This window comes from Arachis ipaensis, chromosome B2, assembly GCF_059453495.1.
Source record: "Arachis ipaensis isolate K30076 ecotype BB chromosome B2, ASM5945349v1, whole genome shotgun sequence".
Taxonomy (NCBI): Eukaryota; Viridiplantae; Streptophyta; class Magnoliopsida; order Fabales; family Fabaceae; genus Arachis; species Arachis ipaensis.
In genome coordinates, this window is record NC_142437.1 from 17851238 (window position 1) to 17923326 (window position 72089).

The following is a 72089-nucleotide window of genomic DNA, read 5'->3' on the forward strand; positions in this document are numbered from 1 at the left end:
TCAGCACCCCCCACCCCATATCTCCGTTTAACACATTCAAGGGTCCAATATGAAAATTAAAAAGTGTATAGAATGATAAAGAATAAATATAAAAAATTAGTGTAATTGTATTTTAATTTTAATTTTTTTATTTATTTAAAAATATATTTGACATACTTTAATTTTAATATATATTTATTTTAAATTAGATATATTATATTAATATTTTTTATATTATATTAATATTTAAAATGTAAGATCGTTTATGATAAAAACAAAAAATAAAATAAAATATTACAAAAACAAATTTTTTTGTTTTTGGTAATGAAAAAAATCTTATGATATGAAAAAAAACCTGTTGTTCGGTCTAAAAATTATGTCCAAATGTCCAAATGCTAAATATAATCTAACCTTAGATCAAAGCTTGGACTTAGTAAGCCCAACCTAAACCAATAAAAGCAATTCGTACACAGTGGGAAAAAAAATCTAATCCTATATGGACATAACTCTGAACTCAAGTTCCCAAAAACTCATGACCACACACAAAAAAAAAAAAAAGAAAAGAGTTCCCAAAAGCTGAAATCTTGCAATTTTGTATTGAGATACCTGCAGTAGTGTTCATAGACTTAATTTAACACTATCATATTTATTATCATTACCTAGCATAGTCCATGTTGATTAATTTGGAATTTTAATTTAAAAACTAAAAAAAATAATAATTTGCCCAGCTAGTTCCATTATATAAAGAGGCCTACTATACATACAAGCATTTTTGGCTTACAAGCTATATAAGTTGGCCCAAGTCTAAGAAAAAAACACACGCATCCCTCCTTTAAATTGAGCGTCCAACGCACGCGCCTTACAACACGTTCATTATACTGCATTCTTCCTCTTCTTCCTCAATCAAAACGCAAACCGTCAAGATTCAAGCGACATTCGAAACAAACTATGATTCTACGAAGAGTAGAAGAAATCAAGAAGAAAAGATACAAATCTCCATAAAAAATCACCAGAAAAAACGAAGAAACATTATTCAAGGTATTATTTTACTGTTCTTCTAGGTTTTTTTTTTCTAGATTGTCTCTGTCATGTGCCTCATCCTTAACAAGCAAAACATTAAAAGATTTCAAGAAGAAATATACTGTCTCCCCTGATATTGGGTGTATTTCTTAAATCCTTTGGGTGTATTCCTATAATCCTTTGGGTGTATTTCTGTAATCGTTTGATTTACTTCTGTAACCGTTTTGGTGTATTTCTGTAATCCTTTGGGTGTATTTTTATAATCCTTTCGGTGTATTTCTGTAATCATTTGGGTGTATTTCTGAAGTTCCATTATCTTCAAAACAATTTCAAAGCTTGATTTCAGAAACCATGAAAATCGAAAAAAACAGAAGGAGATCGAAGGCAAAGAGAAAATGCACGAAGGAGATAGAACAAATTTGGCAAGAAACTCGAAAAAGGAGAAATCTTTTAAAAAATGGAAGTTATATATTCACGCGTTAATTAATTTGGATTGATTTAAAAGTTTGTTAAAGAGGCCCGTAACATACACAGCATATTTATGGGGTTTTACTCTTTTCAAATTTATAAAGCTTGTAAACGTAAAACACTTGTATGTAGAGATTAATTAATCCTATATTGATATACATAAATATATAAGTTCATTTTTATTGAGATGTGATTAACAAATCAATAGTCTAATGATTTATGTCTATTGTGAGCTTAAATATAAGGACTACATAAACACACATAAAAAAAAAAAAAAATTACAGAATTTTTTAAGTGTTTTGCAATCTCTTCGCCGTTAAACCCATATGTACCCCTTTATTATCTCATTTGGATTTTGGAGATCTACTTTAGTCTTACTAAAAAATTTAATGATTGTTTCCAAAATAATGTTATTTTTCTACTTGTTTTTTCTTATTCACCTTCACAAAGATGCACAAAGATATAATAAAAATTAATAGTTAAATTTGTCTATAAAAAATCACTTATTTTTCAAATTAAATTGGTCATCAAAAGGTTTAATTCGTCATGTTAATCCTTTGAAAATAAAATATAAATTGAATTGGTTATTCTGTTAGTTAGATAATGACATTAAATATCACGTGACATGATGACGTAGTAGATTAATACTATATGTCACAAGATAATTGATTTGACATATAAATTTATTTAAACTCAAATTAGTTCCTAAAAGTACGCATGTTAATTATTTTTATTCCTAGTTTTAAAAATCGAACAAAATAGTTCTTATATAAATCTTTTTTATTTTTTTATAATATTAAATTTTTAATATTTCTTAATCATATTAATTTTAATCTTACTTTTTAAATTTAAATAAACAAAATTTTTTAAATAAAATAATAAAAATAATCAAATTATTACAAAGTTATTTTTCATTTGTAAGTTTAGATTTTATATTTTTAAATTTTAATTTTTTTTGTAGTGAAATTTTTTTGTATAAATAATTTTATCAAACTATTATTAATTATATAATAAAAATTTTAATTTTTTAGATTTCACTAAATAAACATAGTACTTATTTTAAAATTTTAATCTTTTGAATCTCAACCAAAATTTAGTCCAATCTATCATTAGTTATCATTTTCATGATTTTATATTTGTTTTAGTTCAAAATTATTTTTAACAAATTAACTTTTTTTTTTAAAATATAATAATTGAAAAGATCGAGACCGAGAAATAACGATAACTAAGTAGTAATAATATTAAAAAAACTACATTAAGATATTAAGATTCAAAAAGTGATCTCACAAATTAATTTTTTAATAATTGAGTTCTACCACATAAATTAAACAATAACAAAAAATTTTAATTTAAAATTAAAAGATTTAAATTTTAAAATAACTACTATATTTATTTAGTAAAATTTAAAAAATTAAATTTTCAAGTATATAATTAATAATAATTTGATAAAATTATCTAAATAAAAAATTTTACTAAAAAAAACTAGAATTTGAAAAGAAAACTTTAAAATACAAATGACAAAATAACTTTGTAATAATTTTATTATTTTATGTAAAAAAAATTTTATTGATCAAAGTCTAAAAGATGATATTAAAATTAGTAGTATTAAAAAATATTACAAATTTAATATTATAAAAAAATAAGAAAAATTTATATAAAGATTAATTTAATTATTTTTTAAAATTTTAAGAATAAAAATTACTTACGTGTATATTTTTAGGGACTAATTTGACTTTAAATAAATTTGTGATATGTCAAATAACATGTGGCATGTCACATATCATTGACTTGACATATAGTATTAACCTACTATGTTATTATGTTATGTGTTACTTAACGTAACACGTAATCATCTAACTAACGGAAAGACTAATTTAACTTATATTTTATTTTTAAGAATTAATATGATTAATTTAATTTTTCAAGGACCAATTTAAAAAATAAATAATCGTTTAGAGACGAATTTGACTATTAAACTAAATAGCAATTATTCGACTAGGTCATCAACATATGTATATATTACGAGTAACGTAATAAATAATAGTGGTATCAAGAAAGGAAAAAAAATAATAATAACACAATAAGTATAAAGGCCAGTCAGATAGTAGTCAAAACGGTAAAAAATGAGAGTGTGGAGAGAGAGAGAGGTGAGAGAAAATAAGAGTGATGGTGAGGGGTTGGAGAGAGAAGATTGGCAGGTAGTGACAAGGAAGAAATCCAAAAGCCATTGGACACCATACCAACAATTTGCACCCAATAGTCACCCCAAGCAGCGCAATCCACAAAGTTAAAATAAAGGTAACGGACGAGACACGGGAACAAACAACCAAACGGTGACAGTCTTCACTGACAACCTTCCACTAAGCACAACTTTGGAATGGATCTGGAATGTGTTTAACAAAGTGGGTAAAGTGATAGATCTATTTTTGTCGAAGAAGAATAGGTTGCGAAACCGATTGATGTTTGCGTTTGTAAGGTTTGCAACAAGAACAGATGCATTAAATGCCATCCAAAAGTTTGATGGATGAATTGTATGGGGATGTAAGATTAAATTATCAGAGGCCAAATATGGGAGACAAGGCAATGGAAACAGGTTAGTGTCAGTGAAAAACAGCAAAAAGAAAGTAGAAGATACCGACTTAGGAAGAGGAAGGAAGGAAAGGTACGGCAAGACTAACGATGGGAGGACCTATAAGGAGGTGGTGAAGCACGGAAAAGACACGAAACCCATGTATAACTTGAGGGAAGACAACAATATACAAACATTTGGAAATTCAAAACTGGTACACAAAAGGGATGATAGTCAATTGGAGAAGTTGAGAAGAAGTTTAGTCGGGGAAGTCATAAAACCCACTAAATTATCCAGATATCAAACAAGTGGTAAAGAAAGATTGGTGTGATGTAGTGAAAGTTAAAATGATTGGATCATTAAAAGTATTGATGACGTTCAATACTAGGGAAAATATGGAAGTTGCTGCTCAATCGTCATTCTTGTTAAATCATTTTGTGGAGGTGCGTAAATGGACGGCAGGGGAGGCAAATAGATCAAAGAGGTTTTGGATTGAGGTCTTTGGCTTACCAATGCATGCATGGAGCAATGAAAATATGTTGAAGATTGGTGGTGTGTGGGAAGCAGTGTTACGAGTTGAAGAAGGGGACGCCATGCAGTTTAATTCATTTAAAGTGTTAGTGGATTCAATATTTGCCACTACAGTACATGCGTATTTGACCGTTGAAGTTGATGGAGAGAATTACCAAATTTTTATAAAAGAATTAAGCATCCTGAATACATACTCGGAAGCTTTGAATAAAATGGAGGATATGCCAAGATCAAGATCCAAGAGAAAGTGACAATGTGGTAGGGGTGAGAAGGGAGCATGATCGGAACCAAAGTGATGATGAGCGGAATATAAAAAATGGAAGAACCATGAAGAAGCTAAACGGCGCACGACATGAAAATCACTGTGAAGAGGAAGAAAGGTGCGGGGGAGCGGCGCAAATTGAAGCTGAAACGTCGAGGGTTTCTGAGTCGCATACAGCTATGCATGGAGAGAAGGGGCTGTGTGACGTCATGGGGGCATATGTAGAAACTTGTTGTGATAAAAATGAGAAGGAAAGAGACTCTACCTCCAAAATAAAAACGTGGTTAGATGATAGGGTTACTGAAAATATTGTCAAGGAGTCAAATTTGGGCTTATCATGTGGGCTTCATATCAATAAGGAGGAGGGAACCCAATTTGATGCAAACAAAACAATTGGGGTAGAATGTATGAGTGGGAATAAAATACAGGAAGATGGAGAATCAATATCGGGCCCAGTAGTACCACCTGGATTTGAGAATCCTAGATATGAAGAAGAGCATTGCAGCAAGACAAAAGAGGGCAGCGAGAAAATGTGTGGTATAACAATGGTGCTGCGAAGAAGAAAAATAAAGAAAATTATAAAGAAGGCGAAAAAATGAGATGAAACCAAGAGTGCAATGCGGAAGAAAAAAGCAGACAGAACCAGAGAAGAACAAGGCACAAAGGACAATGAAGAGAACAGTTCCTCAAGTGATGGCAATGAAGACAGACTAGAGAGAGATGCAAAAGACATGGGAAGTAAGAAGCCGAAGCTAGAAGGGACAGAGATAACAGATCAGAAGTGGACCACCAAAAGTGATCAAAACGTAGCAAAAGGAAAACAGGTGATTCTATCAATTTGTCTAAATGATTCTGCTATGAAATTGTAGAGGATTGAAAGGAGGGGAAAAATGGGGGTGATAAGAGAATCGGTGAGTAAAAATTGTGTGAAAATTTTAGGTCTTGTTGAAACAAAAGCATCTACTATAAAAGATTATAAAATTAATTGGTTAGTCTGTGTGTGGGAAAAGGGATTTTTAGATATTGAACAAGTATTTAAAGGAACTAGATAGTTGTACCTGGTGGGAACTGTAAAGAAAATAGAAAAAAATGGGGTTGTGCTAGTATATACACCAAACTCTGTTATAGAGAGAAAGAAAGTTTGGGAGGAACTGTTTTCTCTTCAGGGCCAGATCAATGTACCAGCAGTAGCATTTGGTGACTTCAATGAGATTTTGTATACAAATGAAAGGAGTAGTGGAAGGGCTAGTACAACAGGCATGAAAGATTTTAGGCAATGACAACAGGATATGCAAATTGTGGATGTTCCACTTGGGGGGAGGAAATATACGTGGAGAAATGGTAAGACAGCCAGCAAGATTGATCGATTCTGTTTGGATCCGCTGTGGATACAAAGATTCCCGAGATTGAAAGTTAAAGCATTAAGATGTGCAAAATCAGATCATGTACCTATTATCTTAGAAGAAGAGACAAAGGACTGGTGGGGACCCAAACCATTTAGGTCTCTGGACGTCTGGTTCTCACATCCCCATTTCAAGAAAATGTTCGATCAAGAGTGGAAGAAGACTCAAGGAAGTACGGTGGCAGAAAAACTAAAAAACATGAAAGGTGTTTTAAAGACGTGGAACAAGGAAAAATTTGGCAACATTGAGGAAAAAATAAAATGCTTTGAAGAAGAAATTGAAAATTCAGAAAAAATGATCGAAGAAGGCACAAACACGGAGGAAAATTTAGTTAGAATGGATGCTTTGAAGAACCAAGTTGAGATATGGTACAAGAGGAAAGCAGAGTTTTGGAAGCAGCAATCTAGGGATAAGTTCATAAAGGACATTGATAAGAACACTAAGTACTTCCATGCGAGATCAACTATTAGACAGAGAAAGAGCAGAATTGAAGAGGTACAAGTTGGAGGAATATCAGTAAAAGAGCCTAGCAGAATAAAACAAATTGCCTGGAGATTCTTTAAAGAGATATATACACAAGAAGAGGTTCCAGAAGTTTACATTGAAGATGGCCTCCTACCAAGAATTATAGCTGAGCAAGCGGAGAAGCTAGAAATAATCCCGACTGATGAAGAAATACGGAATGTGGTATGGTCATGCGAATCAACAAGAGCGCCGGGTTCGGATGGGTACAACCTTGGATTTATAAAGAAAACGTGGGGTACATTGGGAAAGGAGTTCTCAGGTATGGTGAAGGGTTTCTTTGTTGAAAGAAAGACGGAAGAAATCAATGTAACATGGGTGGTATTGGCTACAAAATCGGGAGGCAGAAAAGAGATAAATGACCTACGACCAATAAGCATGGTCGGGACCGTTTATAAGGTGATATCAAAATTGATGGTAGCAAGGCTGAGACCGCTCATGCAAGAGTTAATTGGGGAGGCTCAAATAGCATTTGTGCAGAGTTGCCAGATTTTAGATGGAGTACTTATAGCATGTGAAACAATGTCTTGGTTGAAAAAAAAGTAAAGCAGGAGTTGTGGTAAAATTAGATTTCAAAAAGGCATATGACTTCGTTAGGTGGAATTTTCTTGATCATGTCCTTCAAAGAATGGGATTTGGGGCTACGTGGAGGGCATGGATACAAGGAATGTTGGAGACAGCAACCGTGTAAGTCATGGTAAATGGCTCCTCGACTAAACCGTTCCGCATGGAAAGAGGACTCAGACAGGGTGATCCGATATCACCGTTCTTATTTGTCCTGGTGGTTGAGGTCCTACATATACTGGTGGAACGAGCATTAAGTGTACAGATGATAGATGGTTTAGTGGTGGGTAAAAGAAGGGTATCGCTTTCGCACGCACCTTCAGTTTGCAGACGATACTATTCTCTTCTGCCCTCCTAAACCTGGGTCCTGAGAAATCATAAAAGAATTCTGAAGTGGTTTGGCTTGATGTCAGGGCTAAATATCAACTTTCAAAAGTCAATCATCATCCCGGTGAATTGCAAACAAGAGGACATAAGAGGATTGAATGAGGCAATGGGTTGTGAGGTAAGAACACTACCTATTACATACCTTAGCATTCCATTGGGAGCAAGTTCAAGAAGAGTTGCAACGTGGAAACCGATCTTGGATAAGATAGAAAGGAAGCTAAGTAGCTGGAAGTCGAGTTTGTTAACAAAGGCGGGGAGATTGGTAATTATAAAATCAGAGATAAATAGCTTGCCTATGTTTTTTCTTTGCCTCTTTAAGATGCCAAAAGAAGTTGCAAAGAAAATTATATAGGTGCAAAAGAGATTCTTCTGGAAAAACAAAAAAGAAAAGAAATTTATGCCAACAATCAAATGGAGCACTATTCAAAAGCCTAGAGAGCACGGAGGACTTGGAGTTAGGGATATAGAAAGGAAAAATGCAGCCATGTTGTTTAAGTGGTGGTGGAGGTACTCGAATGAAAATGAACCACTGTGAAAGAGAGTAATTGGATTTTGTTATGATGTAGACAAGAACATGCCGGATGAAGAGCACAATGATAAAGGATCTAATGGTCCATGGAAGGAGATTGTGAACCTTGCAAAAAAGAATGAGTTGTACAGAGAAATTTGCAAGGAGGGATGGAGAAAATGTGTTGAAAATGGTAAAGAAACAAGGTTGTGGAAAGATGTATGGGTTGGGAATGTATCACTACAAGATAAATTTCTAAGACTATTTGCAGTTTCAAATCAGAAAAATAGCACTATATATGAGTGTGGGGGTGTGGATCGGTTCATCATGGGTGTGGAGTCTCCAATGGTAAAGGAATTTTTTTGAGAGGGAGAGAGTACAAATAGAAGAATTAAATAACATTTTAGATAGTGTGTTCTTATGTGCAGGCAACAGGGATAATGCCTCATGGAGATTTAGCTCGGATGGAAGATACAATGTGAAATCATTCATCAATGTAGCCGAAGGAAAAATATATGGGGAGCCAACTATGAAGCGTGTCTTTGATGATCTATGAAGAGGGTTGGTACCACCTAGAATTGAGATGCTCGTGTGGTTTGTGATAACAGATGGGCTGAATACAAAGGACAAACTAATAAGGAAGGGAATCATAAGACAAGGTGAAGGGACTTGTGTTTTGTGTGAGAAGGCGCAGGAGTTGGTAAACCACCTTTTTCTTTATTGCTCTTTTTGCTTAAAATTGTGGTCTATGGCCTTGAATGTGGGTTGTGTGTGTTGGTAGAAGTAAATGATGCTAGAACTTGGTTTGAGGGTTGGATCAATTGTGATGTGTGCAATATGTCAAAAAAATAGATTATGTTATTCTTTGCTATTTTGTGCACTGTTTGAAATTGTAGGAATAGTAAAATCTTTGAGAATAAAGTTGTTTTATGAAAAAGTGAGTGGAAAAAAGTAAAAACAATAGTAAACCAATGGTATGAGGTGAAAAAAGTGAGAAGTCGTGTATATAGGAGAGAAGTGCAATTTGAAGAAGACAGGAAATGGATATGGTAGAACTGTACTTGGTATAAACCAAATAGAAATATATTTTCTGTTGGCGCATATTTACAGGAACCAAATGAAGAAATACACTGTTATATGCGCGATTTGGTGAGTCATGAGTCAATAGGAGATGCATTATTGATTGGACTGCAAATGTCCTTGCAATTTGTTCTCGAAGAGGTAGGAGTAAAAGAAAAAGATGTAAAAATGATGGTTGATAATAAATACATTATAAAGTGGCTACATGAAAATATGGATACAAATTGGGAGTTAAAATTTTTAAGAAACAAGACAAGCGACATAAAACATATATTCCAGAACACAAATGTGGAGTTCAAAGAAGAAAGTGAATACAAGTCAAGAAAAGAGTGAGAATCAAGGGCAATAATTGAGGACTATAGATGGATAAAGTGAAAAAAGTGAGTACATTGGCTTCTTATGCAGCACAGGTGATGGAAGTACACAACAAAAAAATTCAATTCAACGTATTATATTTGAAGAATGTTTTAATTCCGTATGTATTGTTTACTTGTTTATTAGTTTATGTTTATCGTCTAATCTATTTTTTTGTGATTGATTTTGGTCCTTGATGGCAATGCCGAAGGGGATTAAATTTAATCACTTGATATTAGTATTCTGTACTCCCTAAAAAGGTCGAGTTATTCACTACTTATCTAAAAAAAATAAGTATAAAGGCCGCCAGATGCAGTTAGCAAGGTTATTCTTCTCTACATACAATCTGTGCAAGCAGCATTCGATTATCCCATCTCGTCCCATCAAAAGTTGATTCTGTCCCATCTAGTGAAATAATTTTAAATTTTTATCCTATTCTATTTAATGACAGATTGATAGATTGGTGGGTTATGCCCGCTAATTTTTGTTTTTTATTTTTAAATAATTAAATATTAAAAAATAGATAAATTTACAAACATTTTAATAAATTTATAATTTTTAAAGATAAAAAAATTATAATTTCTAAATTTATAAATACTAAAGTTTTTATAATTCTAAATATCTAATAAACCTAATCATTAACTAAATTTTTTGAAACAAAATCATAGAATAGCGGATTCAACAGATAAATCTGTCTCACTCTGTCAAAACTTATCAAAATCGGTGAATCAAATAATACGAGTTAAATAGATATTTTTATTATAACAGTCTTAAATTTCTAACTCAATTTATCTTTTTTGATGAGTTAAATGGATTATTTTATTATGACTGTTTCAAATTTATAATTTGACCCACTTTTTTTTTACGATAATGCAAGTTGAACCAGCAAATTTTCGGTCCATTTGCTATCCTTAACATCCTCCCTCCAATTGGATCAAGATCAACAAAGACCGAGAGTAGATATTAATATAGTTTGTTTTTGTTTTTGGGCGTTTAAACCCCGATGTATTAGGAAAAAAAAAAGAAACTGTCGTTACTACCCCCTAGTAGTGTAAAAGAAATAATACATTATTAAATGCAATAAGGATACTAATTAATAACAATAAAATCCCCAACAATTAAGGGTTTTTCTCTCTGGTCGATCAATAAAACAGTTTTATGTGGCGACTATTTGCCCTCTTTTTACTAATAATATATTTTGGCACGTCGGAATTATTTTTAGTTAGCAAATTTAGCATCAGGTTGCAAGTTGTCAATTGAAAATCCTTTTGATAGTTGGATTCAGTGAACATGTCAAAAAGGGCAAAAATCACCTGAACAAGGTGCACTGTAATGTGTCAGTGTCACCAATTTAAGTTTATATATATATATATATATATATATATATATATATATATATATATATATATATATATATATATAACTAATTATTTTCAATGATCCAGAAGAGGATCTAGTAGTGAATTTATTTGGTCAAGACTTGTAATTATTAATTCTAATTTTGGCGAAAAAGTTGTTGATTAGTACCCACTACATACTTTTCATTATTTTATTTCTTTGCTTCCCTGTCTGCTCTCAAATTTAATGAAGTGTCCATTATCCATCAAAGTATCCATGAATCTAGTCAATATAATAATTGATGGAATGCACACGAACATTTAAACATTTTAAGATAGAGTAAAGTATAATAATTAACTTGTACTTTTGTGATTAAGTAAAGCACCACTAGGTGCCACTTTGGACTAGGCCTTAATAACATTATTTTTGCAACTTGCTATTTGCATATATTAATTTCTAATTTTTACTAGATGCATGAATACCAAAGAAAGGGGTGTTGATATTTGAATTGAACTTTATATTTTATTATCTGCTATTTCGCTTTTGGCTTTTTCTTCCTTTTTTTTTCTCTTGACTATTTTAAATTTGGTGGTCCAAATTTTGCTTAACCAAACAAGTGATTGTAATTTAGCAGGTTTTGATGGGTTGCATAGTTGCCTGTTTAAAAATATTCTTGTACAATATTTAAGGTTAAAAATATATTATTGTTAAGCATGTTAAGATATATAACTTATATTGACTAATTATTTATTCTTGATTAATTGTGGTTATTATTTATTATATTTAACTGAATTAATAGAAATAAATTTAGATTTAAAGATACTAATTAATTTTTTTTTTATCTACGGTATCCTCCAACTCGATAGGTCAAGGATTAATTCGCCGCAGATCTGGGTTTCATTTATGGATTTACTGCTAGCCAATGGGTTGCTGCATGCACAAGGTAGAGTTCAAACCTCCGACACTTGCTTAACCGGACAAGTGAGTTGTCCATTCGACCAACTTAAATTAGTTAAATTTTCTTTTAATATATCTCTAATGTATATTAAAGATATAACAATTTATCTGTCTTCTTCTATTAACTTAATTTTTTGAGAGAAGTAATACATGATATAGTATTAGAGTTTCTATGATTTAAAGATTTACAGTTCAATCTTTAATGACTCTAAAAAAAAGAATTTCACTCTAAGATAAATAAAAGAAAGACAATTTATGCAAAAATTCGGGCAAATTAAACTTAAGAAAAAGCTCTTGCGTAAAGCAGTGTGTACTGTGTGTTCGAGATATAATCATTCATGTATATTCTCTTATTAATTTAAAATTTTTGGAGAAGTGATTACACATGATAATATAATTATTTTTTATTTAAATAAAAGGAAATTATAAGTGAATTGAGAAAGTATTAATTATTACTAGTGACGATTCTTTAATAAAATGTTAAGAAAATATTTTTAAAAATATTTATTAATTAGTTATAAATTTTACAAAAGCTTAAATAATATTAGGAAAAAGCTATTTTTTTCCTTTTGGTTGAGGAATTTGAATCTTCTAAGATAATGTTGACTACAATTTCTAATTGTTCACATTTATTAAAAAGTGGACAAATACATGCTTCCTTAAAGAATAATCAATTTTAAATCGAAGAACATTTCCGTTCAACTATATGCTTAAAAAAAAGGATCGTACCAATAAATTAAAATTAAAATCACATCAAAGCTGTAAAGCTAAGAAAGGAAACCTAGGACAACCAAAATTTGTAATAGGTCAAGTTAGGCCCACAATGAAATAATTCAGAGTTAAGACACAGGTTGATACATGCACATTGCACCTATTTTAAACATTAGAAATGATAATATGGATACAAAATTACAATGAACCAACGCAAGTTGCATATATAAAATTTTCAGATGTTCATAAATCCATGATCCTTGGATTTTACGCCGCAGAAACTACCATGTTAGGTACTTTTTGATTATTTAAATCCTTTCAATAATAATATATAGCATGTTGATTAGCTTGAATTATTAATCAATAGTTGCCACTTGAAAGTTGAAAGTGATTGAATGGACCAACATGTAATTTATTATTAATATATTTGAGTTATGCAAGAGATCAATTCAACGAATACAACCTAGCTACAAGTTTATATCACTAAATTCAATAATAAGACTACTTGAATTTGAGTTGGGTTTTGATACATTCTGGATACATTCATGGTACATGGAATTAATTTAACAATTTTCAGTCTTTCATCCCTAATTAACCTTTTACCAGGCCTATTAAGTAGACCCTTAATTTTGTTTCTTTAAAGATGAAATGGAAACCTAATAATTAATCCTATCTAGACATAAGGAGAGGCGCAGCCTCTAATTATGGATCATTATATTCCAACTTGTTACTAATTCAATCCAATTAGTTGATGAATAGTGCACAAATGCATGTACCTACTTAATCTGATCAATTGATTTCACATTCGTTGTTCCTAGTACATATTAATTAAGTATGTGATTATATCCCAATTAAATTACCACTTGAGTGATATGAGAGTGTTTCTTTCAAGTTATACATGTTAAGAATTTCCACTATGGAATGGTGCATATAAGAAACTCATTCAGAAGTTAATAAAAGGTACAAAGTACAAACTAACCCTATATATCACACCCTACATACATATATGTCTTTAATTTAATTTGCCTTAGCTTGTATAAGATGCTGATTTGATCATAATAGGTTGCTTTGGTAGAAGGTGCTGTTTACATGAATATATACAAGTAAGTTTGTACTACTACTATATATGTATCTTTCAATATTTATAATTTAATTTTGAAAGTTTATTTGGTATAGTAAATATTAATGTACATGTAGAGCTCGATAAACCATAGGATAGTAGTAGTTATTACTTCTTGGTTTGAAATGAAATATATGATGATGTTATGGACTTGTTAGATTTTGAACATCTATGCTAATGTGGGTTGATGCCATTTTGAACTTGTTATTGTTAAAAATGAAAGTTTTGTTTTAATCTGGAGCTACCTTTGCTGATCATGATTACTACTTCTTAGCTGTTATATGATACTGAAATTGGACAATGATATATAATGTAATAAACATTCTAGTACTAATTAACTTAGTATTATTATTTGGTTGAGCTTTCAAAAAAAAAAAAAACACATAGAACACACTACTAGATTAGTCTTGCCACAAAAACTCACACACAAGGCAGGTTAGAAGAGTATGAAAATAATTAAGTAAAGTAAAATGTTCCAATTTTTTTTTTTTTTTTGGTAAATATGCCAGATCAGAGCTAGGATTTTTGGTACGTTTGAATTCTCTAAATTAAAAAATGTAAAATAATAAAGTAAAAAATAATTTGGAATGTTATTGTGTATGAGAACTTGGTAATCATTAAAGGTAAAATGATGAGTGGTGGTAGTATTTTAAAATTTTTAGTTTGATTAAATTTGACGTTTTCATTTCGTTGTAAGTTTAGAAGAGAGCTTTAAACTTAGGTCAAGAAAAATGTGGGAACTTTTTTTTTTTTGGCACCACAATAAATTACATAGATTATGGCTGTCATTTTAGAGGCGGTTTTGAAAATTGCCGCTATACCAATTTTGTGACTATTGTAACAGTAATTTGGTGTTTTAGCCGCAAAATATCTTAATTTTTAGCGGTTCAAATACATGAAACACCATTATTAATATGTAAAACGGATGATTTCATAATTTATATTTTAAAGTGGCAAACCAGTAATATTGAAAGCAGTGCCTATCATATATTAATGGATCAATGCTATACGTTTGGTTTTGGTAAGTATGCCAGAACTAGGTGATTTTGCTTGAGTTTGAATTCTCTAAATTAAGAAATGTTTAAAATGATAAAGTACAAATTTGGAATGCTATTGTGTTTGAGAATTTGGTAATGAACCATTAAAGATGAAATCAGTAGATGTATAGTATTTTAAAATTTTTAGTTTGCTTATTTGAATTGATGAGTATAGTTTGGAGAATTTTTTAGAAGTAGTTTGTTGTAAGTTGTTAGTTCTAAGTTTTAGATTTGAAGTTTTCATTTGGTTGCTTTTGAGTTTAGAAGTTTAGTAGCTAGAGAGCTTTAAATTTATAAGCTGCGTTTGTTTCTAAGAATAGGATAAGATAAAATATTGAGAATAAGATATAAAGGATAGAGACAAAAAATTTAGTATTCTTGTATTTTGTTTGCTGATAAAGTAGAACAAATGATGAAAATCTAATTTATTATTTTTTTTCATTTAAAAAATTTGAGAAGAAAAATATAATAGTAAAAAATATAATTATGAAAATTAACAAAAATAATAAAAAATAAAAAATAAATTGTGTCCTTTATTAGTATCTCTGTGTCTTTAGACACTATTTCTATCCATGTCTCATATGTTAAATACGATTTTATATCTCTGTGCCTCTATTTCAGTGTCTCGTCTCTGTAAACACAAATGCAACTTATATGTATTTTGCTTTTTTCAGAGAGTCGAACATTTATTAATTATAAAAACATAAATCTTGAATCAATAACTTTCATAGTAGTAAGTGTTGAAATGATGATTATTTCTGGACTAATTAATTTATATTTTTGTTATATTATAATTAACATTTATGGAGTATTTTCATTTTTTGTTCATGACTCCAATCCATGAATAATCTTTATCCCTTTTGTTAATTTTTTCCTCATATGAAATAATTGACCCCAAGTTATTAAAAGTTTTGAACAACTTCTAAAATTGCAGATCATGGTGTTGCATATATATGAGACTGATATTTGTTGAGGGATTTTTGCTGCTCATACTTAAGCACATAAGGTAGGCAATACCTCCAAATTAAATCTATCATGGTATTTTTTTTTTTTAATGTTTGACATAATTATTTGATTAGATTTATCATAAGTGTTTTATATTGTAGTCATATATCTCTTGTCACTTTGAAGAAATAATATTTTTGAATTTTTTTCTCAATTTTTTCTGTCAGTTAATATTATAAAATGTAATTTTTTATCATATAATATTTTTTCTCATATTTTAATTGGTCATAATTAAAAAATATATTGTAAAAGATCATATTTTATAACATCAATTAAAAAAAAATTGAGAACAGTTATTCTCATTTTTTGAATGGTTTTGATTAAATAAACATGAGACTAATGTTGAAAAGAAAATTGTTTTTAATAAAAAAAAGTCAAAAAATAATGTGAAATAGTTTTTTCCCTCTGTTGATTTAAAACAGGAATAAAACCTAATTTTTTAAAAATAAATAGAGAAAATACATAAATTCCATTATTCCAGCATACAGAAATGATTACAGAGTAAAATTTGTGAATATTCTTTTTATAATTAATTTAAGAGAGTTTAGTAACCACAAAAAAAATGACTAAATAAGATGATGTCTATTTCTATTTTAAATACTATTTAGTAACTACAAATTAAATAACTAAATGATGGTCTAGTTTACCAATTACGAATAGGCCACAAAAAATGTCCTAAAAAATTTAGATGCTAACAAACACACTTCTTAAAGAAATTAAAATGCCAAAAGAATATTAAACTACGATAAAAATACCTAAAGGTGCAATTTTTTTAATAAGTGGCGATTTGTTTGTACATTTGATCTGAAAGTGAGAATATTTGGACACTTATTTAAAAACTATTACATGCGAAATTTATTATTATATATATAATTGTTTTTAAAAGAATATTACATAACTAATAAAATTTATTATTTTTTACTAGTATTTTTTGGATTATATCTTTTTTAGTTTACTCATCAATTATTTTTTTTTGGATTATATCAAGTCCAAACAAAAATGCAATTAAGCAGTTAGTTATATTTCCACTTTCTACTTTGTATTCTTTAATAACGTCATAACGTTCGGTTTTCTTTCCTTATTGGCTAAAATAATAGTGAAAGAGCAAGTGTTAAAGTGGAGGGTATTTTAGTCATTTCCCGTTATTCTAAGATACAACCCTAGATTCAAAAGCCATGTTCCCCTTCCTTAGCTTCTTCTCTTTCATTTTCTCCCTTAAACCCTATTCCTCTTCTTCTTTAATTCTCACCTCTCTCTTTTGCTGTTCTGATTGTTCATTTCTTACAAATGTTTAATCAAATTAATTTTGCTGTGATGAATTTCTGGGATCTCTTTCAAGGAGATAGACAAGAATTTGCCGAACGGAAATGTGAGGTATGTTAGATTGAACTTGATTTTCTTTCTTATTTTTATTTTTCCTCAAGATTCATATTTATTTTTATTTAATTTGGTATTTTTAGAATGAAAATCACTTTAGGCTGGAACAGTTTTCATTTTATGTAGATTATTATTAATTTTTTTTTATTTAATTCGTACACATTCATTTGAGTCAATGCAACTATTTAATTAGAATTTCTGTGTATTACTAATTTACACTCGCTATAGTACTATCCAATTGAAGTTGAGAATAACTAACATATTGGGTATTTTATTTGTAATTATACTATACATAAGTTTTTAATCCCTCTATAATTATTTGGAGCTTTTATTTTATTTCTACAGTTTCTTTATTGCGTATTGCCACTGTACATATGAAACTGCCACAAATAATACATATTCATCAGGATGAGGAACGCTATTACTCTAATAATTTACCAATGATGCATCTTAATATACTACTAAAAAAATCACTTTTAACAACAATTTATTTCGATTTTAACGACAATAAAAATAACCGTTAATATATTTATTGGCAATTAAATCTTAATCATCTTATGCTTTTTCGTTAAAATGTTTAAGCAGTTATACAATTTTCAATAAAGATCTTTTTGATGACTACAAAAAGTATATAATTATCACAAAACATAAGTTAAATAAGATATATAGTAACTATTATATTGTTATCACTAAAAATTTATTACTAAAAGTGACTTTTGTTGTAGTGATATTTGTTATATATATGCATTATTTGTGATATTCGAAGCTTAATCTTGATGCTATTCACTTCAATTTTTTATTTTTTTTTACTAAAGATAGGATACTCGAACCTCTTAATTTAGTATGAGGAGACTATGCCATTTGAGTTATAACTCATTGGCCACTTCAATTTTCTTATTGAAATTGGTTTTAATTTTTGAATGAGAAAGTTTAGGAAATCAATTTTTAGTTAGTCAATATTAAATTTTTTATTTTAAAATTTTATTTTTTTAAAAAAATTTAGAATTTAAACTTTATTATTTAAGATTTATAACTAAAGTTTATACTTTAGAATTTAAAATTTAAAATAAATAAAATAATTTTTTAAAAATTAATTGATATTAATTAAAAATGTTAGTTCCTAACATTATTATTGTTTTTTTTTTAATATATAGTTGTTCTGGTATTTATGAGTTGAAGATTTGATTTATATTATTTGGATATATTATTGTAGTAACACAGTTGAAATGTGCCTTTGCAAATCATGAGGCACTTGATGATGTGTGTTTTTTTTGTATGTCACAAAGGCTTTATTGGAGATGGCAAATTCAAATATTATGTTTGTTGTTTGAGTTTTAATTCCAAATTTATAAAGGAGTGTGTGTGTGTGTGTATATATATATATATATATATATACACGATTGAAAGTGAAATGTGCTTATAAATTAGATAAATGTGACTTTTTTAGTAATTTTAGGTATGAGAATGGGATGCTTGGATATAAACATAAAATAAATTAATTTTAATTTAAAAATTAAAGAATTGAAAATTAAAGCTTATTTAATACATTAAGTATGTTTCATTATTATGGCAGCTAATATATAAGTTGTGATATAATTTTTGGTTGTTACTAATATTTGTTAAGTCCCTTCAAAAAGTCTGATGATGCTGTCTACATTAATTTTTTATTATTCTTAATAGTAGACTTGTATATATTTTGAGCTCTTTTCTGGTTGTTGTGATTGTAAAAAATCTCATTTACTATTTGCTTGCAAGCAGGATGAAAATAAGGGAAAAAGCCAGATACAAAATCTGATATGCAAAGCAGATTAAGAAAGATACCCAATTTATGGTAAGTTAATTACTACATGCTATCTTGAATTAACCGTCAACAAATTAATTAATGCTAAATAAAATATATTTTGACTGTTTTTTGTTAATATTTTTTTGTTATCAAATATTTTCGATTTATAATATATATGTGTTTCATTTATAAATTAAGATTTTAAAATATTTATCATGTTTAAAACATAATATTTTTTTTATTTTTATTCCTAATAATGATGTGATTTTAAGAAAAAAAAATAAGCATAGAGTATTAATTGTATTAAAAGTTTGTTTTTCTCCATAAGGAAAAATTTATCAAATTATATAACCTTTTACTATTATTAAGAGTTTCTTCTCTCTTACATTAAGTATGTTTTGGATAATAAATTATTTCTCCTAATAGTTTAAATTGCTATGTAAATACATATAATTGCTTCTGTATTTTACACGCATCCAATAACCCATGCTGAGATTGAAGTCTGAACAATATATAAAAGTTTTTTTTTTTTTTTTTTTTTTTTTTTTTTTTGCATTATGTTCAAAGTCCATTTTTATTTAGAAAAATGAGGGCTATAGAAATGAAGTCTATATATTTCAGATATACATAAAAATTATGATATTATGTTATAAGTTGTCAGGGATCATTTTGTTTCTTATTAAAATTGTTAGGAACTATTTTGTCTTCTGTTAGAATTGATAGAATAAAAGATCTAAGTAACTGACGTGATTAATTGTTAAAGACCAATTGAATAATTAATTTTAGTTGAGGATTAAAGTATCTAATCTAAAATTCTTTTAAAGAGCGAAATGGGTAAATACTCAAAAGTATAACTATCAAAAGTTTTAATATGAAAGTAAAATTAGTAAAATGCCCCAAAATAAGACATACGAGTGAAATTTCCTGGTATTGGCCAATTAGTTTCTTATGGTCCGCGAGGATAAGCTTTTGTTTCTTTTTTCGAACTCTGTTTCAAAGTTTGTGAAAGTTTTTGTTTGCTTTTTTGCAATTAGCGAGAAGGCCTTTTTATTCATTTTTTTAATAGTGCGAAAAATAGGTATTTTTAGATTGAAATAATAGATTTAGCTTAATAAGAAGAGTTACATATTTAGAATCATTGAGACGTGCAACAATATTCTCTTCTGCTAACACTACAACACTTCCAACAATTAGGTGGTGCTATGACTCTCGTCTCACCCCTATTACAATGAAACGGTTTACCAGCGATTCTTGGCAACTACTAGAATAATCGCCACTAAATGATATATATTTTTTAATTTGCCTCTATATTGGTATTTCCATCTTTCAAAATTAGTATATTATAATGTCGCATTATGAACCATTTTTAATAAAGTATAAAACAAAAAGTGGCTACTATTTTTTTGCTCTCTCTCCTTTACTTCTACTAATTTTTACATTATTATATATATATATATATATTTTTTTCTCTTCTCCAGCGTCTCTTGACTTCTCTTCTCCATCAACTCAATATTTTTATCATCTCTCCCTAGCTATCAAATTACTAGGTGGCGAATCATAAATTTCTCATAGTCTACAAAAAGTAGTTTCGTAAAAAGTTTTTACTGCAATAGACAAGAACGGATAAAGAAGGAGGCAAATAGTGATTTCGGTATTTCTAAGAACTATACTTATATATATAAAGAAATAAAAAATATTATTATGCAATTTAATAGTTTTATATGTATTTCTTTTATTATTTGATGGGTTTATGTCTGAATTATTTAGCTCAATAATATTTGTTATTTAACTAATTTAATATCATACACTCAAATCTTTTTATATTTTTTAAATTAGTTTTTATATATTCATCTATATCTATTTTTTAAAAAAAAACATTTGTTCTTTTAATATTAACATATTTAATATTTATATTATTATATAAAATATTAATAATGATTTAAATAATTATGTTTTGGTAATCACATTGTGTATCTTAGATGTTCTTTTCTTATAAAAAAAATATTCATTTTTTTCTAAATCTTAAAAATTTTTTACCTTACTTTTCATTTTAACTTATTTAATTTTAGCTATCGTTTTTTTATATTAGTATCTTATATTCTATAAGGATACTGTGTTTTTTAAGTAATTAATAGTTTATGATTTGTTTTTAAATTTTTTAAAATTTTTAAAAGAACCAATTTTAATTAATAAAATATGTGATATATCTTTAACTAAGCACACTATAAATTATTGGTATTTTATAATATATTATTGATTTATTGTTTCTTTTATATAATTATCATATATATCAAAAATAAAATTATAAAAAAGAATTTATAAGATTTTTTTCTTTATATATAGATAAAACCAATTCAATAACTATATATATTATTATGCCTAAATTGTTTTTATGTAATGAAAAATATAAAAAATAATTAAAAAATTTGTCTAAAATTCAACCTCTTTATATTAAAATTTTTAGATCCGTCACTCTTAGCAAAACTAATTAGGCGCATTAGAGGCCATCAAAATTTATTGTTTTTAACCATTATTTAGCTTTTAAAAAATAATAAATTATAATAATTCTCTAGCATTTTTTTTTAATTACATCCATCTAACTTACCGTTTAGGAATTAATTAATGAAAAAATACAAATCAAAACTCAAAACACACACCATATTCGTGATCAAAAGTTCAAAACATAACCATCATTCACCATTAGTTCTGACTATACTAGTCTGTTCAATCCAATTGATTGAAAATCAATCACCTAATTAATTTGGTTCAATATAAAAATTGGTGACAATTCAAAAAGCTAAAAAAAACCGGTAAAAAACTAGCGAACTTGCGAGTGAGTATTTTTTGTTCAAAATCTATTTCAACAATAGAAAAAAAATAAAATGATATTTTATGCAACAAAAAACTATTTTATCATATCTAATTTAACTACAATTAAATTTTGGTAAAATCTTTAAATTTTTAAATTGACTAATTTTCATAATCAGTGTAATTTTCATAACCTTATTATAAAGTTGGACAAAGATAAAAAAATTACAAAGACAAGTGTTATTTTAGGTTTGCCCTACTTAATTATACCACTATTATATTTAGGCACGCACAGTAATTATATGTTAGAAATTTAGGAAGCAGATTGCAAGTTGTTAGTTGACTGCAAATTAGGTACGATGAACATGTCAAAAATAGGCAAAGATCACTCGTACAAAGTGCATTGTAATGTCACTGTCACGAATCTAAGGTTTTTAATTAATTATTGTTATAATTCGGACAGAGGATCTAGTCAATTTGGTCAAAATTTGTCTTTGTAATTGTTAAATTAGTTGTACCCTCTTTCATTCTTCTGTTTCGTGCTTCCCTTTAAACGCTCAAATTTTGTTATCCATTGAAGATATAAAAGGATCCATGAATCTAGCCAACATACCTGTACATTTAATAATTTTTAAAAAAGAATATACTGTACGAACTTGTAATTTTGTAATAATTAATTAATACACCACTTGCTTAACTACCACTACGTGCCATTTGCATATTTAATTACTAATTTTATTATAGATGCATGAATGCCACCGAGTGGGAAAGCAAATACATTCATAATAATACTAGAAAGACAATAAAAAATTAGTTCAAACAGTTTAAATTTATTTTATTTAATATTTATTAATTTTAAAGATAATTAATAAATATTAAATAAGATAAATTTAAACTATTTAAATTAATTTTTTATTGTTAAATTTGTTATTTATTATTATGATTTTTTTTTATTTTTTCGATGATTTTAAATGTTTAGTGATATAAGAGTTATTAGTAATTTTTTTACATAAGAAATAATATTTATTTATAAAATTAGCCAAATGATACTTATAAAAATAAAAAATATTAGTTTGGCATCTAAAAATAAATAAATACCTTCTATGTAAAACTATAAATTAAAAGAGACAAAATATTTTATTATAAAAAAATTTAAACAGTAACAACAGAAAAAAATTGAGTATTTTTTGTTTTTCATGATGCAATATAATGAAATACTTTTTCGTCTCCTACAAGTAAATTTAAACATTTTTTTAATTTATAAATATTTCTATATGGACAAAAAACTTTTTTTTAATAAAATTTTTTCTTTCAAATATTGAAAATATGTATTATCATATTAAAAAAAATCTATAGAAAAAAATCATTAAACCACAAAAGGAAAAAAACTAACTAGAGGATTATTAAGATCTAGATCTCAAAAAAAATTTGAACACAAACAAAAATTAGGAAAGGAAAAGAAGGGAAAAGGAAAAAGGAAAGAAAACATTAGGTAAAAAAAAAAGTAAAATAGAAGAAAAGAGAAGATGAATAGTATTATTGACTACAATGATTGTTAAAATGAGTTAAATTTATTCGAATAATTCTTCGTTTATCTACTTAATGGATAGAATTTTTATCTATAAAATCAGACCTATTTAAAATTTTAGACTAAACAAAAAGAATTTGATTTATCTAAAAAAATAATAAATTAAACAGGTTAATCTGTAGACTAAATGAATGATCCATTACGTATTTTTTAATTTAGATATGGGAGGAGGAATAGTGTAGGACACAGTTATGAAGTGTATGAATGCTTTACGCAGTTGTGGTGTTAAGAGTAAATCGGATCCTCCAATTTGTATTTAAAAAATTAAAAAAAATTGCATTACACAAATCGGACCGTCCGATTTGTATTTTAAACAATTAAAAAAAATTTAATAATAAAATCGGACCATCCAATTTTTGTTTTCAAAATAAAAAAGTTTTAAAAGTACAAATCGGACCCTCCGATTTTCCCTCCCACACAAATTGGACTATCCGATTTGTGTTCATAATTTTTTTAACAAAGAAATCAGACAGTCTGATTTTTTCACTTTATGATTCAGAAAAAATTTTTCCACATTCATGTCTAGCACCACCCACCTCCATACCCATGCAGTCATGCACAACATACACAGAATTTACATATCCAAAAAAATGAGCCTCCGCGTTACGATTCTTTTATATTTTTTGAAAAATAAACACTTTTTTACTATTTTTTATCGGACTCAAAAACCCGACCCACTCCTAAAACAATGTTTGTTTAAAGGTTTTTGCTGAAATTGGCCTTTTCTTTTCCCCCAATTTTTTAGTTTAAAATTGGATTTTCATAAATAAAAAATAAACAAACCAATCAATATTATCCGTGAGGCTCACTTATATGAAACCCAGGAGTACTTATCTGAAAATCTAGGATAACAATTGATGAGTCACGTGTTTAAATGAAATTCCCCATTTTCCTTCAATTCGTTTTCTTTATTCAATTGATACATTCAATTATTCAAAGGCTAAATCAAATTTGTTATAGGTCAAGCTGGATCCAAGATGAGATTCAGAAGCATACATAAAATAAAGGCTACTACTCTCATGAAAATGCCAAAAACATCTTCTCATGATGATTCTTATTTGAAAAGTATAACTTATTTATTTAGCAACACTTTAAATAAAAATAACACTTTTACTTCAAATAAAATCAAGTCCTATAAAATTTATTATCTAATGGTCAAAATGATATATCTTCACATGATGATAATCATTAAATCTTCATTGGAGTAGCTACCTAAAATAAATCTAGGGGAGTTATAGGCGTTATATTCTCTTCCCCCACATTATAATGTAAATTAATTTGATGCATGCACCTGGTACACACACATATATATATAATCGGAAGATTTAGAAATAATATAAAATGATGGACCAAGTTGCAATATATAAAATTTTCAGATGTTCACAATATTTGCTTCTTGGATTTTACGCCGCATGATATCTGCTTTTACATATTTAAATAAAGTCCTTTGTGTCTTATTTGCTTGGATTAAAGCCTGAATTATCATTTAATATATAGTGTTGCCACTTGAAAGTTGAAATGATGAGAAAAAATTACTTATGTATTTTTGTTATTTAAAATTTTTGGATAAATAATTTTTTATATAATATTAAAATTTCTATAATCATAATCTAGAGTATGATATCTTTGTTAACAAAAAAAATTACATAATGCGAAACAAAAAGAAAAAAAATCTATGCATAATTTACACAAACTTAGAAAAAGAAAATGTTGAATAAAAAAATATATTAAAAATATAACTATTCATATATCTTTATCTATTAATTTAAATTTTTAACACAATAAAAATTTCATGACATAATATATATATATCAATATGCAATTCAATTATATATATAATCAACGAATGCAAGCTAGCTAGCTAGCTAGAAGATGATATCACTAAATTCAATAATAAGAATATTTGAATTGATTTGGGTTTTGATAGATTCTAAATACATGCATGGTACATGGACTTAATTAATTTACCAATAATGTTCAATGTTTCAACCAAAAGTGCAAATGTACCTGGACACATGGAGGCGCAGCCTCTTATAATTATCGATTATTGTGTTCCAATTTGATCATTTGATTTGAAATTCATACCATATAGTACATTTGAATATGTGACTACCAATTAAATTATAATTACAGCGTTTGTCTCAATTAGGCTGCTATATAAGTTAAGCAATTGAATGATGTGACAATTCTCTGAATCATTCTAATTTCTTCTACTTATTATTATGCTTCCACTATGAATTTCAATCTTTAGTTTCTTCTAAGAAACTCAGAGAATATATGAGATTAGATTTCCAAAAGGTACAAACTAGCTAGCTTATATCCAAGTCTATCTCTTTTTCATCTATTCTTTAATTTTCTTAGCTAGCATCATGATATGCTAATTTAATTATTGTTTGCAGGAAAAATAATAATAACAATCAAAAATTCAGAATAAAAGCAGTTTTCTTCATCTACAAGTAAGTACTACTCTCCTATTTTCTGATCTGTTGTATATAAGTATATTTTTTCTTTTTTGTTTTCTTTTTTTTTTTTTCTTGATTCTTGTCCTAAAGATATTTTTAAGAAAGGTTCTTTTATTGAGTTACAGACTTATATAATTAAGCCGAATTTGTTGAGATTTTATATATTTATTTGCCTGTATAAAAATTAGTACTTATTGTTAAATCAGTTTCTAGATGTAGTTCCTCTTCCTCTCATCCCCTCTTCTCCCCTTCTCATCATTTTTGTCACATTGCAATATAGTGCTGAAATTGGAAATTATTATTCTAGTTACATATTCCATCTAATCTTAGATAATCCTGTGCGAAAAACATTATTTCTAGATTAGGTATATATAATTATGGTGATTTTTATTGTTATTTGTCTAAAATTTTTGTAGAATAAAGTGTGTTTTGAACTTTCTTTTCTTTGAAGTTGAGGGCTTTTTCAACTGATATTGGAAAAAAATAATTTAGTATATGATAGAGAATGACTCGCACACAAGGATGAAAAAACATCAATATAATAATTTTATATACATAAAATTTATATTTTGGGACAAACTGTTTTATATTCTTATATTAAAGTTTAAACATATTTTTGTATTTCTTAATTTATGTAATTGTGTCGTATTTTAGTTACTAAACTCTAACTAACATTATGTGTATCCCCTGATGAATGGTTATTACATATTATTTTCTAGGAGAATATTAATGTATTATTTATTCTAAACTAGAATATAAAAACAATCCTGATTCTATATTGCAATTTAAAGTGTAATTGTTGCTGCAATCTTATTGTTGCATAAAATTATCTCATCTTTTGGATTTAATTAATAAGAAAGAGGTTATTTTAGGATTAAAATTGTGTTATGATCCATCTCTTATATTAGACCTAAACCTGTAGTCGGTTTAGGGGTGTCCATAGATCGGATCCGATCCGCATATCCGCGGTGTTTATCCGAATCCGATCCGAAAATTCAGATATGGATCCGATCCGCAAGGCTTTCGGATCGGATCGGATCGGATCCACACACTAATCGGATCGGATTGTGGATTTTGTGTTGGTATCCGCATATCCGCGTATCCGCAAAAATAAAGAAATAATTAAGTAAAATATTTTTTTTATGTTTTATTTTAACTAATAATTATCATATATGTTAAATTATTTTAATTTATTATTCAAGAAAAGTATGTTTAATATTATTTTAAGAGTAAACATATTTAAAAGAATAGAAAAAATAAATTTTATTGATATTTTTTTAATAAAAATAAGCTTTTAAAAATATTTTTGTGTTTTGCAGATATATCCGATATCCGATCCGATCCGATCCGCAAACGTGCGGATCGGATCGGATCGGATCCAACCTTAAAAACTGCGGATATTGGATCCAATCCGATCCGATGATTTTAGTGCGGATCAGATCGAAATTTTGGCCATATCCGATCCGATTCGATCCGCGTACACCCTAAGTCGGTTTAAGAAATTTGGAGAAGTCTGGATTATATTCAAATAGTATCTTGCAATGTTTTACACGGACATATTCAGATATTTTCTAATTTTTTTTTTCAATCACTATAAATAATTGGCTTAATACATATCTAACACATATTATATCTACTCTTGATGTTTATACCTCTTAGATTATTATTGAAATAGACTAAAAGGTATAAATTTATGTTCTAAGAAGATAATTTTAATCTCATCAGCTTCGAAGCAAATTGTAATCTTCAACCCATAAAAGATAGTAACCTTGTGTTTTTCATATTTTGTTTTACAATATATATGTTGTAAATATATAATTTGAGAACAAATATTTTGAGTAATTATGTTAGTTGTATGTTGTATGTGTTATGTTTGTGAGTTTGTCCTGTTTTGCGCTAAACCAAAATATTACTCTTGAAACCTTATTAGGTGATCTGAGAGGGTTGTATTTGAAACGAAAAATAGGAGTTGAAATAATTATTTGTTTTTGTTAAGGAAGTGTTTGTAAAGTAAAATGATCTCATAATTATTCCCATCATAATTCTCATAGTTTTTGTTTTTCTTTCCATGGATTGTGGTTGTGGTGGTTTGGGTATGTTAGTGGATAATATTTTCAATATATAGGAGACTGTTTTTACCCCAAAAATAGGTAATGAAATTTAAACCACATTAATTAAGTAGAGTTTAATAGGTTGTAGAGATTAATTTGATGATTAATATTTTAGAATTATAAATTAGTAAATATGAATGTAGTACCTTTATATATAGTATTAAATGTTATTAGTTTTTCTTTTATATATATATAATTTCAGTATGTAGCAGAGGTGATGTTTTGGTTATTTATGAGAATTTGGAACTTACATTAATGTTAGTGTCATGAACTATTCTTTTTTTTTTAAATTAAACCGATATGATCCTTTATGTAAGATTTTTTTTTTTAAATTTGTGTGAATTTTTTGCATATATCTTTTTTTATTTATTTTATACTAAATTTTTATTTTTGGCCAACAAAAATTAAATTTTAGATTTTTAAGTCATAAAAATTTTAATATCATATTATAAAATTACATTTCTCAAATTCTTAAAGTAATAAATAGTTGTTATATCTCTATCTATCTGTTAGAATAATGAATAATTGTTGTATGTATTCTAAAAATCTTGGTTTGCTGGTACAAATTATATTGATGAGTATAGTGTTAAGAGTTTTTTTAACTAAACAAATTCGTGTATGTATGTATGTGATATATATTTAAGTTTCAGATTTGAAGTGTTGATGAGTTCTTTTAATTTTAAGTTTAGAAGTTGATTTTAAAGTGTTATTTACTTTGTTTCTATTTGAGTCAAGTATTTCTTAATGAGGGGGATTGCCGTTAAATACAAATTTCTATTACAAATGAAGAGTTTTATCAAAATTGATTCAATGGGCATTACTTTGTCACACAAAGTCAATTTTGATATTGATGCAAAAAAAAGTGATGAAAATTTCAGGATTCGTTGTTTTTTAATTTATTATGACGGTTAGAAACAAGAGACTAAACTGGAAAAATGATTTGTGTATTATTAAGTATATTCAAGTTGTCTATTTAAGTTGTTTATTTAAGTTGTCTGAAATGATACAATATAGAACGGTATTTATAAGTATTAAGAGAATCGAAATAATAAAGACGTAATATTCTATAATAAATATTCAGATATGTTAAATAATACTAATTGATCCTAATTATATTCTAACAATAACAAATATTTATGAATTAATTTTATTTACATTTTTTCTTCTTGAATTTCAATCCACGAAACTTTCTAGCTTTAGTTAAATTATACCTCATATATAATTGACTCTTTAGAAGTTATTGAAATTTTTATATGCTGCTAGAAATTTTTTTATCTTATCTTTAACTAATTAAATGCAGAAGGATGGTCATTATGAGATTCATACTTGTTGAGGGACATTTTCTGATCATACTTTAGGTACACTCATAATAAGGTAACGCCTTTTGTATTTTTTTTTAAATAATTCAATTCCCATGCATAATTAAGTGTTTAACGCCTTATTTATGATGTAAATTAAAATGAAAATTTCTGGAATAATTGGTTTATTATTAGTTTTACATATTCTATTTGATTATCTCACTGATGAAGAACCAATTCAATTACGCTTTTATCTGTTTGGATTTGACATATATTAGAAATCATACACAACTGGGTGAGGCTATCTCATGTCACTTTGATGAAATAATATTTTTGAATTTCTTTACATGAATATATAGTTAGTTATACGCAGTCAAGTTAGGCTGAATCTTTTTTTGAGTGGGTTTGATGGAAAAAAAAAAAAGAAATGTTAGAAGACAACAAAATTTATTGTTTTTTACCTTTAGTTAGCTATTAATATATATTTAAAATTGTGAACTAAAAATATGTTATTAAATACTAGACTAAAAAAATTAGGTTGATGACTAAAAGTGATATTTTTCAAAAGAAAAATAAGATAAATATTAAGAGGAAAAAATGTAGAATAAATACTTTCAAACTGAAGGATAGGGATAAAATATAAAAAAAATTTTTAGAATAAAATAAAGAAATAAAACTAAATTAAAGTATAATTAAATATTACAGAACGAAATTTGAGAAGAGAACATCTTTTCATTATATTAACTAAATAATAAATTTATATACTTTTTGAAATATTGAAATGTTCACTTGATTTGGATAAATTGTAATAATTTCTTTTTAAATTTAAATATATTAGATATATATTCTCAATGAGAAGTTCTATCTAACTAATAACTGCGTTTCTTTATTTTTATCTTATATTTCAACTAGCAATAGCTAACCTTTTTTTATACTAAAAGTGTTGCCTCCTATATTTCTCATCACAATTTATACTAAAAGTTAATATATTAGATATATATTAACTTCTATTGATATTTAAGTTGAATGACAGTAAATATTCCTATATTTTATAAAATATAACATTGATATAAATATAACACTAAACATATCTTCAGAAAGATTAAATATAGAAATTAGAAATTAATAGAACGGGTGTAATTTAATTTTAAGAAAACACCAATTTAATCTACCCGTTAACTTAAATCAATCTCTTGATTCAATTACAGAAATATAATAATTTTCTTAATAATTTATTTTTTAGAGCCCCTTTCACTGTTTACCTTTAATAGGAACTAGTTTTCAACTAACATTCCCTTTTTAACAATATCAAAAGTAGTCCAAACAAAAAATATAAGCAGTTAGTTATATGTTAATAGTGATAAAAATATAAGAAGTAGTGTAAAGGAGGTTAGTTAGAATATTGAAATTCTGTTAGTCTGCTAGTATAAATATATATGCATAACAGAATTGGTTAGAAGTAGTTTAGTTTAATCAATTTGGATTGGTCGAGTAGTTAGTTCATTTGTCCATTTAAATAAGTGTTGGGAGTTTAAATTTCACCTTGTGCATACATCAACTTACCCTTAAATAAAGTTCATGGATTAATCTTTAGCTTTTCAGATAAAAAAATATCATGGACAAAAAAAATAGTTTAGTTTTTTTTTTTAGCTAGTTCTATTAGCTTGCTATAAATATCTGCTTTCTACCCTTTGCATAGATATTCAGTTTTTTTTCCTATTCGGTATTCGGTAAAATAATGAAAGTGTGTGTGTTAAAGAAGGGGGATATTTTAGTCATTTTACATTCTAAAGACAGAACCCTAAAATTCCGAAACCAAAACCCAAAGCACACTTCGCCTCTTCTCCGATACTTAGCTTCTTCTCTTCAATTCTCTCCGTTAAACCCTATTTTTCATCCACCAAAGCATCCTCTTCTCTCTTCTATCTCTTGCATTTCTTACAAATGTGTGTTGTTTTAAGGTTGTGGAGCTTCAATTTCTATTGTCTACTTCTATTTCTGGCAGATGATGGGGGAAACATTACTTTCATGAAGAGAAGAATATATAAGAGGTAGGTTGGATTTTCTTTTCTTATTTTCCTGGAAAATTATATTATTAATTAATATTATTATATAGACATTCTAGAACCAAAATTATTTTAATCTATTTGTCCATCCCGCCCTAGCTGGAAGAGTTTTCATTGTGTGTGAGGGAATTTTTTCGTTATTATAATAAATTTGACTCAACTCATTTAACGATAATAGTTTTCATGTACAGATGATAATATACTGTGTTATATAATAGAAATTTAGAAAGATAAAAAAAAAAAATAATGCGAATAATCATCATAGTGGATATTTATTTATTTATGATTCGACATTTTCTTAATAATGCATTGATAAAATTAATCCTTAATTATTGATGGCTAAGCAAGTAACTCTTCCGATCCCTTTAATATTTGATGTATTGATGCCTTAACGAAGATTTGATTTACCTTATTTACATTGATAATGCTAAAAGTATAAAAATTAATAAATTCAAACCGTCTAAATTTATTTTATTTGATATTTATTTATTATAAAATACATTAAATAGAATTAAAAATAATAAATTTTAATAATTTTTTATTAATATTTTGTTCTTATCAAACATTTTCGTATTTGGATACATTATAATAACATAGTTGAATGTGGTAATTGCACTTTATGCATCAGGTACAAATTGAGATATGTGTCTTGTGAAAATTTTTGCTTTTCTTTTTTTTTTTTCTTCTTCTAAATTGTAAGCATCTGATAATAATATTTATATAAATGTAATTCTAAATTTTAGTGTACATCTATAATTACAGTTGCAATATTACAATTGTGATGTTCTCGTCTATATAGAAAATTATACTATATTGATAATATATTAGCGTCGAACTGACAATTATGTTTTTTTAATTTTCTATATTACAACAGCAATTATAATTTAAAATTGTGAGAGTACTATCTACTATTTAATCATAAAATATTAATAAAATTATTTTGACTTGAAAATATTGTTATTTTAGTCTTTTCATAAATAATTATAAGAAGCAGTTGAATAAATTAAAAGATAATATATATATATATGTTAATCTTCATTAAAGTATTCTGCTTTATTGGTAGCTAGATTCTGACAAAAAAATTTCTGGTTTTATAGTATTATTCTTTTCACTTAACACCAATTGTTGATCAGCAAATGATAATTGTTTCATAGAGATGAGAATTTAAGAGTTTTTATGTGTCATGAATATTATTGCATTCAGTATCTTTAATAACCAAACATACTTGTTAAATTTTTATCCCTTGTTGAGTTTTGATTATTCTTAAGACTTGCACATTTTTTAAGTACTTTTATCATTCTTGCGGCTGTATAGAATCCTCATATCCTATTATTGATTGATTACAAGAGATAATTAAGGAGAGAAGCTATCAAATTGTTGCTAATTAAGTTATATATATATATATATATATATATATATATGCTGTCTTGTGACCTGGTACTTCAGCTATGTATCACGATCATGTGTGTGTTTATACCAAGCAACTTGTATGTAACATGTCTAGGACTGACAATAAATACCCTACTCGTAGGTACCTAATCTATTTAAATAGGGTAGGTTACTCAATTTACTGCGAATAGGATAGAGCTCGATTCGGGTATGCCTGTAGATAGGGTAGGGTACGGGTTTAGGATGTATCCTATCCGTACCTTATAAAGGAAGTGAGAGTTGAACCCACAACTTCTCTCATGTAATGATTTGTAATAAGTGAGCAATTATTAAATTAGTTAGTTAATTTAATAATTTAGAATATCAATTTTTTATTTTTATTTTATTAATATGTCTGACGTTTAGAATGATTAAATTTTATATTTACTTAAAAAAAAATTAAAATTTTTGCGGATAGAGTAAGGTATGGTAGAGTTTAAAATTTTAAGGTACGAGTAGAGTTAAGATTGAGAAGTTCTCAACCCGCGAATAGAATAAGATAGAATTTTAATAAAATTTTCAATCCACGAGTAGAATTAGGATAGAGTCCAAACCCTATCCCTCGTTGCCAGCCCTAAACATGTCACCTACAGAAGATTTATCTTCCTTGCCACTTTGGTTTATCAAAATTGAATTGTTTTAATTTATATATATAACTCCAACAAAATTATCGAATTAAGAATTTGATTAATTTTATGTGATTTTGTCATGAAATTATTTTTTTTAAAAATTTAAATTAATAGGAGAAAGTATATAAATATTTATATCTTCAATGTATTTTTTTATATAATTTTTTTAGGTTTATGTAAATCTTTTTCATATATATTTTTTTAATTTTTATTTTTTTATTTCTTATATTATTTTTTTTAGAAAATACAAAGATTGAATTTTAGATTTTTTTATTATAACAGTTCTCATATTATATCATAAAATAACTTTTTTTTAAATTTAAACTGATAAAAAATATATAAATAATTATATTTTTAACAGATTTAACAAAAATCTTATAAAAGATTGGAGATAAAAATTTTTAAGCAAGAACATTTTCTGTTGTCAATGTCAGAATATTTTTTTTTTGAAATTTTGTTAGATGATAATTGAAAAAAAAAAGATAATTATTTTTAGATTAACATTATAAGTGTAATTTTACCTATCAAATTTATCTTTAAAAAAAAGTAGATTAAGACTAGAAGAAAATGGAGAAGGACTTATAAAGAATTATAGAGATTATTGTTAAATGTGCTTATTAGTAGAACATTGGACTTATGAAAATCCGAAGGAAGAGCAACAAAATCAAGAAAGAGGAAACAAAGTGAAACTAAATTACATTTGTGAAGGGGGATAATTAAAGAAAGAAAATGCTAAGGATCGGAGTAAGTAGTAAATAACTAAGTTGTGGTGGTATTTTGATCTGAAATGCTAAGCAGTTGTTCTAGATATTCAACCCCCAAATCCTCAAACACCATCACATTAGTTGTTGATGATGATGAAGATTTCTCTGATGATTCCCTTTTCTTGTTAGTCTTTGACAACTTCCTTTGGATCCAATTCCTCTCTTTGAGTGCAAGTGCAGGTGAAGAACCAGAACAAGAATCAGAATCCATGATCATTCCTTGCAAAGAATCTTTAACCCTTTTGAATGGAAAGTTGAGAACAGCGTTGTAGCCTCTCATGGAGAATGCAGCTTGATCATAAGCCAAAGCAGCATCTTCTGCACTCTCGAATGTTCCAAGCCAAACCCTTCTTCCATTCCTTGTTCTGTCTCTTATTTCTGCTGCAAATTTCCCCCATGGCCTTTTCCGAACTCCTATGTAACCTCCACTTCCCTTACCAACTTCAATATTCTCTTTCTTCTTGTTCTTGTTCTTGTTCTTGATGATGTTGTTGTTGTTCTCCATGGCTGTTGTTGTTGATGAATCCATGTAGGATTCATCAATCATATCAAAGGAAAGAGAATGATGAAAAGGGTCATCAACAAAATCATTGCTTGTGAATGGTTCAAAACAAAAATTGTCTGGAAAAACATCATGGGACATGTTCCAATCTTGGATCTCAAAGAAAGGAGTATTCATCTTTTTTTTTTTGGGGCTTCTCTCTAACTTGTAAGTTTCTAATTCTTTCATTTCCCTTTGGTTGTGACCTATAATTTATTTATTGGACTTAGATCCCACCATAATGTTTATGTCTCATTTATTATTTTTAAGGTATCTATCATTAAAGTCTTGATATAATTGTTTAATAGCAAGTACAGCGGAGTACAGGAAATTTTTGTAAAATAATAATGCGTTTCATAGTTAATTAATAATATTTTGGAGCGGTTTTTCCGTAGCTTTTAGGGTTCTAGTTAATTAATAATATTTTAATTTGAAACTATGAAAATAAATTATACATGATGTTAATTAATTTCAAATCGAATATTTTTCTCTAACCTCTTGAGTCATGCTTATGTATTTTACATTTGTCAAAATCACCTAACTTATAACTTCTTTTTTTGTACTTGTTATGCCGTTATATTAATTACTAAACTAATTACCATAGGTTCTTTAAGAAAATTTCAGGTGATCTACTTCTGATTCTGTATGTTGCATAGTTATTTCTTTTCTTAGTGTAACTACTTGCACATATAAAATATTTATTATATTTTTGCTACTGTCCCTTCACTCCCTTGTGTAAAGTTATTTAAGTTCAAATTGGTTCTATCTAAATTGAGTGCAAGTTTATGTATAATAATTGAGTTTACATTTCATGTATCACCAATATAAAATATTTTAAGCAATCATTCAATTATATCTATTTTTTTAGATAATGATAAATGCACATATAAAAGACTGCGGGCAAGTGTCCAATCCCCACCAAATTTTGCAATTCTTTTGTTAATATATGGATATAAATGATAAATGTCCCTATTATTTTAATTATTTGCCTTGCTAAAAATATTTTAAATTTGCTTTTATATTAAATTTTAAAATGTTATTGTCTAGATCGATAAATTTTAGTAGTTTATTTTGTCATTTAACTATTTATTCTTTTAAAAAAATACAATGATAACTTTTTAGTGTCTTAAAAATAAAAATACAATGGTCTCGTACTATTTATTTTTTTTGTCTAAAAAAGTTGCATTGTTTTAATTAACATTAATATGGAAAGAAAGACCAAAGTTGAATATATTATCTTCAATTCAAATGAAAAGAATTTAATGATGCAAAAAATTAACTTTAATATTATACTAAGGATACTAAATGCAATATAGTATTATTGGCCTTGTATAAATAGTATTAACGGAAATAATCTCACTTTGTGCAGCAATCATTGAGCGATATTCAGGTTCGGTGCTACTTTTACTGACTTTAGTTTGTTTATTGCTGATTTTTCATGATACAAGATTGTTACCAAGATAGATACAATAGCTTGTAATGGATTTTCAATTATCCATGTCCCTTGCACAATCTGCATCAGAGAAAGCCATGATTCAAAAATTTAGTGCTCTTCTTAAACGCAATTCCATGAGATAAGATTTCTTTGAGATATCTTAAAATCCCTTTGACAACTTTTTAATGTTGTAACTTAGGATCATGCATAAATTGGAGACCTTATTCACAGAATATGCTAAATCAAGTCTAGTAATAATTAAATATTGAAGAACCCCTCCCATAGAGGCTCAATTTTAAACCAGCAACAATTAGTGTAGGCACAAGATTCCAATCAATCATATTTGAGCGATTTAAAAGTTCAATGGCATACTTTTGTTGATTCAAAAGCAAGTAATTGTTAGATAGTGTATGAATTTTAAGTCCCAAAAAATAATGGAATGTGCCATGATCTTTCAGAGGAAAAATTATTGTATTCAATTGTGAAATAAAGTGATCATTTTCAATATTGTTATTATACCAGTAAGTATAATATCATCCATATAAACTAAAAACAAAATAACAGATTTTCAGTTATGTCTAACACATAAGGAATGATTAGATCTAGTACGAGTAAAGCCAAGTTGATTTAAAGTACAATTTAAAGTGTTAAACTAATTGCCTTCTTCAGTTTGCAAACATGAGTAGAACTGAAATAATACTTGAATAACCTAATGGCTATTTCTTGTAAACTAGTTTTTTAAGCTTTCTATTAAGGCACTACAAAAAATTTGTCGGATACTATCAGATTTACTGGCAGATTTACTAAAAAAATCTGCCAGTAATATGTTTATCGTCAAATTTAGTGTCGATAGTATAAACCTCGTTGGCTATGATGCACGGACACTGACATGGACACGGGACACGACATGACACGGGACACGCCGACACGCGAATTTTAAAATCTTACATGACACGGGGACAAATATATATATAAAATATAAAGTATTTTTTGGATAAATTGTAATAATATTTTGATATTTTATTGATATTAAAATATAAATTAAAATTTTTAATTATTTTTAATGTCTTATTTTAATTATATGAAGTATTTAAAATATTTTTTGTTTTAATAAATAATAATATATATTATATCTAAATTTATTTTAAGAATATATTATGTTAAGAATAAGACTGGACACGCGGACACGTGATAGTATTTAGGTGTGTCCAGGCGTATCCGGAGAAGAATTTTTTATTTTTTATTAAGATACGGTTGGACACAGCAGACACACGTATCGGACGAGTGTCGATGAGTGTCGTGTCCGAAATGTGTTCGATACATGGACACGATAACTCAGCGAAGTGTCCGTGCTTCATAGCTCGTCAGTAATTATTTACCAACAAATTTTTTTGTTTGCTGCTAATTACCATTAGAAAATTTTGGCCAGTAAATTTACAATCAAAAAATTTTCGCCCATAAATTTTACCATTAGATTTATTTTTCTAATAAATCCAACGGTATATATATTATTAAGTAATAATTAAATTAATAACTACCAACGGATTTAACCGACGGCAAACTTAAAATTAAAAAAAAATTGTTTAAAAATTAAATATATAATTTTAAATATTTAAATTTTATAATTTCTAAATTAATAAGTCAGAAAATACAACACTAATTAATCCAGAAAAGAATTAGTTCAGATAATAATAAACTTAGAAAATTAATAACAATAAATAATAAGTCAATAATTAATTCATAAAATAAATAAGTTAAGATTAACTCAGAATTAACAACAATCAACTAATTATCTCAGAATTAACTAAAACAACAATAAACTTAAAAATCAATAATTCTTATCAAAATTAAATAAATAATTATATAAGTCTCATCAATATCTTATCAAAACACAATTCTTTTCACTAATGTTCTCACACTCAAACTACATAAATATTACAAAAAAATAAATTTACAAGAGAAAACTCTAATAGTGCCAAAGCATAACTAAAATTAAGAGACAAGAACAACAAGCAATAATTGGAGAACTGCAAAAAGAAATCTTAACCAAAAATCAAGAACAAATTAAAAATCATAAAAAAATTAGGAACAACAAAAATTAAGAATAAACAGAACATAAATAAAAACAGAAAATAATAAATTCAGAAATCAGAAATTCCAAAATTAAAATAACATAATGAACCTATAATAAATAATAAAATCCAAATCACAATAAACAAATAAAAGAAAAAAAATAAGAACAAACTCTAAATCCAATAAAAAATAGAACAAAATCAAAATAAAATATGAATAGAAGCATACGCCATAAAGGGTTTAGGGTTTAACTAGTCTAAACTAACTAGTGAGTGAGTTACCCAGAAATAGTGGTAGCGTAGAGGACTTTTCTGGCGTAGTGGCAGCAGTGACAACCCCAGTGATTACGGCGGTGACCAATCGGTAGGTTGCATTAGGGTTTTTTTTATAAATAAATTACAAAAAAATAATAGAGAGAGGGAGAAGGACAACCTACCTGGAGGGAGGAAGGAGGGAGCTTCGGTGACACAGGGAGCAGGGGCAGCAGCGGTGGCGGCAGCAGCAATGGCGGTAGCGATGGCAGCAGTGGAAGGGGAGATGAAAACGACGGTGATAGAGCAACTAACGCGACGCAAGAAGTCCATGCGGTCATTGGAGGCTGTTGGTGGTGCCGACGTTGGCAGAGGGGCTGCCGGAGATAATTTAGGGGAGAGAGAGAGAGAGAGAGAGAGAGAGAGAGAGAGAGAGAGAGAGAGAGAGAGAGAGAGAGAGAGAGAGAGAGAGAGAGAGAGAGAGAGCAGGGCTCACGATTCTAATTTAGGGCAAATTTACCGTTGGATTTACCAGCAGATAAATTCGTCTATAATGCATTGTACGTGATCAAAACATATCGCTCCATTAATTGAGTTTTACCAAAAGATTTATCATGCCAATTTTTCTTTTTTTCTCCAAATATTACCGATGAATTTGCCGTCGAAAAATTGAATCCGACAATAACTTTTTTACTCGACAAATTTATTGCCGAAATCACTGGTAAATCCGCTGGTAAACCCAGTGCCAACATCCGACGGTATTCAGTGTAATATCCTTACTACCAAAATGTCACGCTTCTGGCTGCGCCACTCCGATATCGAGGATATTATGACCCCTTCTATATGTAACTATAATAAGTGAGAGCCTTTACCAAAAAAACCGTATTGACTTTTCTTTGAAAAATTAGAAATTTTTTTTTGTACAAACATGCATACATACATTTAAATCATCACAACACTTTTTATATATATATAAGAATAATATACACAAGTAATATACAAGTATAAATAACGATAAAATGTAAATAACGATAACAAAGATGAGAAAAAATATATAAGATAATACAACAAATAATGCACGACCAAAAGCTTAGTTCGTTTCCTGAAAAATATAGGGCTGTAGAGGGTGAGAACCTATCCCAAAGGTTTTAGTAGAGGAGTTTCAGAGTTATCATAGAAAGATATGTAAAAATAAAATTTCTTTTACAGCAGTGATCATTGCTTGTCTTATGAATCTTATTCTCAAAACATTTCCTTTCTCATAAATAACCAATTTAATTCTCCTATCGTTTACTTTTTTTAATTTCTATCATAGGACACATTATTCACTTCCTACTTCCTTCGAGATTTATCATATAGTCAATCTCTTACAAGTCACAACCTTTAGCAATAAATCCAAAGCAATAAATTACAATCACAAGTAACCAAACAATAAAACAAACAATCACACATAAAGAACAATTACGACAAGTAGCACAATTAGCAGTTAACAAAATATCAATTAGGCAAACCAATTAATTATGCACACTCAAACAATTGCAAATAAATACACATGATGCAAGCCTGTCCTACTAGCCATAAGCTTACATGTCGGTTATATTGCCAGACCCGACACATTCGGTAGCTAATCCAGACATTGTCTCTCTATCGTAGATCTTCAGGAGGAACATGTCATACGGTTATATATATATAATCGGAGGGAATACTCCACCTCCACCTTCTCAGTGGAGGCCACGCTATCTGGGATATAGTGTCCGCCACACTTCACAATCAGATAGAGACTGTGACGCAACAATAGGAAATTCTCAACCTAACTCGTTCACACCACAATCAGAAATTGAATCGAAAAAAATCCTCAACCTTCTATCCAATCCCCAGATGTAACAACAGAGGGAATCCTCAACCTCACTTGTCCACTGTAACACAAAAGAGAGAATCCTTAACCTCATTTGTCTATCCGTGAGTGGGATAAAGCCACCGTCCTCAACGTGGATAGGACAAAACCACCATCTCCACATTCGCACCGTAGCACTGAGCAAGCGGGACAAAGCCACCATCCTTGCCAGACACAGGTGCCTCATTACTGTCATAAGCAGGACAAAACACACGTCCTTGCCAAACAATAATCACCATCAACCAAAACCATCGTCGTCATCATCATCAAATTCATCATTAATATTATCATAAGCATCACTAATCATATTATCATCAATAACATCATCATCAACCTCAATCATAGTCTCTTGTACATATCTCAATTTAATTATTCCCAATCTGCGAGCGGGACTTTGCCACTATTCTTACCGTGGGTGGGACGAACCACCATCCCAACAACATCAATCATAATCTCATTTCAATCATAATCACAATCAAATGCCAATCAATATCAAACCCAACTAACTTCAAGCCTAAGCCACACTCGTTTGTTCACCGTTAGCCCCATCTAACTCTTCACTTAATAACTCACCCGATTCCATTCTCCTCTCATTTTTTACGCAATATTTTCAACCCTTGAGTTAATAATTTATTAGCCTTTTTAAATCTTTAATTCATTAAATCTCTTTTCAAGTTAAATTAATTACTTTATTTACTATTTTCATTGTTAGTCAAGTCAAACAAATTAACTTACCCATCAACTTCATAAATTAACATAATCATACAACTCTTTGATAAACCAAACTCTCAAACTAACTTCAACTCTATTTAAGTTTAAGACTCTTCCAAAATATAATTCTTTGATTAGAAAATTAAATTAATATCTAAAACGTCTCTAGTCTTTATAAAAACACACCAATCCTCATTATCTTTATTATTTAATTTCATTCAAGTCTCATAAAATTTTGGTAGAACCTCCCCTAAAACTCGAATATTCAAGGGTTTCATCTAAACTAAATATCTTCCAAACTCTTTCAACCATTTTCAATACCAAACAATCTCTCAATATATACCAATCAAACATAATCATATTCATAATCGAACATAACCAAGATCACGATCCTTTATAATCACATAAAAATAGTCCAATTAATTCATAAGACTCATACAATCACTAAAAATATATTTTTCACATTGATATTAACTTATAACAATTCCTTGAAATAAAAGTAAGTTTTAAGAAAAACTCCTACCTTAATCACGACTCAACTACGCGACAAAATCCCTTTTATTGTTATTTCTCAGCAGCGGCAGGAATTCCGACCATTCCCAGCAACATCATCGAACACAGCTTACAGTTGCAGTTCTAGCAGTTCCGAAGACTCCCCATAGCAGCGACAGCCATAAACGCAGCATGCTACTATGGTAACTCAACCCTACAACATCAACACTTCAAGATCTTTAACAGACTATAACAGAACACTAATGGCGAGGGTTCCGGAACAAGAATACTTACTGTAACTAAGGATGAATGATGAAATGGAACAACACCTTCGGCGGTGGTTCCGGCGACAATAGCGCCATACTCAGTGACCAGAACCACGGCGACGCAGTATTCTCCTCCTCCGGAGAGTTCCTCTTGTCTCTGTTCACATTCAGCTCGTTCTCCCCCTCATGTAGCGACGACTTCATCTGGTGTTGATCTAGATAGCATCGACGAAGATAGAAGCTTCAGCGGCGACGATTGTGGCTTGATGGTGGCAGAAGCGCCCTCCCCCTTCCTTTCTCGTCGCATTTCTTCCTTTCCCTGCGTTATGTCTCTCTTCTTCAGCTTAGTTCGGCGACGGACTCAACCCCACCAGCAATGGCGATGGTCCTCCACGCGCTGCGATAGGCACGACAGTGGCAGGAAACTACCCTCTGTCCTCAATTGCGTCTCCCTTCTGTTTGATCTTTCTCTCTCTCACGTGCGACAGCGTCGATGGCGATGGTGGCAGTGACACCAACCGACGCTGTAAAATTCACAAAATTAATAGATAATTAGCCAATAAATTAATTATTATTTAAAAAATTAGAAACTTAAATTTCATAGTTTAATAAGGTAAAAAAAATTAAAATATGAATTTTGACACTAATTTTAAAGAATTTGACCCAAAATTGGACCGAACAGGCTGAACCGAGCAAACTGGGCCCATAATGAACCCAAGTCCCAACCAATTCTCATTTAATGAAGAGAGCTCAGCTCTTCTTCCTCTTCTTCAAAACAAAAACACACTGAACTCCAGGAAAGGGAAGGGGCAAGAGCTCAAAAACCTAACCTCGTCTTCAATCTCACATATCTTTTGATCCGCAGCTCCGATTGACGAGCCGTCAGTGGCCACACGTTCATCTTGGAATTCTCTACAAAACCCATATAACAAATTTTTTGGTAAGCCTCACTTTTGTTCCCAGATTTCACTCTTCATTTTTGAAATTGTTGAGCTTTAGTGTTGAGATTTTGTGTAATTTCGGTGTTTAGCATCAAATTAACTTTGTGAACTTGCTGGGTCTTATCCCAAACTTTGTTGGTAAGGTGAAGAACGTTTAATTCTTGTTAAGTTATCTAATTAGTAAACTCTATGGTAATTTTAGTGTTATTTTGTGGAATTAGTTTGGATTGTGTATTTTTAGAAACAAATTGGTGGTGTTGGAGACTTGAAGTTGGCTTTGGAAAGCCCGAGACCCATTTGGTGTGACTTTGGAAGCTTGGATTTTGTGGAACAGCGACAAATTATGACATTCTGGATTTTATGAGAAATCAGCCAATGTATGGTTTTGATTTCTCGTATGTAATATATAATGTCGTGTGAAAACTTAGGCTAGAAAATCTTAAGATAAGGTTGAACTGGATGAATTATTGTTGACTTATGTAAGTGGTATTTGTAAACCCCGTAAAAATTAGCGAATAATTAGTCAATAAATTAATTTTTAATAAAGAAAATTAAAAATATAAATCCAATATTAAAATAGGATAGAGCTCTTCCAAACGAGAATTTTGACACCAATTTCAAAGAATTCGCCCCAAGATTGGGCCAAACGGGCCGAACCGGGCCCGTGGGTCCAACCGTTTCATAAGTAAAATGAGCTAAGCTCATTCTTCAACATTCAAAGCTGTTCCATGCTGAAGCAAACACGAAGGGGGAGAAGAGATGGGTTCCAAAACCTAGGCTTTAATTCAAACTACCATAACTTTCCGCTCCGAGCTCCGATTGCTGCACCGTTTACGGCTACGCGTTCACCACGTCGAACTCTACGATTAGCTTGAGAAAAATGCTCACTCTTGCTTATTTGGAACTTGGGTACGGTAAGGATCATTAACCTCTAGTTAATTCTTTGATTTAGTGAGTTGAAAATTAAATTGGGTATGTGTATATATGACAATTGTGTTAGGCGTATGAGTATATGTGAGATGGAGTAAGAATTGAATATACTAGAGGCTTTATTGGAAACTTGAGACACTGAATTGTGGCAAGGAAGGCTTGAAAGCTTGCTTCGTGGAGGTGTCTCGGGTTATACGCAGAAATCGGCCAATGTATGGTTTAGGTTTCGCGTGTATAATATATAATGTCGTGTGAAAACTTAGGCTAGAGAAACATAGGATAAGCTGGAATGGTTATGTTTATTGAATGTAAGTGATAATGATATGGTTTGAGCTTGTGTGGTGTTCACTTGATTCTGTTGGTATTGATACAATGAATGATGATGTGATGATGGTTGGAGAATTTATGATCAAGGCAATATATGTATATAGATTGATATGTTAGTTTGTGATTAAACTTGTAAAGGTTGGGTAGAAATGAGATGTTATTGGGCTGAGAAAATGATAGGATTGCAAGGATTGTTGTGCTATTGTTAAGGGTAGGTTATGTTGATGGTTATAGGTATGCTGAATTGAGTGGAAATGAGTTTTGAAAAGAAAATGAGGTTTTGAAGCTTTTGAAAAACTTAGTTTTTGGCTGAACTTTGGTGAAGCATAACTTGGCTTCCGGATCCTTAATTTGTTTCCAACCTGTTTTAAATGAAAATTGGGTTCGTAAAGTTTACGCCGTTCGAAGAACGGAAGAAAAACGATTAAGTTATGCACGTCGGAAGTTTTGGTGTGAATTATGTATTATGTAGGGGAATACTACCGGTTGTTGCATCTTTTTGGGTGATCTAGTGTTTTTTTTTAAGAACGTACGTCCACGCGTACACGTGGCATAGAATTTTAAACTGCGTGTGCTCGAGTAGTCCCATGTGTACGCGTAATGAACCAGCATGCATGACCACGCGTACGCGTGGTCCACGCATACGCGTGACATGATGTTCTCACCTACGCATACGCATGGTAAGGGAATGCGCGCGCGAGCTGCCTTTTTACACTCCCACGCGGACGCGTGGCCCCTGTTTCCTGCAAAACTGGATTTTTTATTTTTAAACCAAATTTTAGACTTCTAAACCTCTATTTTCATCCTTTTAGTCATAAAGTATAATACTAAGTCTAATAGCTAGTTGAAGCTAGGGAAATAAGGTAACCTGGGGATGATGAAAGGGGTAAACATGATGAGTTATGAGAAAAAGATGTACATGTTAATTAAAGTTATGATGCCATGGCTATGATGAATGATTATATAATAATTATGAATATTAAACGGCTTATGAATTAATGATATCTGAGATACGAGTTTTCCTGGGTAACAGAACCATGGCTTGCCACCACATGTTCCAGATTGAAACTCGATACTTTGTTGACCCTACGTCGTAAGGGTGACCAGGCACGTATAAATTCTCGGGAATGGATATCCCCCATTGAGTGATATATAAATGAATGAATGATTATATAAATGATGAATGAATGAGAAATCTATGCATATACTCATAGGATGCGCGACAAGGGACAGTCTAAGGTTTTCAAACTTGTCGGGTTGATTGAATAACCGACAGATGAGCCTCATCAGCCATAGGACAGGTATACATCATGTGCATTTGTTTGTTTTGTCTGCTATGCATTACTTAGGGTTGCCTAACTGAATATATTTTATGCTACCTGCACTATCTATTTCCTACTTGTGCGTGTAATTGTTTGGTTGTTTGTCTCTGCTGAATCATTGGTGATAGAGGAGCGGAGGAAGGGTGGACCGGTTTGGGGTTAGTGTTAGGATTAGAGTAGGTAAGTTTAGAACCTTTTAGGTCATTTATCCCCTTTTATGGCTTCTGCTTAGAGTTTAAGTTTTATAACTATATGTTGGAGTTCTAGGATTGCTTCTGGCATTCCCAAGATCTTATATATTATATGCGTGGTACCTTTATACTACAACAATTCCGGCAGATAGCGGCAGAAATTTTGCGGCGATTTTGTAAAACCGCCGTGAAACGACAACCTGCGGCGCATATAGCAGCGGGTAGGGGTTGGGGCTGCAATCAGGCTGACATTTAGCGGCGGTTTTTTTCAAACCGCCGCTATATTTCAATCAGGTTTGCATCTCATGGTGTCTTTTCGAAAATCGCCGCTATATGTACTGCCGGGTGAGTTATTGTTTTACATTTTACGACGGTTTTGTTTAAACCATCGCAAAATGCGTATTACCACATATTGCATTGTTCTCTTTAGTAATAACCATTTGGGTATAATCTAGTTAAGTAAAGACTACTATCTTAATCTACATATGTTTAAATAATTGTTACTTAAACTCGTAACACATTTTCTACATTCGTTTTACATAAAAAAATTCACAAGTTAAATAAGTTCTATATGTTAACTCATGTGAACAAATTTACCAATAAGATTTTCTTGATTACGTTATTGGCATTTAAAATTGCATTCAATCATGGATGTCAAAGAAGAAAATAAAATCATACTATGAATTTATAAAGTTAAAATAAAGTTCTATAGAGGATAAATCAAAGTTACTCCTCTTTGAAGTTATGCCTTACTAAACCTAAATTAAGAAACTCTAAAAGTAGCTAAACATGTACAACTGTGACCCAAATCATTAAACTAAGGGAATCAATGTAACTATTATAATAAAAGATCAAAATTTTTCTCCAACATCGTATTGACCTGGCAAAAAATACTCTGTCAAGAATCTATGGGCTTCACGTTTTAGAGGATCTGATGTGTCATCTCCATACCATGGCATTTTGTTCAGATCAAAGCACCTTTTCTTAACATGTATATCATCTTGTTTATCTTGTTGGTCTTCAAAAGTTTCATTGTCTTCTTCCAGAACCTTATTGAGATCAAACTGCATGGATGTGTCGACTGCAACAGAGGAGATATCATCTAAATTGTCTTCTGAATCAGATTCTTCTCCATCTAGACTGTCAGGAACTATTTCTCCGGAATATTCAGGTAATGACAATGTCAACTAATTACAGCGGGTCTTTCACTATGAGGACGATGCCGGAGGAAAAATAAAGCGCGATATTATGAAGAGGATAGGAAAGAACTGGAAGGATACAAGGCACAACTTGTATCATAAGTGTTACAAAGAAATAAGGACTTATAAGTAAAATCTTGAGCATCGCCCGAAAGGAATAGAAGAAAATGAATGGAAAAAGTTCCTTGACTATCGCTAGAAGGAAGAAACAAAGGTAAGCCTTGGTATATTTTATTATTTCCGCAAAAACATACATGTGTATACATATTACTCCCCTTACATTTTATATTCAACATCTCTTTCTCATTTATATTTGTTCTGTTATTTGTTCATGGAAAAAGTGTAAACAGAACGCTTTAAATCAGAGCAAGCAACTTTACACACATACTGGGGCTCCAAAACATTGGCAAGAAAAATGGACGAAGTGGTAATAAGTCATTATTTGCATTAAGATTTTGATTAATCTTCCTGAATATGTTGTTGTTGTTTACTAAATTGTGTCGATATCAACGATATAGGAGAAAGAGCAAGGAAGGCCCGTTGGTAGAGGAGAGTTGTTTATCATGACTCATAAGAAAAAAGATGGCTCGTATATCTATCCCGATGCATGTGTTGTTAGTGTAAGTCATGTTTGAAAATTTCAAGCAACTTAGCTTACTGTGTATATCGTGCTACTGTTAACTCATGCCTTTTCAATGTTGTATATTTGTAAGAAGCAATTGCGAATGTTGAGAGACAGGATGGATCCTCTAAGCACCTTTCACAAAATGATTCGCTAGCACAAGTTCTTGGAAAGGAGCACCCGGGACGAGTTTGTGCCCTAGGTGCTGGACCATGTCATACTCAAGTCTTTGGTAACGCTGCTGGAAAACCATCGGGTTCTGCAGATCCCAATGAAGAGTACGAGAGGAGGATTGCAGAATTGATGGCTAAGCTAGAAGAAGAGCAGGCGAAGACACAGTCGATACATAAGGTCTTGGGATATCTAGTCCAACAGCAAGGAGGCAATTTGCCAGCTGAGGTTGCTGCAGAGCTGGTTTTTTTTGGAGCTACACCGAACTCGTCATGCGCAGGGCCATCTTCATCTGGCAGTCACGACCCGCAATAAAAATTTTGAATTTCAATCAATGTTCTTAGATACTTTTGCATTTAAGTTGGTTTAGTGCTTTATGCTTATTTTCTTCAACTTAAGCATTCTTACTTTATTTTGGTTGATGTTATGACAATTTCATTATAAATGTTATGTTTGCATATATTTAATTTGGTTTGTTTTGTTAATTGAGCTATTTTACTTGGTTGTAATTTCTTTAAATTAATTAAAAAATAAAAAAATTAAAGTTTAATAAACAAACTTTTTCAAAAGAGGCAAAATAATAGAAAATCTAAAATTTTAATGGAAAATTTGAATTTGGCGGCGGTTTTTAACCGCCGCAAAATAGTAATAATGTCTATTTTCTTGATATTTAGCGGCGGTTATCATCCGTCACAAAACGACGTCGTTTTAAATCACTGGCATTTAGCGGCGGTTATAAAACACTGCAAAATGGGAAATATCATTTTTCATCCTCATACTGCGGCGGGTAATAACCACCGCAAAACCCATTGACATTTCCCTGCGGTTATTCCAGCGGTTAAAAAAATCGCCGCTAGCCGTTTACCCCCGCCCCATCTTCTGGCGTTTCATTAAACTGCTGCGAAATGTTTAACGATTCCAAAAACCGCCACAAAGTACCGGATTTGTTGTAGTGTTACCATGCTGAGAACCCCTGGTTCTCACCCCATACTATGTTGTTTCAGATGCAGGTCGAGAGGCTCCTTGCTAGGCGTCTGGATTCTTGAAGCGGAGCAGTCCCTGGGTTCTTTTGGAGTTATCAGTTTATGTATATATGTATTTAGCTTTCTCTCGAAGAAACTTGATTATTTTGTCCCTCATAGAGGTTAAAGGAGAGTTAGGGTCTTATTTCTGTATTTTGGGTATTTTAGGATACTTGTATATATATGTATATAAATATTTTCCGGCCAGCCTTGACTTCACAGGCTGAGTCAGGAGCTAATTATGATGTATTCTTGGCTCTCTACTTACTCTTTCGCTTATTCATATCTATGATCTTTAGTTTTCTTGGTACGCAAGTTACGTTGTTTCAGAGCGTTACGCTTTTTATTTTACGAATTTTGCTTAATTTATTTTTCAAGGCTCCTAGTATACTATATTTTTTGTTATGTATTATTATATATTTTTATTTTAGAGGTCGTAATACCACACCACCTCTCTTTTACATCCTAGGTGTAAAGCTCTGTGTGGTAGGTGTTACAGTATTTGGTAGGTGTTGGATTATGTATTTGATGAGTATAGAATAAAGATAATTATTGATGTGTTGAGGATGGATTATGGGTTGTGTAATTGAATTGAATGTTTGAATAGTTGGAATGTACAAGTATGCTAATGTTTAATGATTTTGATGGAATTGTGGAGTTTGTTATAGAAATGTGTTGAATAATGATTGTATTTTGGGTTGAAAATTATTGAGTGAATTGATGAGATTGTATGTATTGAGAATGAGTTGATAAATGATAATTTTTGTTGTTGTTGATATTGATGCTTGGTGATGATATGTTTTATGATGAAGTTGTGTTGTATGATCTTGGACGTTTGGAGTGGGAGTAAATGTAGTTAGTAATTGAGTTGTATGAAAGAGATGGAAATGACATAGAATGGTTTTAAGCATGTTTGGTGTTGTTTTAAAATATGAAATCTTTGGTTTTGAAAAGGAAGTTTGGAAAATAGAGGTTTTGAACATTTTGGTAAAAATAGATTTTTAACAAACTTCGGCAGACCATAACTTGAGTCTCGGGTTTTGGATTTGAATGAAATTTATTTCAAATTAAATATAATTTCAAGGGCTTTAAAACAGTATAAAGTTTGTAGAAATCAGAATTTTATAGAGAAAGTTATGGACGTCAGAAATTAGGTGTAGAAAACTGAAATTTTTCTAAGTGCAGAAAATCAAAATTTCTAGTGTGTGTACGCACACATACGCACAGACCATGAGGTGTAATTTAGGGTGTGCATACACACACAAGGGTGTGTACGCACAGGATGGGAAGGTCATTCTGTTGGGTGCATACGCACAGCACTTATGTGTACGCACACTACCCTGTTTTGCTAAAAAATTCCGTTTTTCACCGTTTGACCTTCCTGGCAAGCCTGTAAACTTCCGAAACTATTGTTTTAATAGAAATTCACTATTTTTGAACTATTAAACATTTCTTTATTTTTTCAAAACCTGTGAAATATCTGATTAAATTTTATTAGTAAGGTTTTAAGTCACGAAGTAAGGGTTAGTGAGTGGAAGAAAATAGAATTGGCATCAGAGAAGTTGAAGAAGGGGATACTCGATTTGATGAGATGATGAAAGTAATGAATGAGACAATCTATGAATGATCGTTAATGTAAAGAAGATTAATTGAACTTGAATGAGACATGAGACAAGAAAGCTTACAATATTGGTTATGAGGATGGAAGTTATTGAGTAAAGGCTTTAAGGATAGACGAGTAATCCCTATCCGAGTTATGATTTTGTAGATAGATGAGTAATCCCTCTATGTATGATGAGATTTTGAGGATAGATGAATAATCTCTATCCGAGTTGTAATTTTGTGGATAGATGAGTAATTCCTATCCGAAATGTAATTTTGAGGATAGACGAGTAATTCCTATCCAAGGTTAGATGAGTAATTCTTATCCGAGTCATGGCCTGTGGATAAACGAGCAATTCCTACCCGGGTTATGGTTTGAGGCACCTACCTTAGTAGACGAGTAATACCTATTCTGAGTTGGGTGAAATACCGATATGGAGAGACGAGGAATACCTGTTCTATGTTGTGGTGTTCTGTCCAGGGTTAGCTACGAGACATGTCGGGTTGGCTTTATAACCGACAGATGAGACTCATCAACCATAAGACAGACATACATCATATGCATATGTTTGCTTTGCTTGCTTGTGTATTAATTGGGAATGCCTATATGAATTAGTATGCCTAATTGTTATACGTGCTACCTGAATCACTTGTACTCTAATTGTGATTGTCATTGTTTATTTGTTTGTCTGTATGGTTCCACCGGAAATTGGAGGATTGGAGGAAAGGCGGGAGATTGAGGATTTTAGTTGGGTTTTGGGTTAAGTTAAGAACCTTAGAGGACCACCCCGTTTATGGTTTTCCATTTTAAATCTTTAAGTTTTATAATATGAGTGTCGAAGTTCTAGGATTGCCTTTGGCTTTCTCGGGATCTTATATCTTATGTATGCGGCACTATTACCATGCTGAGAACCCTTGGTTCTCATTTCATACGAATATTTGTGTTTTTCAGATGCAGATCGAGAAGCACCACGCTAGGCATCTGGGGTTTTTTGCAGCAAAGTGGGACTTTTGGGATATTACTGACGAATGGATTTTTGACGGTTTAGAAATTCACTAATAAAATCTCGTTGTAAAGTATAGTTCCTAAACCAAACAATAATCCTTTCATACAAAAGATTGTTTGTCACAAGTAACAAACCCCTAAAATTAATAACCGAAGTATTCAAACCTCGGGTCGTTCTCCCTAGGAATTGTAATGAAGTGTTTTGTTATTGGTTGTGAGTTATTTTTGGGGTTTTAATAAGAAACATGAAAGATAAATGGCAAGAAAGTAAACTAAGGCCTAAAAAGGTCTTGGCAAGGGTTGGTGGTCAAGGATCTCTATCCTAATCACTAACCACAATATGAGAATTGGCAAGGATTAATCTCATTAAATCATCCTCTAACTAGTAGTAAAGGAAAGTCAAATGAGCTATATCAATTCTACTCCATAAGTCCTAACTCTCCACTAATTCAATTAGTGAGAACTAGAGTTAATGGATCCCAATCATCAATTACTTGGACATTAGTAACTCAAGAGTTCCTAAGTTACCTTTCCAAGCCAAGAACATAAAATTCTACTCTAAAATCCAACCAAGCATTTCATCAAACACTTGGAAGGCATAAAAGGAAAGCATAGTAAAATTGCAAGAAAAGTAAATCTACACTACTCAATTTGCAAGGAATTAAACAACAACAAATCAAATGAACACAATTATTATGATCTACCTTGAATTGAATTGAAAGAGAAAGGAAGGAACAAAAGTAGATCTACAACAAAATGCAAGAACAACATAAAGGAAATTACAACAAAGGATGGAAGAAGAATGAATGTAACAACAAGGAATTGAGAAGATAGAAGTAGAAGAGGATGAATTAAAATCTAGATCTAAGAACTAAACCTAATCCTAATTCTAGAGAGAAGTGAGAGCTTCTCTCTCTAGAAACTAACTCTAAGTACTAAACTAAGCTAATTGGTAACTAACACCTAAAGTATGAAAAGTATGTAAAAGTATGTAAAGTATGTCAAGTATGTTGATTCCCTTTCAATCCTTGGCTTAAATAGCATCCGAAATGAGTTGGATTGGGCCCACAAGGCTTTAGAATTCGTTGGCCACGTTTTGCTTTAAGTGAACTAGGTGGCAGCAACGGCGCGTGCGCGTACTTTGCGCGTGCGCGCCACCATACGTGTAGCAACTATGGCAAATCTTATATCGTTTCGAAGCCCCGGATGTTAGCTTTCCAACCCAACTGGAACCGCATCATTTGGACCTCTGTAGCTCAAGTTATGGTCGATTAAGTGCGAAGAGGTCGGCTTGACAGCTTTCCGGTTCTTCCATTTCTTCATGAGTTCTCCAACTTTTCATGCTTTCTTTCTTCATTCCCTTGATCCAATCATTTGCCTCCTAAGCCTTAAATCACTTAACAAACATATCAAGGCATCTAATAGAATCAAGGTAAATTAAATTTAGCTATTTTGAGTCCTAAAAAGCATGTTTTCACTCTTAAGCACAATTAAAGGAGAATATACAAAACCATGCTATTTTATTGAATAAATGTGGGTAAAAGGTGATAAAATCCCCTAAATTCAATACAAGATAAACCCTACAAATGGGGTTTGTTTTGACGAATGGATTTTTGACGGTTTAGAAATTCACTAATAAAATCTCGTTGTAAAGTATAGTTCCTAAACCAAACAATAATCCTTTCATACAAAAGATTGTTTGTCACAAGTAACAAATCCCTAAAATTAATAACCGAAGTATTCAAACCTCGGGTCGTTCTCCCTAGGAATTGTAATGAAGTGTTTTGTTATTGGTTGTGAGTTATTTTTGGGGTTTTAATAAGAAACATGAAAGATAAATGGCAAGAAAGTAAACTAAGGCCTAAAAAGGTCTTGGCAAGGGTTGGTGGTCAAGGATCTCTATCCTAATCACTAACCACAATATGAGAATTGGCAAGGATTAATCTCATTAAATCATCCTCTAACTAGTAGTAAAGGAAAGTCAAATGAGCTATATCAATTCTACTCCATAAGTCCTAACTCTCCACTAATTCAATTAGTGAGAACTAGAGTTAATGGATCCCAATCATCAATTACTTGGACATTAGTAACTCAAGAGTTCCTAAGTTACCTTTCCAAGCCAAGAACATAAAATTCTACTCTAAAATCCAACCAAGCATTTCATCAAACACTTGGAAGGCATAAAAGGAAAGCATAGTAAAATTGCAAGAAAAGTAAATCTACACTACTCAATTTGCAAGGAATTAAACAACAACAAATCAAATGAACACAATTATTATGATCTACCTTGAATTGAATTGAAAGAGAAAGGAAGGAACAAAAGTAGATCTACAACAAAATGCAAGAACAACATAAAGGAAATTACAACAAAGGATGGAAGAAGAATGAATGTAACAACAAGGAATTGAGAAGATAGAAGTAGAAGAGGATGAATTAAAATCTAGATCTAAGAACTAAACCTAATCCTAATTCTAGAGAGAAGTGAGAGCTTCTCTCTCTAGAAACTAACTCTAACTACTAAACTAAGCTAATTGGTAACTAACACCTAAAGTATGAAAAGTATGTAAAAGTATGTAAAGTATGTCAAGTATGTTGATTCCCTTTCAATCCTTGGCTTAAATAGCATCCGAAATGAGTTGGATTGGGCCCACAAGTCTTTAGAATTCGTTGGCCACGTTTTGCTTTAAGTGAACTAGGTGGCAGCAACGGCGCGTGCGCGTACTTTGCGCGTGCGCGCCACCATACGTGTAGCAACTATGGCAAATCTTATATCGTTTCGAAGCCCCGGATGTTAGCTTTCCAACCCAACTGGAACCGCATCATTTGGACCTCTGTAGCTCAAGTTATGGTCGATTAAGTGCGAAGAGGTCGGCTTGACAGCTTTCCAGTTCTTCCATTTCTTCATGAGTTCTCCAACTTTTCATGCTTTCTTTCTTCATTCCCTTGATCCAATCATTTGCCTCCTAAGCCTTAAATCACTTAACAAACATATCAAGGCATCTAATAGAATCAAGGTAAATTAAATTTAGCTATTTTGAGTCCTAAAAAGCATGTTTTCACTCTTAAGCACAATTAAAGGAGAATATACAAAACCATGCTATTTTATTGAATAAATGTGGGTAAAAGGTGATAAAATCCCCTAAATTCAATACAAGATAAACCCTACAAATGGGGTTTGTCAATTACCTTTCGTTCTGTTTAGAATATATCCATGTATATAGAACTCTCCTTATAAACTTGTTTTACTTTTGCACCTCATAGAGGTTTATGGAGAACTAAGGTTTCTTTTGTGTATTTTGGGTTATGGACTTTATATGTATGTATGTAAATATCATCTGGCAGCTTTAGTTTCGCAGGTTGAGCCCGGGGCTTGATTATTTTGTACCTTTGACATCCTAATCTTATTGTGTATATATATTTATGTATGCTTATGCTTTCATCGTACGCAAGTAAACGTTATTTCTGAGCGTTGCGCTTTTAATTTTACGATTTTATTTTAATTATCCTTCAAGGTTCCTTGTATATCACATTCTTTAAATTATTATATGTATATATATTTTATTTTAGAGGTCGTAATACCACACCACCTCTGTTTTTACGACTTAAGCGTAAATCTCTATGTGGTAGGGTGTTACAGACGCCGTCTCCCTCTCATTCCTCTTCTTCTTCCGCTCTTCTCTCTACGTGTGTGTGTGTACACGCACTTCTTCCTCTTCTTCTTCCGCTCTTCTGTTTGCGCACGCATGTGTTTGAAAGTTTTAGGGTGGTGGCTGGGGTGAGGGAGTGTGTCCGTGTGTATGCTTGAGAGTTGTAGGGTTAGGGTTTGTTTTGGGTAAAGAAGGGTACGGATAGTTTGGTAAGTTTAATAAAATTAGGGGATAACATAGTAATTTAAAACCTAATTTAATCCCTTAAAATTACTTTAAGAATATTATTTATTTACCAACTTACAAATTATTTTTAAATAAATACTCTAATTTTAAATTAAAAATAATATAATTACTTTTCTTTTATTCATAAAATTAAATTCAAAATCTCAATATTCAGATTAGATTAACAAATACTCTTTATTTTTTAATTACTAAAATTTTGAATTTTCAATAAAAAATACCTAATTATTATAAAAATAAAATCATAAACAACTATAATAAATTACAATAATTTATTATTTAATTTTTAAAAATCTGAAGTCTTATATTCTACCCTACATTAGGGTTCTAATTAATTAACAATATTTTAATTTAAAACTATGGAATAAATTATACGTGATGTTATTTACTAAAAATTATACGTAATGCAAAAAATTATCTTTAATATTATACTAAAGATAGCAGATGCAATATACTATTGGCCTCGTATGAATAGTATTAAATTAGTTAATATTTTCATAATGCAAAGATATAGAAAAAATAATTATAATTTTTTTAAGAGTAAAATATATTTTTTGTTCCTAAAGTTTGACAAAAATTTTAAAAATATCTCTAAGTTTTATTTTGTTTTAATTTTATCCCAAAAATTTTTTATTTGCATCAAATATACCTTTAACGGCTAAATTTTCAAAAAATTTAAGACCAATCTAACAATAATGTATGAAAATTATGCTTGATTTGCTTGTGTTGAGGGTTGTTCTTATAAAATTGTTGTTGAATTGGTCTTAAATGTTTTGAAAAATTAGCCGTTAGGAGTATATTTAATGCAAATCGAAAACGTTTGGGACAAAATTAAAACAAAATAAAATTTAAGAGTATTTTTAAAACTTTTATCAAATTTCAAAAAAAAAATATATTTTACTCTTTTTTAATTATATCGTATTAATTATTATTTTCATACATTAAATAACACGTTTTAGATTAATATATATAATTATGCTAGATCTTATATATATTTTAGATATACATATGCGCCACACATATGTATTAATTTTTTCTCTACTGATCTGGATCTATCACTGTTTTTTAATAAATATTTACGGAATCAATATAAAAAATAGTTATTTTTATTGATTTGACATTACATATAATTAAAATATACATAAAAAATATTCGTTAATGAATATAATCAAAATTAATTTCATAATAATTTGATATTTATATTTAATTAACATTGTTTCTATACAATTATAAAACCAACCCAATTATGTAATCCACCCCTCTCTCAAATATATTAAGATAAAGAGGAGATAAATAATGTGCCCAAAATATCTTTTCTTCAATAATATAGAAGATGCCATGTTTTCAATCGTTGTGGCACTAGGTCATCAATCACATGCTACATATTATTGTTACCAATCTTTAATATTTTTGCTAATGACGAAATTTTTTATTTTTTATTTTTATTTGTAATCACTAGGGAAAAAAAATTTGTCACAAGCATTTTCCGTTCGTTGGTAAAAAAGTGTATAATTGGATTACAAATTAAACAATTGCTAACAAAAACAAAAAATATTATTGTTGCATGTGACAAAAAATGGCAAACACTATAACTCTGATATCAATGATAAATATTTAAAAAATTGTATGTGGGAAACTACACTATTAAAAATTAGCTATTAAACAAATTACTCTTTTCAAATATAATAGATTACTCAAGGCGAAAAATTCTCATCAATCCGTTTCACTTAATTCTTTGTTAGTCAATATATATATATATATATATTAAATTCTCATATAACTAGAAGAAAACAAAGCATATCTTATATAAAATAATATATATTGTAGATGTATTTTAATAGGTTGATAATTTTTATTTATTTATTAAAAATAAAATTGTGAGATCTGAAATACCATTATAGCTATAGATGTGATCACTAAAGTTTATTATATACATATAAATTGGTGATAACTAATTGAAAACAAATGATGATTAATTATTCTACGTACAAATTTTATCACTAAATTAGTCACCTTGTGTGCCACTTGGTTCTTTTCTCTGGGCACTCAAGTGAAACCAACACTGTCGTCTTCTCCTTTTAAATTTACGATATTCAACAGAATGAGGTCAAATAACATGCCTATTTTTAACTCGATCCTCTTTTCTGTTGCTTATCTGCTCGTTTTTTCTGAGTTAATTGTCTAAATTCTAATTCCAATAACTTGACTCTAGTAGTAGTTTCTATAGAGTCAATTTCTACTATGTTTTATAGATTGCTTTAATTTATTTCTGGTCTTACATAAATTTCTATTAAAGTGAATATAAAATCTATCTTTTAAAAGAGATTAGATTATATTATGTTTACATTTTCAAATATACTTAATAATTTTAAATTTCTTAATTAATAAATAAATACAGATATTTGTTGGGATTTACATTTTCCAAGAAAATCGATAAATAGAAATATGTAGCCTAAATAAAGAAGAATTGTTAGTGTTACAGATATAATCGTTTTATATATCTATTTTTATTAGTTTAAATTTTTGGAATGAATAATTTTATGACATGATATCAAAATTTTATATTCGAAAGATTTAGAGTTTGATCTTTAAAAAATCTAAAAAATAACAAAAAATAGCATATAATTAAATAAAAAGCAAAAAGAATACTTATATAAAAAAATTCAAATAAATTTAAAATTAACTCTTACTTAAAAATACATGTTAAAAATATAATTATTTCATATATCTTTTTTATTAATTTAAAATTAAAAAAATAATATCATGACATCAAGTATTTTTCTAATAAGAATAAAGAGCGAAAGAGAAATATCGGTACACAAAAACCCATTCTCATCCCTATTTAAAACTTCATACATCATTTGAATAGTAGTTAAAGATTGGTGCATCGCACAAAGATAAACTCCGTCGATAAATAGTTTATATCAAAATTTCTTTTGTTAAACTCAAATAAAATATTGTTATAATAGTTCATATAAATAAGCTTGATTATTTAAAGTAATTAATTGTGGATGAATTACTCAAACAACAACGACTTGATAAGAGGACAAGGTTATCCGCAGCATAGATCAGATCAGATCGATAAGGCCGAAATTAATAAACAAATTTAGTCAGAAAAGATTTAAAAAAAAAAAAAAAACAAATGTGCTGGAAAGTGGGACGAAGGTGAAGCTATGAACAATATAATATATATTTAACAAAAAAATTTAAACAATATAAATATTAAATTATTTTTAATAAATAAATTTTACTAATTTATATGTATAAATTTTAATAAATATGAGTGTAAACTATATAAATTCAAATGTATAATTTTTAGTAAATATAAGTTTAAATTATGTATTTTATGTTTACAAACTTTTACTACCACAAAAACAAAAAATAGCGGCAGATAATCAGTAGCTGTATTAACAACCGCAGCTATTTGCTAGTTTTCTAGTGATTTCAATGGTGAATACTAAAAGAGCAGCTATTTGATTCGGTTTTGCGATGAATTTTAAGAAAACCGCTGCTAATCTATCGGCGATATTTCAACCTCCTTTTCTCTTGATTTCATTTTTCATTTGTACTGCTTACAAGTTACAAGAGCCACAGCCCAATGTCTCTCCTCCTCCCTTGGGTTCTCTTGCAACAGCTTCCTGCCACCATCAAATTTGACTTTTTACGCCGCCAACCCCATTAGATGCACCATTTTCCCTCTCTTTGAGTTAACATCCCAAACCCTGCTAACTTTAACCCTTCTTCTCCGAAGTACCACCAGTGCTCTTTCTGTTCGTTTAGACGAAGATAATGATATTGTGTTCTCTGTTTTGTTTCGTTTGCCAGATTTGTTCGCCATCTTCTTTTACGTTGTGCGTGGTTCAAATCTGTTGCAGCTATATAGATTCTTGCTTCCATCGTCTCCAATCTTCATCGACGCACCACCCCATCGCAAATTCAAATCTGTTAGTGCCTCCTTTCTTCTGCTCTGCTCATTCACTTTTGGTTTGTTCTTTATAGTTTGATTTGTTTTGAATTTTCTTTTTATGAACTTTAAAATTGGTTTTGCAAGATTTTTGTATCCATTAATTGCTTTGCTTCATCAATTAAGAAAAAAAGATCAATAGAAAATCTATCTTGTATATTTTTATCAATATCTAAACCAAATTGCAAATTGTAATGTTACAATTGTTTTTCTAAATATTTTTTAGAAACTCAAAATTATAGTACTAATTAATCACTATCATCGAATGGTTTTGCAAGTTAGGTATTCATGCTTTATTCAATCTAGAATCCTAGATAAACTATTACATGTTCTTAATATGCATGGTTTATTTATAGTGCAATAAGCCTTATCTAATTAAAAAGATATGAGATAGAAGCGTAAACATAGAATTTATGTGAACACGGGATAAAAGATTATGATTTTCATTATTAGACTGGCAATAGCTAGTGTGGAGAATAATAGTGTTAGTGGCTTGGGCTTTAACTTAAAAAACACATTGAGACATTCACTCTTGTTTTGTGTATTTGTGTATAAGCGTGTCTAAAAATAGAAAGGCTTGCCAGCTTTTTGTTATTTGTGTTTTATCATTAGTCTATTTTTCAGTTATGTGCTTTCTCAACTTTAATTTCAGTTAATACAATTGAAAGTCTGTAACTAGGGGTGACAAACGGGCTAGCCTGTCCCATCTCGTCCTGCCTCGCCTAGTGAGGTGGTCTCGAATTCTTCACTTTCCCTGCCTAATGGCAGGTTGGCGGGCTATGCCTATCAATTTTCTTTTTTTAATTATTTATTATTATTATTTTTATTAATAAACCATTAAATATTAATCAATATATATAATTTCATAATCATTTCAATATAATTATAATTTTTAAAGACATAAAAAATTATAATTTTTAAATTCACAAACATTAAAGTCTTTATAATTCTAAATATGTAATAAACATAATCATCAACTAAGTTTTTTGAGATAAAATAATAAAACCAACATTATTGTAAAAAATAAAACAAACATTGTCCAAACCATATAATTAAATATTTTCAAGTTTCTAATCAATGAAACATAGAACATAATCCAAATTATAACTTAGAACATCTTCAATTATCATATTCCATTACAAGAAAAAAAACGATGGGCCCGCCAGGGAAGCTCGCCCCACCCCGCCAAAACCCGTGGATTAGGAGGTGCGGGTTAGGCGGGCTTTTTAATTATGGCGGTTTCAAATTTTCAGTCTGGCTCGCCTTTTTTGGCGAGTTACACAGGCCAACCCCGCGGGTTTCGGCCCATTTGCCACTCCTATCTGTAGCAATGTAGGCAAGTGTATCGGGGAAGAATTTTGTTAGAAAAATGTGCGTACACATGAGCTTGATCACACACTCTGAGTAGTGTGCAAGCACGCCTCTGTGTGCGTGCACACGACCAATTTTTCTGGTTTTCTGCAGAATATGAAATTTCAGTTTTTAACCCTAATTTTCAAACATTTTCATAACTTTTGTTACAAAATTTCTTTTTCCTCCATTCTTCAACAATTTTAAAGTTCTTATCACTAGCTTTAATTCAAGATAAATTTCATTCAATTTCAAGTTTTGAACGCCAGGTTATGACCCATCGAAGTTGGTCAAAATTATGTTTTTACCAAATTTCTGCATAAGTGTCAATTTTACAATTCTCTAATTTTTACCTCTCTCAAGTCAACAAAACCAAAATTTCTAGATACCATTTTTACTCAACATCAATTCTCAACCATATCCTAGCCATTCAAAACCCAAACCACAAATTCCAATTCAATTAACCCTCTCATTATTTAAAAACAACATCAACCAATAATTCACATACATCATCCAACACTCAAACATACCAATTCACATAATTTAGTTAATGAAGGCCTCCGGCCACAAGTTCACTCAACAATTTTCAATCAACTTACTGAAATGCCTCGAATCACAGCCTCCAGCCCAATTTTCATATCAATCGCTATAACAGGCAATCAAATCACAATTTTGTATCCAAATTCATTCATATATATATATATATATATATATATATATATATATATATATATATATATATTATCATTATTCAAACTATCATCCAACCAATTAATCACACTAAACCATCAATAATTCACAACAGTTAGGGGTGTGCAAAAAAACTGGTTTGACTGAACTGAACTGAAATTGAATTGAAACTGTTTTAAATAAACCAGTTTTTTAAAATAAAAAACTGAACTGAAACCATAGTTTTTGTTAAAAACTAGTTTACTAAAAACCAGTTTTTATGGTTCAGTTTAGTTTTAAACCAAATCAAAACTGGTTTATTCACATCAGTAACTTCAATCTTCCAAACTCAAAAATTTGAAAAATGTGAAAAACGCAAAAACCCTAATCGCCGTTTCAACATCCTCTCTCGTCTCTCCCCTTCTGCCGCCGCAACCAACCCACCGCTGCCACCGTCAGAGTCGCCGTCATCGAACTAGTCGCCGCCGTCAAACTAGTCCCCGCCGTCGCTCACTGTCGTCACTCGTCAACTTCTACAACTTCAAGTTCTAACACACTATCGTCTCTCCCTTGCTGGTTGCTGCCGTCGCTACCATTTCTCTCTCGTCTCTCCCTTGCTGCCGCCTCTACCAACCCACCACCGCCATCATCACCGTCGCTACCAACCCCTGCTGCTGCCATCTAACACAGTAGGTAATCTCTTTTCTCTTATGTTTTACTATGATTGGAAGCAGGGGAGACAATACTTTTTTACATAGTCAATTAGTAAGCCATTTTTACAGTTATCCATTTCTATTTTAATTTAATTATTGCAGCTTTTTTGTTTTTTTGGATTCTGGCATTTTGATTTTATTTTGGTATGTTTAGGTTCATGGAATTTTAGTATTTTATGATATATATTTATCTCCATTGATTCAAGAGTTTTGTGTTTGGGAGTTGGAGGAAACAGAAGAAAAATGGATGACTTTTACTAAAAGATTATAGTAAGATTCTGAGCTTGTTCACCAAAATCCAACTCACAAAAGACTTGCATATAAACAAAACTGCTATTAAAATCAAGACTAGGTATAGAATTGAGCAGGTAACTAATTGCATACCTCGTATTCGTGGTGCAAGGATCTATCAGAATAAACATAGACATCCTAATGATTTGAAGTTGCAGAATCCTGGAAGTGTTGCCCCTGCCACCAATTCAAGGCTCAAACCACTTAATCCTGAACCTGCTGATTATAATTATTTTGGTGCGACCGTCGATATACCTCTTGATGCATTAACAGTAAGTAATAAAATTGAGATGTTTGAAATCTCCACTAATCTTTTTCTTCATTTATAATTATATCTCATGTATGTTGAAACAATTTTAATGTGAATTTTCTAATTATGTCTGTTCAACATTATGACCTGAAAAAGAAGGAAAAGGAACTTCAAGCCAAAGAGGCTGAATTGAGAAGACGAGAACATATTTATTTTGAGAATCTCATATCTTTCTGTACATGTTATCGCTGAGAATTCCCTTGATGATTATGTTGATATTTATTTTCAGTTAATTCTGACTATATGAAACATTGTCTATTAAATTAGTGATTTCTTACTAACTATGTGTGCCTTAAAGTTTCTCTGTAATTTAATTTAAATTGTTCTGTCAAATGTAGGAAGTCAGACAGAAAGAGGAAGCTGCTGCACAAGGTATTTTGCATTTTTTATGAGCTTTTTGCGTTTTTTTTGGGGGGGGGGGGAGATAAGTTTCCTTGTCCTTGTATCTGATTGTTGCAATGTTGCCACTTCAGATTTCTATGAAGCTTAAACTCATGTTTCTTGCTTGGGGAATAATCTTCCATTACATTTTGTTTTGCAGCTGGAGTTATAATTGAGAAGAAGAATTGGCCACCATTTTTTCCAATCATACATCATGATATTACAAACAAAATTCCAGTTCATCTTCAACGAATTGAATATGTTGCATTTAGCTCATTGTTAGGTATGTTTGCCTATCTTTTGACGGTATTGCTTTAATTTGCATTATCATGTTGTTTTCAGGCTAGCAATTCTTGAGGCTTTTTTCTTTTTCATTTCTTTTATGGCAGCATTGCTTTGTTACATTTTGACCTTAAATAAAATGTATCTATAATGTGTATTCTGCATGTTATATTTTAGCAAATAATGATGAAAGAACACGATATGATCTACAGTGAATAACGAATATTGATGCGATACAGGTCTAGTGGCATGCCTTTCTTGGAATATTAGATGCAGTAGAATTCAGACCCATCATCACCCATGTTAGTTTAATTTTTAGACTTATATAAATGTATATAAATGAATTAGTGATTGATAGAGATGGTTTTAGACTTATATACTTGTTAATCTGAGTTCTGAAGTAAGAGAAATATCTAATAATTGAGATATTGATTCAACGGAACATTAATTAGGCATAGGTTCAATTTAGATTCCTGAATACTGGAAAAAAAAATAAGTGTGTTGAACCACATTGGTTACTGACTTACTTTGGATAATTATTCACTTTAATAGTGACCAATTTACACTTTAATTCATTCACTGCTAGTACTCTTATATTTGCTTATTGTTGATGTTGTTGTAGACTAGATGAGGTGAAAGCTCAGAGAGCTCTAAAATGTCCTTGCATTGTTGACTTGCAAACTGATTCCTGTGGCTTTCAATTTTTGGAGGCGTTTATCAGTTTTCTAAAGAGAGCATTGCTGAAGAAAAAGTACGTTCCAAACTTGGTCTAAGTAACCCTGTTAGTGTTAGCATGTAATGATGTATTTATTACTTCATAGTTTGTGTCATTTTATTTATTTATTTTCCTTTTTAAAGTGTTGTTTAGTTGTTTGCATTGGTTGAGGATGTACAAGTTTAGAATTAACAAAGTGTATTTTTAAATGAAGTGGCCTTTATGATTGCCATAGCAATTTTTCTCAATAAAAGTGGCTTGATTTCATAATGCATTGAATTTCGAAAAAAATTATGTGCCATTTTCTATTAAAGTAGACTAGATGTCACATGTGTCTTTTGTATGAACAAGCATTATTGAGCAAATTCGATTTATTGGTTTTGTTTAATTAGTTATTTAATTTACAATTAGGTTTGTTGCTCATATTAAAAATGTCTGAGAGAGAGGAACATTCAAATCCTGTTGTTCCTCCTACTCATCCCTCATTACCTCCTCAACCTAGTGGATCTTCTAGGCGTAAGAATCGATCAGAGATATGGGAACATTTCATTCCAATCGAAGGGATAGAGAAGTATGCGAGATGTAAAAACTGCAACGGTCAAATAAAATATGCGGGGGGAACAAGTGCTATGCGTCAACATTGGAAGTGATGTTTTGACTCGAACAACGAACAGAGCAAGAGACAAAGGATAGAAAGGGGGAACAAGTGGTCCTATATCCTCACCAAGTGTTACAAAGTTTGACCAAGCAGTATCTCGAAGTATCCTCACTGAGATGTTTGTGACTGAAGGGCTAGCTTTCCGATTTGTAGAAAGAAATGTGTTTCGGAGGCTCTTGCATAGCTTGCAACCTAAGTTTAAAATCCCTTCGCGTACTACATTGGCCCGTGATATACTTTCTTTTTATGAAACAGAGAAAATGAAGTTACAAAGTTATCTTTCTCATCATTGTCAAAAAGTGTGTCTTACAACTGACACTTGGATGACATCGAGTCAAAATTTGACTTATATGTCTCTAACGGCACACTTTATTGACAATGATTGGAAGTTGCAAAAGAGGATATTGAATTTTTTTCGGGTTGAGGGTCATTCAGGAGAGTTACTTGGTAGAGCTATTGAAAGTTGTTTGGATGCTTGTAAATTGCATCAAATTTTTACTGTAACGGTTGATAACGCAACTTCTAATGATGGTGCAATGTTATACTTGAAAAAGAGATTAAATACATGGAATAGTCTTGTTTTAAAGGGGGACTATCTTCATATGTGTTGTTGTGCTCATATCCTAAATTTGATAGTGAAAGATGGCTTGAAAGAGATTGATGATTCAATTACAAGATTTCGCAATGCAGTAAAATATGTAAAGTCATCTCCTATGAGATGTGAAAACTTCAAAGTGTGCATTGAGCGGGAGAGCATCAATTATAAAGGGCTTGTTTCTTTGGATGTCGAAACTCGGTGGAATTCGACATATTTAATGTTGGAGGCAGCATTGAAGCTTCGAGCAGCGTTTGATTTGCTTGAGTTACAAGATGATAAATATATTAATGATCTGAGCAAATCTTATGGTGTGCCTACAGATGATGATTGGACTTATGCGGAATCAATTTTACCATTCTTGAAAATATTCTATGATGTTACATTATGCATTTCTGGGAGTTTGTATGTCACTAGTAATAAATACATGAAAGAAGTCTTTAGCATTGGAAGAAAAATCAAGTTGTATTGTGAAAATACTGATTTGAGCATAAGGTTAATGGCATCCAAGATGCAAAGGAAATATGATAAGTATTGGGGAACTCCAAATGTCATTAATATGTTGTTGTTAATTGCAATTGTGCTTGATCCATGTCACAAGTTGGATTTTGTAAATTGGATTTTGGATGAGTCATTTGGTGTTGAAAAGGGAGGAGAACTCAAGTCAAAATTGTCTACTTTCTTGAATTCTCTTTATAATCACTACCAAGGCAAAGAAGATGAATCTCAAAGTAATCAAGATGCAATGATCAATGAAGAGGATGAAGATGATATCCTGAATATTTATTTATAGTCAACTGGACGTGATTCAGATGCTAAATCTGAACTTGACAGATATATGAAAGAAGACTGTGAGCCTAGAAACAAGTTGGCAGAGTTGGATATTTTGGGTTGGTGGAAGGAAAATTCAACCCGATTTCTTATTCTTGCACGTATGGCTCGAGAAGTTTTAGCCATACCGGTTTCTACAGTTGCTTCTGAGAGTGCGTTTAGTACAGGAGGAAGGATTATTGACCCTTATCGGAGCTCCTTGACACCATATATGGTGGAAGCTCTTGTATGCACTCAAGATTGGGTAATAGATGACCCTTTTGGACTAATTAAAAATTTTGAAGAGATTGAAAAAGCTGAACAAGGTAATATATTTTTTTTCTTATTGCTTGTTTGTTACTAATTGTTAGTTTTCTATAATTAATGAGATATTTTTTTTATGTAGGGAGAAATTCTTCAACAAATGTTGGCACGCTTGTTTCTCTTGAAGATAATTAGAATATTGTAATGGGCCAAAATTGTGTTAGATTTGAATTAGTTTATTTTAACTTCATTTAGGTTAATGTCATATTATATCATATTTTGAATATTGTCATTGAACAAAAAGTAAGACCATGCTTTAGTTTATTAGTATGTGAATATTTTATGATTCTTTCAACTTTTGATTTAGAGAGAGGGGAGAGAGAAAGTAGAAGGGAGAGAGAGAGAAAGAGAGAGGGAGGAGAGAGAAAATAGGAGAGAAAGGGGGAAAGGGGGGAGAGAGAGGGAGAGAGAGAGTGGAAGGGGGAGAGAGAGAGAAATGAAGGGGGGAGAAATCGGAAGGGGAGAGAAAGAGGAGGGAGAAAGAGTGCAAAAGGGGGGAGAGAGAGAGGGGAAGGGGAGAGAAAGAGGAGGGAGAGAGGGGGTACGGGAGAGAGAGAGGAGAAGGGAGAGAGAGTGGGAAAGGGGAGAGAGAGAGGGGAAGGAGAAAGAAAGAAGAGGGAGGGAGAGAGAGAGTGTGGGAAAATGGGAAGAGAGAAAGGGGAAGGGAAGAGAAAGAAGAGGGAGAGAGAGAGAGAGAGAGAGAGAAGGGAAGAAAGAGAGAGAGGGGGGAGGGTAGGAGAGAGAGAGAGAGGGGAAGGAAGAGAAAAGGGGAGAGAGAGAGGAAGGAGAGAGAGAGTGGAAGGAGAGAGAGGAAGGGAACAGACTAGAGAGGGAGAGAGAGGGTATGAAAACTAGTTTTAGCCTATAAACCAGTTTAAACTGGTTTTTTTAATTAAAACCAGTTTTTTTTTATGAACTGGTTTAAACTGGTGCACTGTATTATAAACTGGTTTAAAACCAGTTTCTTATGTGACAAAGCAGTTTGGTTCAGTTTCTAAACCATTTAAATTGGTTTAGTGTAGTTTCAGTTCAGTTTATGGAAAAGCTGAACCATGCACACCCCTAACAACAGTAACTATTTCCATTCAACACTATCCTAAGGACATTTAACCTAGGTTTTCACATAATCTTACATAATGTCTACCCGAAACCAAAATCGATACCTTGTTGACGGCGGTTTTTTAACTCTTGGATTTTCTCTCCAAATGGATCCAAGCCTCAATCAACCAACCAAGCATCCACCAAGCACTCTGCAATCAACCCAAGAGTCTAATCTTGCACCAAAATCAACCAAGCATCTAAGCTACTCCATATAATCTAATTACATAAATTATTTCAGCATTTACACTAGGATTTTTCACTCAAAATTGGAAATAATGGAGGGATTAAGTTTTCTTACCTTGTATCACATAATCTTGGATCAAAATCTCACTAGAGATTGTGCTTGAGCTTCCCCTAAAGTATCAAAATCACAGTGTTTCAATACCTCAAACTCCAAACTCAAAAATAGAGTTGAATAGAGAAATGGGCTAAGGTTATTAGGAGACTGCAAAAGTTTTTAGAAGTGAAGAGGATGACGAGGTGGTCGCGTAGCCACAAGGGGGTCTTCATCAGAGCTACGATTTGTGAGATATGTGGATTTGAGTGTGAATGTGAATGGTGAATTAGGGCTCTCTTCACTCTCTTCTTCTCTTCGTGACTCCCTCAATGCAAATGAGTGTGAATTTGCTAAGTGAGGGGGGGGGGGTAAATGAGTGTGAATTTGCTAAGTGAGGGGGGTTAAGTGTCATGGGCTTGGACCTTAGTGAGAGCTTGATGTAATTTTAGCTCATTGGCCCTATTAAGGCCAAAATCTTTAAGATAAGTGCTTGAATTTTTATTCTAAATATTTTTCTTGTTATTTTTATAGTTTTATTTTTTTCATATGCGATACCGGATAGACTTAAGTCGGTACAGTTAATTTTAATACCGGTAAATTTTCAAATTATAAATTTTTAAATTTCTCAACCCTTTTCGCTCGCTTTTGATTTATCAATTAATTATTCATTATTTATCTTGTTTTTACAACAATTGATGTAACACCCTAATATTCAAATCCTTATGCTCGAGTCATAAGTCAATGATATTACGGTGGTACGACTCTCAGGTGGATTTTTAATAAATAAATATAGGTAATTTCGAAAGGAGTATTAATCGAGAAGCCTGAAAAGAGTAGAAATAAAATCGCGAAGACGTATCTCTCACGTTTCGACAACAAAAGATAAACCGTGAAGCCGAAAACGATATACGGACAAGGCATAGAGGAGATTAAGAGATAGATAACAGATAGATATATATAACATAAGTAAATAGCTACTAGTCGCGACCCGCGAAGTTTAGGTCGGCTAGAGTACATTATGAAATTAGTTGACAACAGTATATCCTAATCTCTCCCGAAGGAAACATGAGAGCCTCTATAGGCAAATTCAAAGAGTTCAATACATAATATAAACTTTCCAAAACAAAGGTGGAGAGATTCTAATCAAAACACAAAGTAGAGGAAATAAAGATCTTCGCCGTCTCTCAGACGACCCACAACTCACTTCTGAGCATCTGGACCTGTATCTGAAAAATAAGAGATATATACGGAATGAGAACCCCGGGCCCATGGGTTCCCAGTACGGTAAAAGTGCCAAATAAATTCAATGTACTGCAACAAAAACTCACTAAGCATCCTAAACTTCTTCACCAATTATTCATCCTAGGTTCTCGCTAATCCATGAATAGGCAACTGTCATAAGGGAGTGCTAAATTCAATTCATGTTTCACATGTTTCCCAACTCGCTGACTCTTCCACGAATCAGACTCAGAATCATAAGCAAAACCATCACCAGTTGTTCTGCCTCAGCAGTTCTATATCAATACATCATCATGCAATCGCATCATCAATTCATCCCATCAAGAACAGCCCTCACACCCACCGACACCAGCATGAGGGGCCTCTCAGTTGTACAAACACAAGCAATACAGGCAGGTAATACACAAACATGATACAAGTAGAACAAGTAGCATATAGTCAGGTAACATGGCATATATGATGTAGAAATCCCAGACAAATGGCAAACCCAAACAATTCAAACATATGCAAATGATGAATGCCTGCCCTATGGCTGATGATATCATCTGTCGGTTATATAGCCAACCCGACATGTCTTGGTAGCTAACCATTGGACAGAAACACCCCTTGCGGAGCAAGTAAGTTTGAGCTACAACCCCCTTGCTACTGCCCGCTCAACCCAGAGCCAGTGAAATAATCACTACTGCGGCTACTACCCAGGCGGGTGTCTAAAAGCTCAACCTGGAGCGAGTGGATTCACCACTACTGCCGCTACTATCCAGGCGTCGCAATCTCTGACCTGGAGCAAGTGGGACGAACCACAACCCTTGCTACTACCCAGGTATCTCAAGCATTGGCCCGGAGCAAGTGGGACGAACCACAACCCTTGCTACTGCCCAGGCATCTCAAACATATATTCATTCAATCTCAATTCATATTATCAACATTCATTGTTACCAAATCTCAAACATTAACTTGGAGCAAGTGGGACGAACCACAACCCTTGCTACTACCCAAGTATCACAAATAAACATTTATTCATAATCACCCTTCATTATTATCAATCCTCAGACAATGACCCGGAGCAAGCGGGACGAACCACGACCCTTGCTACTACCCAGGTATCACAAATACACATTTGTTCAAAACCCCACGATTAAACTCGTTTATCATAATCCTCCTTTCCCGTCTCATACCCGGAGCAAGTGGACAACGCCACTGCCTACTACCCGGGGTCGCACATCACATTTCAATATTTTTTCATTATTATCCATTTAACATATTCATTCATTAATCATATATGCATTTATACTCAGCCATAAACAATAATGGCTTTGCCGTAACCCGGCAATAACTCAGCCATCCGGATCATGGTCCAATCAAGAACGGGCCATTTATCAATAAATATAGCCCTCCGGCTCATGGCATACACGGTACTTCCACCGTCATCCTCCATATCTCATATAATCATCTTTGATCATCATTGATCATAACTTTTCCCCTTGCTTCACTCGCAAGTTACCACATCCCCTAGCTCATTGCTAGGCATATCAGAATGATTTAATACATAAGAGGTGAGATCGGAGGCTTAGAAGTATGAGATTTGGCTTTTAAAACTCAAAAATCAACTTTGGCATGAAAACAGGGCCACGCGTACGCGCACTCCACGCGCACGCGTGGATGGCCACAAAACTCATCAACGCGCAAGCGTCATACGCGCGGACGCGCGGGTTGAAAAATAGCCAAACGACGCGCAAGCGTCAGCCACGCGTACGCGTGGGTGCTCTTGCGCCCCAGGCACAAAACTGGCACAACTCTAGCACAACTCTCGGGAAAATAGCTGGGCATTTGGTGCAGCGCATCGACGCGCCCGCGCACACCACACGCACGCGTGGATAGTGCCTTCTTGAAGAACGACGCGTACGCGCCAAGTGCGCCTACGCGTGGAGGGTCATTCAGCTAAAAATTTTCTAAGTTAAAAGCTGCAGAATTTACAGATTCAACCCCCAATCTTCCGACGGACATAACTTTCTCATTTTAAATCATTTTTCACCCGTTCTTCAAACGGCATGGACATCCCAGATCCAATTTCATTTCTAAACAGATTTGGCACAAAACAGAGATCCATAGTCCAAGTTATGTCCCGTCAAAGTATGCCCAAAAACCATGTTTTCATACAAAACCACTAGGTGCCATTTTCAAAACAAGCCATTTTCAACTCTTTTCAAAATCAACCAAAACATGCCAATTTCAACCCTTTTTGAAATCAATCAAAATGTACCAAAATCCACATCAAGCCATCCTCAACTCACACATTGACACTTTACCAAAAATTCCCAAAACCACATCTAACCATTTTAACACTTCTCAATCAAATGGCTAAAGGACAAACACAATATCATGTCATACATCCTTCCTCATCCCAATTTCCAATAATACCATTTCCAATCAACCATCATTATACGTAATCAATATCATACTCACTATCACGTGATTTCACCCACAAATCAACCTTAATCATTCCCCAAGCATATATCACAACATACATATCTCTAATGCATCATCATACCATCAAGGCATCAATAATCATAATCACATATATGATCACATAATATATCTCAACCGAACCAAACATACCTCGTCTACATAATTTCACCCAAAATTACCAAATTCCACACTTCAACTTCTCAAACCATATTATTCAATAACCAACCTAATCATTCATATATTCATTATCTGAAATTCATCCAATCACTTGTGCCATCATACAATGCACACATCGACTTACCTTTCTTACCTCTTTCCGGCCTCCGGCCCAAAATTCACGGCCTCCGGCCCAATTTTCACAATTTAAATGCATAAACCACAAATCAATACTCATTACCCAGTACATCAAATTCTCAATACACCAAGCATACAAGGTCACACAATTCTCAACCCAATCATTAATTCACATTACATATCAACTATGCATATTAGCACCAACCATTTACATAATCCAAACTTAATCCTAGGGGCATCTAGCCTAGGAATTCTCATCACAACACACGGTATTTAAATGAAACTTAAACCGTACCTCTTGTAGCCAAACCAATTGAGCCTCTTCTTTGGAATTCTTCACCAACCTTAGCTCCAAGCCTTACCAAAGCTCCTCAAGCAATACCAATCTCCCAATTGTGCACCAACATCACCAAATACACTAACATAACCAATGTCACATACATACATCAACCTAGGGCTCATAAAAATGACAAATCACATGGGTTTGAGCACTTCTTACCTCAGCCCATATGAAGTAGGGATAGAACCCACTTAGAATCCATGTTGGAGTATCCCTAAACACCCAAAATCACAAGATTTCAACACTAACTACCCAAAAACGTGTAACAGTGGGGAATTTCGAAAACTGGGTAGAA

At 31.0% G+C, this 72089-nt stretch overlaps 3 long non-coding RNA genes and 1 pseudogene across 4 annotated transcripts; 3 read left to right on the forward strand and 1 right to left on the reverse strand.

Annotated features, from left to right (window-relative positions):
- The first annotated feature begins 13730 nt into the window (after positions 1 to 13730).
- LOC148573173 (uncharacterized) lies at positions 13731 to 19058 on the forward strand. Its single transcript, XR_015905089.1, has 4 exons — positions 13731 to 13756; positions 15745 to 15816; positions 17162 to 17189; positions 18951 to 19058. It is a non-coding gene; the product is annotated as an uncharacterized LOC148573173 (long non-coding RNA).
- Positions 19059 to 25571: 6513 nt separating this feature from the next.
- LOC148573174 (uncharacterized) lies at positions 25572 to 31763 on the forward strand. Of its 2 annotated transcripts, none has more exons than XR_015905194.1 (4): positions 25572 to 25669; positions 25771 to 25827; positions 29245 to 29318; positions 31204 to 31763. It is a non-coding gene; the product is annotated as an uncharacterized LOC148573174 (long non-coding RNA). The 2 variants fall into 2 exon arrangements; XR_015905195.1 differs by having other exon boundaries at positions 31248 to 31763.
- Positions 31764 to 34124: 2361 nt separating this feature from the next.
- Positions 34125 to 34815, reverse strand: LOC107626957 (ethylene-response factor C3 pseudogene; annotated as a pseudogene).
- Positions 34816 to 46557: 11742 nt separating this feature from the next.
- Positions 46558 to 47841, forward strand: LOC148573175 (uncharacterized). Its single transcript, XR_015904732.1, has 3 exons — positions 46558 to 46916; positions 47044 to 47129; positions 47221 to 47841. It is a non-coding gene; the product is annotated as an uncharacterized LOC148573175 (long non-coding RNA).
- The last annotated feature ends 24248 nt before the right edge of the window (positions 47842 to 72089 follow it).